Consider the following 72,089-nt stretch of genomic DNA (forward strand, 5'->3'; position numbering starts at 1 on the left):
ACTGAGCAACAAACACACGTGAGCACTCCCTGGATTTTCGGGAACACCCCCTAGATCCCAGGAAACCATCTAACACGACCCACGACCCAAGGACCACAAAACAGGTCGCGAACCACTAACGACCCGGAGGGCCCAAGCCCAAGGGGACATACAAAAGAAGAGAAAGAAAGAGAGAAAGGTATGTTATTCATTCTCGAAAGGACTCCCACTGAGAGAGATTACTGACTTGAGCGTCGGAGCGCAATCGCAGGTACCCCCGCCGGCCGACCGAGGCACGCAAGGAAGAAGGAAACTCGAAGGACAGGACAATTGAGAGTGGAGCAGACACCTTGTATCGACGTGGATAAACATTACTCAGTCCCCGATATCCATACAGGTACAATTGGCGCCCACCGTGGGGCCGAGTAATCATTATTCCCAGACCCAAAGATCCCAACGCTTGAAGATGGGCTCAACGGCAAACAACAACAATGATATCTCTGAAGAGCATAGGACCATACTACAAACACTCCAGATTCAGATGCAAGAGTTACTCCAAAAAGGGGTCATCGATCAACTTCGCCAGGATGAAGAAAGGAAAAGACGAGAAGAAGAGCGTCAGCAACACGCAGAAGAGATAGCCCAATTGAAAGAACAGAACAAGAGATTGTTGGACAGACTCGAACAACCTGAACGTGAAGGGCATTCGCGTGTGCCTTCTCCATCACCGTTCCAATCAGGAACAAAAACAATAGCCCAGACTATACCTCACATGTCACTCATTCAACACACCCATCAAAGTGTAAAGCCAGTAACTCCAAACAAGGTAACAAACCCGAAAGGCCATCCGTTTACTGACGACATCATAGCCACTCCTCTCCCTGACAAGTGGAGGGGCTTAACGATAAATCTTTATGACGGATCTACAGATCCAGACGAACATCTGAATATATTTAGAACTCAAATGACCCTTTACACAACCGACCGAACGGTATGGTGTAAAGTCTTCCCCACCTCTCTCAGGGAAGGCCCCCTTGGATGGTTTTCTGACCTTCCACCCAATTCCATTACAAGCTTCGACGCCTTGGAATTGAAGTTCACAACGCAATATGCCACAAGTAGACCTCATCGGACATCCTCCATGTCCCTTATAAATGTCAAACAAGAAAGGGGAGAATCATTGAGAACATTCATGAACAGATTTAGTAAAGTGTGTATGAGCATTCGTAATCTTAATCCAGAAATAGCCATGCATCATTTGGTCTCGGCCATACTGCCGGGGAGGTTCACGAAAAGCCTTATCAAATGGCCTCCGTGCGATATGGACGAATTAAGAACAAGAGCAACAAAGTTCATGCAGATAGAAGAACATATCGACTATCATCGAAAAACTTATGCTGAGAACACAGACAAAAGCAAAGGGATTCGTCCCCCCACAGTACCGACCGATTGAGAACGGCATCGCCCCAATAGGGGTCCCCGTTTCCACAGCTACACCCCCTTGATTGTACCAAGGGGCAAGGTTCTCGACGAAGCACTACAAATTGAATTGATTCCGGCATTGAAGCAGTCACAAACCCCTCCCAATGCCGACACCAGTAAACGTTGCCAATACCATCGTAACTATGGCCACACGACCGAAGGATGCCAAGCGCTGAAAGACAAAATTGAAGAACTCGTCCAGGTCGGTCATCTCCGCAAGTTCGTGAAAACCACCATCACTGCACCCAGGTCACCCCAGCGCGACCATGACCCCCGAGAATGTTCGGGACGGAGAGACGACCGGACCCGTGACAACCACTATCGTTCAAACAGAAGGAAAAGAAGTGAAAGTCCGATCAGACGAACGAGGCCTAAGAGCGAAAGCCCTGAACGTAAAAGTCGAACTAAACAAAAAGTTCGCGAAGTCATCAATACAATCGCTGGACCAGTGTCGCTCGGTCAGCCCCCTCAAGAAATTAATTACATTGCAGGTGGTTTTGCGGGCGGAGGATGCTCTAATTCGGCAAGGAAAAAACATTTGAGAGCAGTTCAATCCGTTCATTCGACCTCAACACAACGCCGACCGCATATACCACCAATCACTTTCACTGACGCTGACTTCACAGCAATTGATCCATCTCAAGATGACCCCATGGTAATAACTGTGGAAATAGATAAGTTCGCAATCGCAAAAGTGTTGGTAGATCAGGGTAGCTCGGTCGACATCCTTTACTGGGAAACGTTTAAGAAGATGAAGATTTCAGAAGCAGAAATACAACCCTACAACGAGCAGATAGTTGGTTTCTCAGGGGAAAGGGTGGACACGAAAGGATTTATCGACCTATACACCACGTTCGGCGATGATTACCTCAGCAAGACCATCAACATACGATATCTACTCGTTAATGCCAATACATCGTACAATATTTTGCTCGGTCGACCATCTATCAATAGATTGAAAGCCATTGTCTCGACTCCTCATCTAGCTATGAAGTTCCCCTCGGTCAATGGAGATATAGCAACCGTGCATGTAGACCAGAAGATAGCACGAGAGTGTTATGTAGCTAGCCTGAAGATGGAGCCGACCCGAAGGCTCTATACCACGTCAGCCGAACGAACGACAGAGCGAAGAGGCCGATCGACAGAAAGACGCTCTAGAGGAAGAGAATCTAGACGACACTTGGTTGCCTTAGTCGATCTAGACCCTCGACTGGATGATCCCCGGATGGAAGCAGGGGAAGATCTTCAACCCATATTCCTCCGAGACAAAGATCGAAAAACGTACATGGGAACCTCTCTCAAACCAGACGACCGAGAGACGATCGGTAAAACATTAACAAAGAACGCTGACCTTTTCGCCTGGACGGCTGCAGACATGCCAGGGGTAAAATCAGATGTGATTACCCATCGATTGTCTGTTTATACAGAGGCCAGGCCGATCGCTCAAAAGAAAAGGAAACTAGGTGAAGAACGACGCAAAGCCGCACGAGAAGAAACAGACAAGCTAATTCAAGCTGGTTTTATTCAAAAGGCCCACTATACGACATGGCTAGCCAATGTAGTGATGGTAAAAAAGACGAATGGAAAATGGAGAATGTGCGTAGACTACACAGACCTTAACAAGGCGTGCCCAAAGGACTCGTATCCCCTACCTACTATCGACCGACTGGTCGACGGTGCAGCCGGTCATCAAATCCTAAGTTTCCTTGATGCTTATTCAGGTTACAATCAAATACAAATGTACCACCGTGATCGAGAAAAAACCGCGTTTAGAACGGATTCTGATAATTTCTTCTATGAAGTCATGCCGTTCGGCCTCAAGAATGCAGGAGCCACATACCAGCGACTCATGGATCACGTATTCCACGACATGATCGGTCGGAATGTGGAAGTATACGTTGACGACATCGTCGTCAAATCAGACTCTTGCAAACAACATGTTTCTCACTTAAAAGAGGTTTTTCAAGCCTTGCGTCAATACCGCATGCGTTTAAACCCGGAGAAGTGCGCGTTCGGCGTAGAAGGGGGGAAGTTCTTAGGCTTCATGCTCACACATCGGGGTATAAAGGCTAATCCAGAAAAATGCAAGGCAATCACCGAAATGCGAAGTCCCAACGGACTCAAAGAGATCCAGAGACTAGTCGGCCATCTCACGTCGTTGTCTCGATTCGTACCTAAGTTTGCCGAACGAACGAGACCCATCATAAAACTTCTGAAGAAAACAACTAAATTTGAATGGACAGATGAATGTGAACAAAATTTCCAACAGTTAAAAGCATTTCTGGCGTCTCCACCGGTCATCCAGAAACCAAACCCACGGGAACCCATTGTGGTCTACCTCGCTGTCTCCAATGCAGCAGTAAGTTCCGTTCTAGTACAAGAAATTGAAGCAGAAGAACGTCCGGTATATTTTGTAAGTCGAGTCTTACACGACGCGGAAACCCGATATCAAATGGTCGAAAAAGTTGCCTTAGCTTTGATCATTACCGCACGACGGATGCGGATGTATTTCCAGAATCACAAGGTTATTGTTAAGACTAACTATCCCATTATGAAGATTCTCACTAAACCTGACCTCGCCGGACGAATGATAGGTTGGGCAGTCGAACTGTCAGAATTCCAAATTGAATACCAACCCAGGGGGGCTATCAAGTCCCAAGCCCTCGCCGACTTCACAGCAGAACTCACTCCCTATCCGACCGAACGAACTTCCCAATGGATACTATACGTAGATGGGTCATCAAACAGTCGTTCGTCCGGTGCGGGAGTTGTACTTGAAGGACCAGGGGAGATTGTTATCGAACAAGCCATGAAGTTTGAATTTAAAACTTCCAATAATCAAGCCGAATATGAAGCTATAATCGCAGGTTTGCATCTGGCGATTGAATTAGAGATAACAAATATAATTTGTAAGAGCGACTCCCGTCTAGTCGTCGGACAGCTTACAGGGGAATATGAGGTAAGAGAAACATTACTCCAACAGTATTTTCATTTCGTGAAAAATCTTCTAAACAGGTTCAAGGAAATCTCATTCCAACACGTACGGAGGGAAAATAACACTAGGGCGGACGCTCTATCGAGATTGGCTACCCTAAAAAAGAAAGGCGTCCACCGGTCGGCCATACATGTGACCCTTGCTAAACCGAGTGTTGGTACCGAAGAATGCATGGCGACCGACACACAACCTAACTGGATGACCCCCATAATACAATATCTGACCGATGGTGTATGCGATCCACATTTGGAGAAAACGATGAAACTACAAGCCGCCCGATACGTACTCATTGACCAAGATCTTTACAGGAGAGGGTACTCCCGTCCCCTCCTAAAATGCCTTGGTCCAGAACAAGTCACTTATATAATGACCGAGTTACACGAAGGGATATGCGGAACCCATTCAGGAGCGCGGACTATGTCCGCCAAAATTCTAAGAGCTGGATACTACTGGCCGACCTTACAGGGAGACTGCACTGAATACGTTCAAAAGTGCGTGAAATGTCAAGAGTTTGGCACCTTATTACACCAAAAACCAGAACACTTGCACTACATCCTATCCCCTTGGCCGTTCGTGAAATGGGGAATGGATATTATCGGACCTTTCACACCCGGAAAAGGGCAATGCAAGTTCCTACTGGTGGGTATAGATTACTTTACCAAATGGATTGAGGCTGAACCACTAACAACCATCACCGCCCGGAACGTACAAAGCTTTGTGTGGAAAAACATTGTCTGCAGGTTCGGCCTACCTCAGATCATTATCACAGACAATGGTCGACAATTCACCGACCGTGGGCTAGCTGAATTCTATGAGAAACTTCACATCAAACATATAACGAGTTCGGTCGAACACCCTCAAACCAACGGTCAGGCGGAAGCCGCCAACAAAGTTATTCTCAATGAGTTAAAGAAGAGACTTGGCCCCTCCAAGGGAAACTGGACGGAAGAATTGTTGGAGGTTCTGTGGGCTTATCGTCGTACTCCCCAGTCAACGACTCAGGAAACACCTTACAGCCTGACGTACGGCACAGAGGCCATGATTCCGGTCGAGATCGGCGAGCCTTCACTACGCCGACAGACATTAGACCTAGACTTAAACAAGGAAAGTCTACTAGTCGGCCTCGACCTCATCAATGAATTAAGGGACAAATGCAAGATAAGGGAAGAAGCATGCAAGATACGAGCAGCACGAAGGTACAACTCGAAAGTGAAGCCACGAAACTATCAGAAAGGAGATCTAGTTTGGCGCATGCGCAACAACGCTCGGAAGGACGGAGGAAAGTTTTCAAGCAACTGGGAAGGACCGTTCCGCATCTCCGACACAGCAACAGGAGGAGCTTATTACTTAGAATATTTGTCAGGAAAATTTGAAAAAATAATAAATATGAAAAAAATATTTAAAAAGTTATAAAAATTAAATATTTGTATTTACTTTTAATTAAACAATTTTAAAATTGTAAATAATTTTTTTAAAAAAATTATATAACTTTTTAATACTATTTTTTGATAAAACTAATTAAAGTAAAGAAAAGTAAGTTAATAAATAATAAAATAAACATATAAGAGTATTGATATATTAATTTCAAGTAAAATTCATATTTGTTAATAATATTAATTTATCTTCAAAGGAACTTATGTGATATTTCTTTCTTATAAAATTTAAGAAAAAAAAAGAAAATATCCAAAATGTGATATTGATCAATTTTAAATGCAAATGATAACATTATAGAATACTTTTTTTAATTGATCTCATATGACTGTTTTTGTCTTTAAAAACTCACATATTATAACACAATAAAAATTGAAAATTTTTAACTATTATTAAAACATGAAAAACATACTATCAATTTATTCATAATCTTTATTCCTCTCTTCAATTTTCTCTTTTTTTCTTATTATTTTTTATAATATATTAGTTTTTTCACAAAATGTGGAAAGTATGGTAAAAAAAGAATGTGGAAAGTAGGTATGTACCGGTCGGCACCGGACGACCGCGTGGTTCGAAGTAAATTATCTAATTAAGCAAAGAACGTGGTTACACGTGGGACAAACGGTTACAATTCCCACTGAGCAACAAACACACGTGAGCACTCCCTGGATTTTCGGGAACACCCCCTAGATCCCAGGAAACCATCTAACACGACCCACGACCCAAGGACCACAAAACAGGTCGCAAACCACTAACGACCCGGAGGGCCCAAGCCCAAGGGGACATACAAAAGAAGAGAAAGAAAGAGAGAAAGGTATGTTATTCATTCTCGAAAGGACTCCCACTGAGAGAGATTACTGACTTGAGCGTCGGAGCGCAATCGCAGGTACCCCCGCCGGCCGACCGAGGCACGCAAGGAAGAAGGAAACTCGAAGGACAGGACAATTGAGAGTGGAGCAGACACCTTGTATCGACGTGGATAAACATTACTCAGTCCCCGATATCCATACAGGTACAATTGGCGCCCACCGTGGGGCCGAGTAATCATTATTCCCAGACCCAAAGATCCCAACGCTTGAAGATGGGCTCAACGGCAAACAACAACAATGATATCTCTGAAGAGCATAGGACCATACTACAAACCCTCCAGATTCAGATGCAGGAGTTACTCCAAAAAGGGGTCATCGATCAACTTCGCCAGGATGAAGAAAGGAAAAGACGAGAAGAAGAGCGTCAGCAACACGCAGAAGAGATAGCCCAATTGAAAGAACAGAACAAGAGATTGTTGGACAGACTCGAACAACCTGAACGTGAAGGGCATTCGCGTGTGCCTTCTCCATCACCGTTCCAATCAGGAACAAAAATAATTACAATAAATTTGAGTTTTTAAAAAATTAATGTATTTTTTATTTTTAAAATTGTGTTAGACCCATGTTAGAATTGTCAGAAATCCAACACATATTTATTGAATTGGACACTTCACTAATATGTGTCCTATGAGTGTCAGTATTTGATACGTTTGTTCGGCGGACATACCATTTAAGAGGAGTGTCCGAGCTTTATACTAACTAATTGGAACTAATTACTTAATGGAAGTTATGATAGCTAATTAAATATTAATTTAAAAATTAATTATTATTTTTTATTAAAAATAAAAATTACGTTAGATATTTAGTCTATAAAATAATATATATTTTAGTCAAATAATAATTAATTATTTTTTATTTTTAAAATTAATTTGTATTTAATGAATTTTTTATAGTATATAAAATATAATTGTATTGATATGTTTAATTAATTAAAGGTTTTCATACTTTTCTCTTCAACATAGAGTACAATAGTTTTTGAAGTATAAAATCTTATTTATTACTCCAAGAAAGAGAGAGGAAAAATTTCTCAACAGTATATTTTCATTACATCATGTCACTTGTTGTTACGGTTTTCATTCTATTTCTTGTCAAAAAAAATTTATTTCATTAACATAAAAACCTAAAAGATGTATTTCAGAATGAAGAGAGGCGGTTATGTAATTTTCAATAATAAAGATTTAAATTTTTAATATAATACAATAAATAGTTTAGCAATTTTGATTTAAATTATTTAACTCCTTCTCTAGTCACCACGCATTTTCAAAAATCACTTCAAAAATGACCTCAAAAAAAAAAAACTTGTAAGATTTAAATACTCGCGCTAAGTTAACCGCCTAATCTCATCAATTGGAAACTCGTGTGGAAAGAGATGAAGAAAACGGGAAAGAAAACCAAACCAATGGTGGCCGATTTCCTGAAAACACCGTCGCCGGTGGATTCACCGGAGGCGGATTCTCCGGTGATTTTCACGAGATCGACTTCCACCTCCAAGCGCGCGAAGAGAGTTACTCTCCCCACCAGCTCTTCTCCACCTCGCAGTCACAGAGCTCCGAGCAACATTTCCGACCTCAGAAACTTCACCTCTTCCGGCGTCGACGATCTCAAGCGTCGCATCGAATACTCTCACTCCGAGTTCCTCAAGGATCTCGAGGCCTCTAACTCGCGTCTCCACAAACGCTTCAAGGTTTCTTCTCTAGAGTTTTCCTTCAGTTTCTCACAAACAGCATAACATCGCATTTCGCATTTCTGAGATCGCTTTATAGAATGCGCTAAGAATTTCTTAAGATTGTCAATTAATGAATTCTCACCTGACTGATCGGGAAACAAATGAAACAGAAAATGTATTAAGCAACTGAAAATATTCAAGGACTAGAACATGTTAAATCGTGAATTTGAATTCTGTGATTTAATTCAAACAGATTGTTATAGAATATTTGCGTAATTACCTCTGTTCTGGTTTTGCTTGATATCAATTGCTAGCACATTCTGTCTAGTTTAGGAGAAAATTGAAAACAGAATAAGGGGAAAAGGAAATCTGAAGATTAATTCCTTTGATCAACATTAGGAAACCTGAGAGTCACTATTTTGTTTTAATCGAAATAAACCTCTGGATTAATCATTAATAATCACTTAGTTGTTTCTAATTTGAAATTTAGATGCAGACTCAAGCATACCAGCAAGTAATGGATGAAGCAGAGAAGGAATACAAAAAGGTTTCTGAACGGATAACGGAAAGCCGAGATGCAATGAAGGTGTTGTTTCCTTCACTGTCACTTTTAAACTATCGTTTGGAAACACTTTTAGAGTCTAATGGTTTTTTTTTTTTTTTCAGGCTTCTTATGAAGAATTCATGGTAGAAGCACAGGCTAGCGCATCTCGGGGTATGCATAGTACAATCAATTCCAAAAATGCTTTTATTCTCATTCATCACAAAATTTGAGATGCTGTTATGTTCAACATTCTTGTATTTAAATGTCCTTTTTACGGAATTTCATTAGTCAGATAGTTATTTGATTTCAAAATTTCAGCATGCAAAACTTCTATCGTTGAGCTTTCGCAGTCGTTTGAGAAGACGATTGACTCTCTTCGAAAACGCTATGGAACTTCATCAAATTAGCCATGTAACTTTGTAGATGCTCAGTTGCTCACTGATTGATTTAAGGTAAACTTCAACTCTTTGACGTCTTTCATGATCTATGGGATTACGAACGGTTTGCTCCGTATTCGTTCTTCTAGCGTTTTAGTTAAGCCACGAATGACAATTTCCTTGAATGATTTTATATATGTTCTGTTGAAATTTGAAATATTGACGAGAGTTAGCATTTATCACAAATTGTTTTAAGAATGGAAGGGGAGCAGAAATCAATCATCCTCAAATATGGATGATAAGTAGGAGAAGAGGGTGAGAGTTTCACAACCTTTATCTTCATTTTTTTAAAATAAAGATTTATCTTCTTCTCTATTTTAAAATAAAGATTTATCTTCATCTCTATCTTTACATGTAACGGATATAAACTTTTTTTTATCTAACGAATAAGTACGAGGACATGAACGAGTATGGAGTATGGAGACGGATATGATATGAATATATACTTATTTTTGTTCCCATATTTAACTTAAAAAGTTAACCATTATATATACTCATATTTGCAGGCACTCAATACGCAAATTCTCTGTACAAATTTTCTGTCAATGAGGACAATAGACCCTATATGGGTTCATTTGACATCCTATCCCCAACTAAAATTAAAAAAATGATAAAAAATTTCAATAAACTACTAATAAAATGTGAGAGAGAATGACTTTTTTGTTGTCTTCTAGAACTTTTTCTTCGTTTTGTTGCTCTCCCTCACAGTGGTCTATTTTATTACACATTTTTTTTCATTAATCTTATTACTTTTTCTCTTAAATCGTAAAAAAGTTGGTTGAGGAGAAGCACTTTTCTTATTGTAATGTTAAAAGTGAGACACAGAACATGCCAAATTAAATAGATAAAGTCCATCCAAATAAAACGAATAATAGCTAACAGTTGAGATTAAATGATAAATCATCATTATTTTTTTATTTCTGGTTTCATCTATTGTATTTGTTTCATTCCAATTGTGAAACTCTCCGAAAACAACCACCTAGAAGGGTAACCATCCTGAAATAGTGAAACTTACTAGTGGAAGTTAGTGAAAAGTGCAGCTACGCAAAAACAAAAAAGAGTAGCATTCTCATTGAAATCAGATTTTAGTATTTGTTTTGAGGTTAAGTGCCGTCCAATTATTTATAGTCTATTAAATTTTGGGGTTACTCGGCGTCTCCCCTTTCTTACCAAAAACCGATACAATACTTGACCAATTATTAAAGCTTGGTACAAAATTGTAGATAATTCCACTGGTCACAGTGGCAAGAATTGGACAACAAACTTAGACCTGTACAACTTTTCGGCATGTTAGTATATTATAAGGAGTTGACATAGAGCAATATGATACATAAACAAATAAATAAAAAGACCAGATGATTGTAAATTGCTAAATATAAGAGTAATATTATTCTATATGATATATCATAAATATCTAAATTATAATTTCTATCACAATGATCTACATTCTAAAGTTAGAAATCAATCCAATTATGGTAAGGAAAAGGACAAGTTTTTTTGCGTTTTGGATTCTGGAGGAATAATCAACCTGGGATAGGTTGGAGGATATTCTTCCGCGGCCTACACATTTCATTGTTTCATATGTGTTTAGAAATCAGTTTACATTTTTATAAAGAAAGTTCACTTCAATGACAAATGCTGACAAAAAACTTGAAACATTAACATAAACTTGAGTTTGCGACCCTATCAAACGGTTCTTAAATTTGCAATTAATACCGTTTTGTAAAGTTTTACGAGTCATGGTCCTGTATATGTCCAACAAAATTTCCAGTTCATTGTTGATCTTTGAATTTGGCTGTAGACAATTGTTGCTTTGATTGGTAGTAAATTTGACAGAGCAGATTAGTTGTGTTTATAGATTCCCTACTCAAAACTTTGGATAACTCATTAGTAATGGCGGCCATCTTAAGGAGCCGCACAACCTAAGCCTCTACTCCCACTTTCATAATATCTATATTATTATTTTTTATGTTTTTTTTAATTGAATCATTTTATCTTTCATTAAATCTAAATAAATTATTTATTTATTAAATAAAATAAATAAATAATTTTTTTTATTTCAAAATAATTAAATAACTTAAAAAATACGGTTATATAAATACCATTATGTAAAGAGATACATCATGTGATAATTTTTATGTCATTTTTAATTAAATAACTTTATACTTTAATAGATAAATAAAAAAATATTTATTTATTTAATAAAAGAAATAATAATAATTTTTTATTTCAAAATAGTTTAATCATGTTTTAAAATATTTTTTATATAAGCTTTTTAATACCATTTTTAAAAAATTATATATATTAAGTTGTATTATTTTTTACTTTTAATTAATTATTTATAAAAAAATTATATAATTCTGAATGAAATAAAAAGTACCAATATAAGCACGTGCATTTTTTTGGAAGTCATTATAATACTACATTAAATGTTTAAAATATGGATGTGGTATTAAATTGATATTTCAATATAAGATAGGAGTGTTTTTTTTTTCATCTCTCACATGGATTAGATATTAAAGCATTCCATAATATATTGAGTGCAAATCTTTATCATATAAGTCGATTTTATAACGTTAAATTACATTTAAAATTCAATTCTTAATATGATATCAGAGTCATTTTGTAGTTTATCATAAATGAAAGTCTTGACGAGAGAGAAGTGTTGAGATCTCACATTAACTAGATATTAAAACATTTTATAGTATATAACTGAATTCAAACCTTCGATTTTATAAGATTGATTTAGATTTAAAGTATATCTCTTACAAATTTTACTAATTTTGGTTATAATATAAACGTGTTTGTATTTTTTATTGAGAAAATGTTTTTCTTTTTCACAGAAAAAATTCCAAAAACTTTAAAAACTACTTCTAATTATATATCCCAAAAGTATTAGAGAATTGATATGATTAAATATAACTTATTTTCTCATTATATTATATGTTGTTGAGTATTTTATTGGACAGTGGTCCCTAGAGTGTGATTTTTATTTAATTTTGTTGCGTATGTAATTAAATCTGTTAACTTTTTGTCATAAATTTTCTTTAATAAATATGCTGAATCATGCACGGAATAGAAGTGTTTTTATTTTTTCGAAAATATATAAATTTTCTTAGTAGTAAAATTTCTAAAAACTTTAAAAAGCACTTATACTTTATATCTAAAAGTATATACATAAATAATATAGTGATTCAATAACTCCTTTTCCTTACTATTAAGAGCGTTTTTTTGTTACTATTTCATTATAATAACATATAATTTATTTCTGCTTACTCAGGCACGGATGGAACCTAAGCAATACTTGCACGCTACTATCCAGTGCATTTTCTTACTTGAATACAAATTCGAACTGACACAGGTTTTATTTCTAATTATTATTGAATTCATTGACACACACATTATTTATTAAAATTGAAAAAATAAAGAGAAAAATGCTACAAAAAAGCACTGTTGCAATTATTTTAAGTAAAAATAATAGTTCAAAATATATGTCTGAGTAAACAAATTCTTCTACATCATAATTAATATAATGACTGTCACCAAAGCAATTGCACAGTGCAATAAACTAAATGGCAAAGCAAAACTACACACGGATTATCACCACTCAACCATTCCACTTCACTAAAGATCAAAAACAAAAACAAAAACAAAATAAAATGTATCAGAAAAGAAAGAATGGCCACCCTATCACGGAAAACAAAAAAAAGGAAAAAAAAAAGAGGGAGAAAAACAATCACAAACGGTGGTGGTGATGAGTTGGTCCGTTCTTGCGAAACGCAACCTCGGTGTCCAATCCAAAGCCATCGACGGTGCGAACGTGAACCAAAGCGGAGTGGTTGAAGAGTTCGACGAGGGGCTGGACGCTGTAGAGGTCGTTGGCGGAGTACTTATCGGCGCGCCGGGACAACGCCACGTGGAGAACACACACCCCCTCCGGCTTCAGCGTGCGTTCGATCTCCGCCACGAACCGCTGCGGGTACAGCGCGTGGTCGAAGACGTTGGAGAATTCGAAATCAAACGTGTCGTTGCGGAACGGTTGGTTGTGAAAGTCACCCTCGACAACGAGAGGTGGATAAGGAACCAAATCCATTCCGACGGAGTCAGCCACTCCGATTCGCCGCAGCGCCTCCACCTCCTGGCCCACCCGCGCACCGATGCAGAGCGCCTTGGAGGTGTTCCGGAGAAGGTTTTTGTCCCTAAGGTCGTTGAAGAAGCGCGCAAAGACGGGAATCTTGCGGTCCCAGTCTCGGGTTGTCCATATTTTGCGGAGCCTGGGATTGAGGGTCTTGTTAAGCTGGCGCTGTATGTAGGATTGGTAGGAGGAGTAGCCGGGTCGGATTGTGAGGTCTTTGGTTGTTACAGAATGATGGAAGGGTTGTTGTTGTTGTGGGAATAACAGGTAGAAGAAGAGGAATGGGAGGGAGAGGAAGAGGCAGACGAGGAAACACCTTAGGATGAATGGTTTCGTGAGCGTGATTTTCATGACCGCATACATATCATATCTCTCATCTCATGTTTTCGTCGAAAGAGAAACCCAACAGTTTTTCTATGTTTGGAATTTCCGAACGTAGGTTCTGCATTGTTTTGTCGTTTGTGGATTTTGGCATGGGAGTGAGATGGAGGAGGGAGATTAAAGACGTTGGGACAACTGGCTGGGGGCCCATCAAATTTTCTGGAAACTTAAGAAAATTGTAAAAGATAAAACATTTATATTATTTTAAAATAAATAAATAAAAGTATCTGAATATAAATTGGATTATTTAAAATTAGTATGAATGAGAAACAGTTCTGCAGTTGCAGAAGCGGAAAAGGATGATAGAGGGAGGTACGCGTGGTGCGTAGAGCGCATGCAAAAGGTAAGGTGGCACCGTTTCTTGGGCTGCTTTTTGTATGTTTTGTTAGCTTTAAGTGTGCCTCCAATTTTGTGTTTTTTCAAGTGTGAGTAGAGAAGATAACGGGTAGATGAAAAAAAATAAAAATGAATGAATAGAATAATGAAAGTAGTGATGGAGAAAGCCATGATTGTAGGGAAGAAGTGAAAGTGAAATGAATTGATAGAGATTATCGTTCACGCAAGGCTAATGAAGGAATGATAAATAGATTAATTGATTGTATTATTCAAGTTAAAGGTATCATAATGAGGTCGCTCTCATCAGAAACCTCTGCAAATAAAACCCTTCCACCCATCATGCCACATTTAAGCAGACCTCTATCAACCACTTTGCTTGCTTCCACAATCCACCTCATTACATTACATTACACTTACATTTCATTTTATTAAGGTTTCTATTAAGAATTTCACTTTAAATTTAACTCAAGTAAAAAAAATATATTTTATAGCTATTAAAAGAATACATTTTAACTTATCAATCTTATTATTAAATCGATTTAAGATAAAAAAAAATTCATTCACATATATTATAAAATGTATCCACAAATATTATTATTTTTAGTATAACACTATTATCAGTGACACAATATATCTAACATATTCTCATTCGAATAAGTTGACGTGATATTATATTAAAAAATAAATTTTAAATTTAATTTAACTTTATAAATAATTTTTTCATTTATATTATATATATATATTAGAAAATATCTTTTATGTTTAATCAATATGAAATCAATGGAATGATATGTCAACAGGGGAATATTGTCACATCAACTATATGCCAAGTGAAAGTCAAGTGACAAACTCGTTTAAGTTTTTGTTTATCTTTGTGAGATAAATCTTGACTGCCCATTTTGAAATCACAAAACATCCGTAAAATATAATCTTCTTATGATACTTTTTATAATGCATGTTTTTTTTTTATATTAACAAATTCCACTTCTACAATTTATAGAGTTATATACCAATGACAGTTTTAAAAAATATATAATAAAAGATGTATACCCAAATGACCAAAGCTATGAATTAATAATATAACATAATAAATACGTGGTAAAAAAACGGTTATAATTAGCGTTGAATAAGTCAAAGATACACTTTGAGTACACTTCTACGATTTCAGGAAGCCACTACATGAACTGAGAACCACTACACACGTCTTAGTGAACTAATTATCTGACCCACACAAAGGAAAGTCCAGGTCAACCTATAAATAAGACTTCCGAAGGGGGGAAAAGTACGTTTTTTATATCCTAAGAGAACAGACTAATCACTAGCATTGACTTGAGTGTTGAAATGCAATTGCAGGTACTCCTCCGACCGACGGAGCACACGCGTAGGAGAGGAAGAACTTTGAAGAAATAAGGAACTACCAGCACGACAACAAATTATGTACCAAGTGGATCAACATTACTCAGGCCTCATCATCCCCGCAGGTACAATTGGCGCCCATCGTGGGGCCTGAGTAATTTCCAACCTTTCAATCACAAGGACTTCGATAAGCAACAATCACTACAAGAAAAACGCGAATTACATACAAATTATTACATACGGATCAAAATCCGTATGTAAAATCAACATTACATACGGATTTTTACATACCGATTAAATTCCGTATGTAAACAGGTATTACATACAGATTTTTCCGTATGTAATTTTTGGCACCATGGAGCGCGGGAATTAAAATCCGTATGTAAACAAGTTTACATACAGATTTTTTTCCGTATGTAAACAAGTTTACATACGGATATAATCCGTATGTAAATATTGACACCATAAAATAAAATTAGCAGTGAATGGGATTCGAAGCCAGGTTCCTTCAGCAATCAAAGAAAATTTAACCACTGGTCACTAGAAAGACTTGGGTTCAAATCCTGGCTGTTGCAATTTGCTTGCAATATTATTTGGGGTTTGGTTTCGAGTCCTATGGCTTGGGTTCGAGTCCTAGCCAGTGCAGAATGCCTTTAGGATTAATAAAAAATATAGATAGAGATAAATAATAATAAAAAAATTAAAAAATAAATTTTTTACATTACATACGGATATTACATACAGATTTATCCGTATGTAATTTACATACGGATTCAGAATCTGTATGTAATGCTTACCTACGACAATTTTACATATGGATTTTTGTCCGTATGTAATCCGTATGTAAACCTGTTTTATATATGGATTTTGGGTCTTACATACGGATTTTGACTGTATGTAATTCCAATTTTTCTTGTAGTGAATGGTATCCACAGTGAATAACGCAAATAATGACAACACGGTAGAGGATCAAATGGCGATGTTGCAGGCCCTTCAAGCCCAGATGCAAGAGCTATTGCAGAAAGGAATTGCAGATCAGTTGCATCATGAGGAGGATTAGCGTAAGCAAGAAGAAGAACGACGTCGGCAAGTAGAGGAAATGGCTCAACTAAAGGAGCATAACAAAAGACTACTTCAGTGACTTGAAGAATCCGAACGGAAGGACACTCCCGTGCACCGACACCACCAACACATCAATCCGGGACAAAATACCAACTCCCCAAACTCAGGTGGTGCACCACGCGTCATTTACGCATCATACACATCAAAGCGCATTAAGTATGCTGCTCAAAGCAGAGTAGCCAACCCGAGGGTCACTTAACTATTTCATTAATTAAACTTTAATTTAATATAAATTGAATTACATTATAACATAACGATATAACGTAAGGTGCAGGAATTAATGACGATATAACGTAAGGTGCAGGGAATTCACACATGCGGTTCATAAATTGAATTTAACATTATATTATAATAACTTGCATCTTAAGGTGCAGTAAATAATTCAAAACACTATGTTACTTTTTCCCTTTTGCTAAAACCCTAAAACATAATCACAACCACCGCTGCCGCCAGTCATGAACCAGCGCGTGTCGCACGAACAAAAGGTGTTGGATCCCGTTCAGGGAGACGACCACCAGGCCACCAAACGATCACCGCGCGACGCTGTTGCTCTCCCTCTCCAACCCCAACGCCACCACGCCGCCAAAGGGCGCAGGAACCACCGCGTCAACCAACGAACTGCCACGCTTGGGTTCGATCTTGATCCTAGACGCTGAACCAGGTCGCGGCCAACCGCGTCGTCGCTGCAAGCATTACCAGCAACAGAGATGGACGAATGACGAAGGAGAATATGCGAGCGACGGTAGCTTGCGATTCCGCACCGACAACGACTCCAATAATGAGTTTGTGTACAGGGTGTTAACGGCGTTAATGGTGTTGGGTGCAGGAAGGTTAGGGATCTGTTATTGAGGAATGGATATTGTGATTGATACCCTAATTTAAAATTAGGGTTCACAAAATGGGAATATTTTGAAATTAGGGTTCTTAAGATTTTTTAAAACATTGGAGAATCATAAAATGAGCAAAGAGACTCTGATACCACATGTAAATTAAAACATGAATGAACGCAACATACAATAATGTTCACATACAAATCTTATTCGTCTTTGATTCTCACATGCTTTACATACAATTAGGAAAGAGATAAACACTTACCTTGATCCATGAGAGATCTTACGTGAGCTTTTTCTATACCTCATTTATTTTTAATCTATCTCTTTGATAATTCTGTTATTGTCACACACCTTCTTGATGGTTAACAATGAGACAACTTTTATTTGTAAAAATAAAACCCTATTACTCTTAATTTCCAATATCCATCAAATGTAGGTTTTCATTACGTATCATCAGATATATATTTTTCACGTTAACCAATAAATCATTTATTCTATTATTATTATTAAATCATATTCGGACACAAAGTCCAAACTCTATATCATGTGAATCACTTTATAAAAATTAATTTACATAATTTCTCACAGTTCACTCATTAATCTAAACAAAAGAGATAATTTATCATTTGTCACCTTATTAAACTTAAATCATATACCAATTTTTTTTAACTTTTTACATAAACTTTCCAATGTATTTCATGCCCTCAGTATCCATAATAGGTAATTGTGGATCATATTCACCACTTAATAACACGATTTTCTTAAAGTTTGTTATACATATCTAAGTTGGTTTTATTTTCATTAACATGTACTTTTTCTTTATTATATTTAGTGATGACAAACAACATATTTGTATCTTAGGAATGTAAATCCCTCTTGATTTTCTTTTTTCTCGGATCTCATAGTATACATCTTTACATGAATTTTAAAGGAAGTTACAAATTTTGAGAATGACTCTTTCTTTTTAGACAATTTGTTTGTAGAGTTGGACAAACTTTTGAATGACGATATTTAATTTATTATTATAAAAAATTATTAAATATAAACTAATTTAAAATAAAAAATAATTACTTGGTTAAGTAGGTATTATTTTATAAATTAAAAAAAATATTAATATGTAAAGTAATTTATATTATTAATAAAAATTATTAAATAGTTTATAAATTACTATCTAACATTATTATCACTAAGATATTGATTACTTACTACTTAATTTTAAATTATATAATCTTTAATTAATCTAATTTTTTCATAATCTAATTAAATTAATAATTAATTTTATTATTTTATATAGACTAATAAATTAGTTTATAAAACTATTTTTTTCTTGTAGCATATGCCATTAAAATTTTGTTGGGTTTTTATTTTATTTTTTAAAATAATCACAATACTAGTAGTATTTATAGTAATCCTGACCCTTTCCATCTACTTTCATAGTTACATCATTCGAAATATTAAGTCATAGTTTATAAGAAAACTTTATCAAACTTTATCCTTCTTTAGTAACGAATATTAATCTAAATTTTGTTTTATTATATGATTTTATTTTCATGTTTCAAATATTTGATTTACCTTAGAAAATTATGAAACTTAAATAACTGTGTTTTATTCATAAATAACCATTTTATTGTTATAATATGTTTCCATCTTATTTGTTCTTATAATTATTTATAAAAATTATGTATCGTTTTTGTTAACATTTAAGTTTTGGTTTAATATTTCATATTTTATAATTTTTTTAATAATATTAATGATAAATGATTGTTGTTGATTGAGGTGTTGTGAAGTTGCATAATAATATTTAACTAAAAGCTTTTATATATATATAAAACAAACTAATGTTTTATTAGTAAAGAGAGGAGTTATTATATAAGAAAAAGAATGTTTAGAACATATATTCACAAAGTCATGTGAATTTTTAAAATATTATTATAAAATAATTGTTAATTCTCACCACTCTTGTTTATATGGTCCAAGTAAAATCATGTTTCTTTGTGACAAGATGTAAAAGAATTAGGTTTTCTAACAAGCTCTCAACATTTGGAAATTCCCCCTTTTTCACTCCTACTTTCAAATTTCACCCTATTATATGTAATTTTTATACAGTTAAAATATTAACGTTCAAATGCTTCAACGGTTAATGTTACCAATTAGTACCTAGAGAACAAGGTTGCTTAAGATAAAATGAATTAAGCAATGTTCTAATTAATATTAAAGAAAGGAGAAAAAAGAAAAGAGAAAAGGGTTGAGGAAGTAGTGTTATAGATTCAGAATTGAGAAGGGTTTGTGGTGGCGAAGAAGAAGGAGCAGATGGGTAATCCACGGAGATCGAAGGCCGCCGACGACCTTCATACGGCGGCAAGGTCCGGGGATCTCACCGCCGTTCAGTCAATTTTGGCTTCAAATCCTTTGGCCGTTAATTCCAGAGATAAGCATTCCAGAACACCGTATCCTCTTCATTCTCTTTTTATGTTGTTCAATTCGTTAATTAATTCGATTGAGCACAGCGCGGTAGAAACCCTAATAACTATATTTCTTCAATGTATTGTTGTTCTAGATAACAATACTCTCTTTTTGATGCTGAATACTTTTCGTTCCTTCTAGTTTTCACTATACAACACAGTAGCTGACATTGACAATTTCTTTTAGTTGGTTATTTCAATGATATGATTCGTTGCTGCATTTGTTTCATTCATTCCTATTCTATGCATTGCATATTTTGCTCTCTTGTTTGAACCATCCATTTTATACATCATTATCACCCCTATTATTGAACAAAACTATGTCCAGTTTTTATGGGATTTTGGTAGTCTGATCAGAAATTCACTTCAGTAGTCTATGCTAATTTTCGTGCAAACCTTTAGTATGTAAATTACTGTGGAAAATTTCAATTGTGACTGGAGAACGATACCACCGAATTTTGTCTGTCATAGGTAACATGATGGTGAACATGTTATGACACGGTAACATGATGGTAACATCGTGTAACATCATATCTATCCATATCCGTATGGGCAGTTAATGTTTCTTCAGATTGCATTGTAGGCAGAATTGGAGCAAAAAAATTTGTGGGTGAAGTACTAACTAGTGGTCTGTTCGATTTACTTCCCACTTTTTGGTTTTGAAAATTATTTTCTAAAATAATGTTTTCAACTAATTATTTTTCATCGGGTTAAGTTTTGAAAATTGTTTTCAGCACATGTATTTTAGAAACCAAAAACCAAAAAATTAGGAGATGTCTTTTCATCCACTTCTTCAGTTTCATGGTCAACTCAAAGGAGTGGGTCATTTGGAGTGGTATTGTTTGTGGTTACATGAGCTTGGTGTGAGTTTTTTTTTTTTAAATAGAAATGAAGTATAAAACCTAGGTTTTTCTTTGGAATTCTTTTTTGCATTGCCCTGCCACTTTGTTTTCTTTGACTATCAACTTTGGCCAATAGTCTACATTTAGCGGCATTTTCTGGGCAAACAGAGGTAGTCACTTATCTCTGCAACCACAAGGCTGATGCTGGTGCTTCTGCTATGGATGACATGGCCGCAATGCACTTTGCTTCACAGAAGGGACATTTAGAAGTTGTTCGAGCTCTACTTTCAGCTGGAGCCTCTCTCAAAGCATTTACCCGCAAAGGCATGACTTCATTACACTATGCTGTTCAAGGTTCCCATCTGGAACTCGTCAAGTATTTGGCCAAGAAAGGTGCAAACCTTGGTGCCCAGACAAAGGCAGGAAAGACCCCTTTGGATCTTGCTAGCAATGAAGAAATCCGATCCTTTCTGGAGGAATTTGAGAAGTCGGCAAAGAATGGAGAATTGGGAAAGAAAGATAACGATAAAGATAAAGATAAAGCTGAAGAATTTGATCCCAAGACATCTGAATTGGGATCGGAAGGTGATTTGAATGCTGAACCTCCTGCAGCTGCTCTTGATGAAGAAAACAATGCAAGAGAAAAGAGAAAGGTTAATGAAGATGGCGCAAGAGTAGAGTCGTCACAACCAAAAAAAGCGAGAGTTAAGTTAAGCCATCTCCAAAGTTCAGATGATACCCTAGAAGAAGAGAACATGTAGGTTGGTATAGGCACAGTAGAGCTTACATTTTGTTATTGTAATGTAGTTAATAGTATCTGCTTTGGAATCCCTTTGTTGGGTTACTGGACTAGCTATCTGTAGACTGTTAATAACAACTTATTCTGGATTAATACTATTTTATCTTGATAGATTAGATTATCCTATTCAGTTTCCACGTGCGACTTCGCATTTTAGCTGATAATTTGCTTGTCATATATGCGACTGTAGAAGTTAGCCTCTTTTCTATTAAACCAGTTCAACATGTGTTTTTGTATAATAAATAAGTATATGAAACATAATAGAAAATGAGTGGAGGTTATGATAAATTCATTGGGCTTGAGGTTGGAATAGATTCTTACATTTGAATTGAAATTGAAACAAAATAGAATAGGGGTGTGAGTTTATATAGCAAATGTATGCTACTAGAAATATAAAAACTTCATTTTCTTCATTTACAAATATAGAAGCTTGCTTCTTCGAACTATCTTCTTCTACATTTCTTTAACACCTTTCAAAAGCAAAACTTAAACTCTTTCATTTTCCTTAGTCATTTTCAAGGATACAATCTAGCTATGAAATAGAGTATAACAATGGTAAGTTATCTTCTATCTTTTTACTTCAAATCTTCATCTTTCTCATCAAAGGGGTATCACAGAGGTAGGGATGCACGAGAGATTCTATTTTGGAACAAGGAAATTTTGGGATGAAGATTTCCATTTTTAAGGTGATTTAGGAGTTTCTTTTTATGTTCTGGAGACATCCTCCCTTTCACAATTTAATGCCCTAGAATACAAGATTAGGATAAGAAAAACTAACTCTATTTTGAATTTAATCTAAAATACAAGTAAAAACTTGTATTGGTTTTAGTTTTGGGTTTTGAGACTTGTATGTGAAATGGAAAATCAAAAGTTAATTATTTTTGTTATTTGATGTAAACTAGGGTGTTTTGTTTGTTACTTTGATAAAATAGAACTTGATTGTGAAATGGAATGAACGATGACTCTTTTAAATTGATATTGAACTATGTAAATGATTTTATGTTAAGAGTTTTATGGTGTTGATACAATGATTTTTAGTTTAATGTTGAACTCTGAGTTGATATTAGTATTCAGAGATCTCTTCCTAAAGGCGTGATTAAGTTTATAGAAACGTGAGAGACATGCTGAATGTAAAAAATTGTATCATATATTCATCTACAGAAGTGTGGTTTCAGAAACAGGAGTGTTGGAGACCCAATGCAATGTGCATTTCACTTTTAAAGATCACAGTCCCATTTAAGTATGATTTTTTTATCCAATTATGAAAAGTGGTGGACATAAATTTATAAATAATTATATTAGTTTTCAAACAAGATAAGAATCAACTTAAACAGTGTTAGGATTTAGGAACCAAGAAACCAAAACCTATCACAGAAAATTTATTTCACTACAAAACAAAATAACAGTAAGAGTTTGTATTCCTTCACAACATTTACAACAACATAGACCTTGTCATGTGTGACTTCCAATTGGGAATAAAATTGTTAGACAAATTAATGGCCAATTATGAAAATATTATTACGGGTTCAAAATAACCTCTTGGATAGCCTTTTTTTTAATCAAAGTCTGACAAATGTTATATTTCAATCAGAAATCCTATTTTCTCAAAAAACCATTCTGCCTATAAAAGAAATTAAAATTTCATTCTTAATTTCCTTAAACACAATATTTAAAACAACTAAACATATTTAAGTCATTCAAACATGAGATATAACCAAGCTAAACATAATTATCTAACATAATAATCATTTTGGACTCTTCCCCAGTAAACGAGTATTCTAACTATTCATTTGCAAATATTTATAATGTCTCAATACACTTTATATATTCATAACTATTGCACACGGAAGTAGGCACCACTCTAACGTATCACACATATAGCATATAGTTTTTTTAATAAAAGAAGAAAATAAAGTCGTGAGTTAAAAGCATTTAGCAAAAGTGAGCTGTTGAAAAACCTCTTTAATTTCTAATTATCAATCACAGCATTAAGTTCATCGAAAACAAAACCAAAGCTTATCGCTGTGTATTGCAAGGAGGATAATAAACAAAGGCATCCATCATAAAAATGGGTATACATGCCCATGTAACATGTTGTGAGAAAATATTCAGGGCTTAATACATATAAAATGAAACATCCTCAAAGATCAAAAAAATTATAGAAATGTACATAACAGAACAGTTTCTGTGTTTTGTAGATCTAGCCAACAAACTAAAACACAAAGAAGAAAGCTGAATCTCTACTATCCTTACAATGATACTGCTCAACAGATATTTACAAGGCTGAGCAGCAGTTCAACATTAATATCTCTCTGCTAGTCCAAGAAGTTCTTTACAATTCATCCATCCCACAACCAGTTTAACATCAATCCCTTTCTTATCTTATTTACTATATTTTTTAATTCCTTTTCGTTGATCCTAGTTTGTGAAGACAAGAATTTAAAATGAAAAAAAAAAAGGAATAAAGTTCCAAAACTCTTGGATGTGTTCCACTGAACTCGGATGACATATCAACCCAAAAACATTATGACATAAATCTCAGTGCTGGCTGCAGAGTTAACTGATCAGGAATTGAATCCTGTCAAAGTATAGAGCTGAAACTTTCGATGGGATCAGATTCTTCAAGCATTGAAGCTGCTTGGAAGCAGTCAGCGGCATCACTTATTCGGCCATCTTTCTTGTTAAGCAATCCCAAGTAATGCCAAGCCATGCGGTTAGTGGGTTCTATTCGGATTGCATCAGACATTGAGCTTCTTGCAGCAGCCAAATACTTTGGGCCTATTTTTTGAATCATAGAACCCATCAAGATCTTGCATGGAACATGGTTTGGTTCAATTAGTACACCATTAATAGTAGCAAGAAGAGCATCTTCATATTGCCCACGCCCTTCAAACAAAACCCCTGCCAAAGCACACAGGAAAATATAAAGTTCTATGAAGATCCCCTCAAATATTCATAAAATAAAATCTTAAAATTTTAAGGATGGCATGTGGATCCAGCCTTAGGCCTATGACCAGGCATAAGCTGATAGTATTATGGATTCCATATGGTACCCAGTAAAAGCTTTTGCCTATCTAACAAATGCTCTCCTAAACTTCCCTCAATGAAAGCAGCAACTGATTCGATTCAACTCCTATCTAACAGAAAGCGAGATTGTATTATACAAAAAACAGAGAAGTAATAATAAAGGATAAGTAAGACTAGATGCTCCCCAGATACATTAGTGTCTTTTTGGATCCAATTGGGTCCTTACTTCTATCATAAGCACTAGAACAGTAGGGTAGGAGTAATTCAGGTAAGGAACTCAATACACGGTCCTGCCTTGGTTCTATTAGATCAAAAGGGGTGGGATGAGGGTTAAGTTTAACATGCTTAAATAGGAAACTTTAAACAACACAAAGGCTTTGGTCTTGCCTTGAGTGTGCATTAATGCTGCAGAGTATTTCTTCAACTCCCTCCCCTTCTGCAGACAGATTTCAGCATCCTTCCAATGAGAAAGACTACCATATAAATTTGCCAGACCATGCCAAATATCAAATTCATTTATTTTATCATCCAAAACCTGGAAAAAGTTGACAAAATTGAAGTCATTGATTTAGAAATCAACAATTTATAACTGAAGTCCAATGAAGCAATTAATATCTCAGTTGGGGGGAGGAGGGACATTTCTTTCCTTTGTCCCCATCAACCAAAAATTTCTAAGTAAAACCCGAATGAAAGAGGAAGGAATCACTTAAAACTCAGTGTACATTGTACAAAATGACAATCAAAAGGAAATATCCGAACATAAGAACAGCATAAAAGAAATGTATAAAAAACAAATGTCTTTCATATGTATTTTTTTCTTGACACATCTTTGACACTCATTTTTACAGACAACAGCCATCTTCACAAAACCAACTTAACTTTTTTACTCAGGTTACCCCTTTGTAACACTAAGAATGCTTGCTACTGTGAATTTTGTTTGGTAATTAACATCTACAAGTTTTTTCCAAGTCAAATCTAAAATGGTACAGAACTGTATTTTGGAGTATCATTTTGCACAATAGGAATCTCCTCTTCAAGTGTCTTCAACTGACAGAGAATTTAGAGGAAACTGTTAGAATCCAATTACAAGGTGTTGAACTTTTTGAGTTCCATATTAGAAGCATGAGATTTCTATTTGAGGTTTATAAGGCCTTGGACTATCTAACTACAAAGCCTAAACATTGTGGTGTGGTTCTCTAACTGTTCTTACTAATTGATATTGGAGTTTTTCATCATGTTTCTTAGCAATTGTGATCCTTCTTTAATTATTGATCCATGATTTTGGTCTCCCTATTTCTTTCCCGAGATTCTAGTCTCGGCATTTAAGAAAATTCACAATTTTGGTTTCATCTGTAATTTTACATACTTCTCTTTCTTTTATTTTGGTACCATGCAGGCATAATTTAATTAATTAAAATGTAAAAGTATGCAAAATTAAAGATTGGAAAAAAATTGCAGATTTTCTAAATTGTAGAGACTATAAATCATGGAAAAAAAAAACTAAAATCACAGATCATGATTAAATGGGGACCAAAGTTGCACTTTAACAAAAAAAACAGTCCTACTTGGCCTGCAGTTTTCCTAGTGCAATGCAAATTAAAAAATCAGACCTACAATCTACTCGATACCAAATGACCAATCCTGGTTAGATAGAGGTGTGTTGTGATCCCAGATCAACTATAGACTCCCATGAGTCAGCTTTTGGGGCTGAATTTGTTATAAGAAAAATGCAATAGTTTTTATCCGAAAAACTAAGTGTGGCAGAGCAATCTATTCATCTATCATCCATCCAATCCACCCATTACAAAAATATAAAACAAATAGATCCGATGAAATCCAGTCATTTAATTATCTGGAAAGTTAATGATCCAACTACTATTTTTAAAAATCCAATGAATCCTTCCATAAATACTTAATGGATCAAAATCACTCTAATTATTTATTTTCATAATTAATCTTTCTTAAATTTACTTCAAAAAATATATTTTAAAATTTTTTCTAACAAAATCTATTTTTGAAATTTGATTTAAAAATATAATTTTAAAAACTTATGTTTTATTTTTAAAATATATTAATTTTATGGTAGATTGGTTTGGATTTAATTTCTATCAAATGAATCAAGATGGATCATATTTTTTTAATGGATCAAAATTGGTTAATGACTTTTTTCATCTAATCCATTACAATCCAAAATAAAATTTGTCAAATCTGTCCAGTGTGTCTCCTCTATCCAAAGGACCTAAAGGAATATTACCTTTGAACTAATTTGGAATGACCCAAAGGATTTCTTCTGGGCTTGAACCAATGCAAGAAGGTATCTATAGGTTTCAATAGCATCCATGGGTCGTGATTGGGAGATCTTCAGCTTTGCTTTCAGCCTAAGCAGTGGCCCCTGCTCCCATCTTGCAGTCTGATCTAAAGCAGCATCTATCACAACTTCAGCTTCTGAAAATCTTTGCTGTGCTGACAAAATTAGAGCAAGCAATCTCCAAGCTTTCAACACAGAACCACCTGTTTGATTAAAGAAATGCCTCGCAGAGCGCAAAGCAGCAGACAAATTTCGGTGTTGTGCATAATGAACAGCCAATTCAAAAATCAGATCACAATTGTTTGGCTCCAATTTGATTGCCGCCACCAATGACTCCAAAGCTTTGGACTGAAGGTGAGATCTCTCAGAGTCAGAGGAAGAAACCTTAGCTTGCTTTCCCAGACAAAGTCCCAACATCCGAAGAGCAACACCTTTCAAATGCTCTTTTTGATCATGAGCATTATTGACTGCCCTCAGTGCATAGTTCACTCCCTCAGCAGCAAAATGGGAATCCTCACTGCAGATGCGAGCTGCTAACAATAATGATGTAAGGTCATTTGGTCGTTCATGTTTGTGCAAAGATTTCCTTAGCAGGCTCAAAGCACATTCATTTTGTCCAGCTCCACTATAACATAAAGCTAAAGAGTTCCAACAATCAATTCGATGGTATACTCCAGGCATCAATTCTTCAAGTTGCTTTGCTAAAATAGAGGTTTGGGTACATATAGAAAGTGCAAAAGTAAGGTGTTCCATGACTGAAGGATCCCATTTCATCTTACCAAGGCTAAACTTTCTCAAAAGAATCATCAATAACAGAATAGCCTCTTCAAGATTATTTTTAGGCACATATGATCCCTCAACCTGAACTGCTAAACTAGGTGGACTTGCCTCCACCCCACTGTATAGCAAAATAATAACAAATGACTTCTGAATTCTTGCACAGTAATCATTATCAAGGTTCCATTTACTAAGAAGGGCTCGCCTATAAGCAGAGATTGCCTCATCATAGCAACCAGCTTGTTTCCAAAGCTCCGGAAGGAGCTCTACTGCATGACTGACTATCTCTTGCAATTTATTATCCACTTGAATATCAGTAATACCCAGATAAAATATCTTCTCAACGGCATCAAGAATATGTTTACAATTATTAGCAGCCTCTGCATAAATCCATTAAACAAGCATTTCAAATTTCAATGTATCCATTCTGATTAAGAAATCATTCCCTTCTAGAAGAAAAAGCAGTAAATAAGAAAATGAAGGTAAGGTGGAGAACAACTTTCAACAGTCAAGGTTATATATGATACCAGTAAATTTCCCCAGTTTTTGCAGAGACTTGGCTTTTAAGTAGATGGCTTCAAGCACCAAACTAGCAGCATGCTGAGAGACTGAGACTGATTCAGTGGGAGCACGACCTTTCTTGACTGGTGTTTTTTCAGAAAAGGAAGATTGCAACCGTTGTATGGCAGCTTGGAGATCAATCCCATCAAACACACGAAGAGCACCTTCTACATTACCTCTCTGATACTCCAACTTACCAAGAAGAGCTCTTGCTTCCTGCAAGGTTTTAAAAGTAACATCAGGGAACAACTCAATGATCTAACTAATTTCTCCCAAAAAACAGCTGCTCGAATCCAGTGCCAAGAATCAATGCATGCAATATCTTCATATACAAACATTCAAGATATCATTTGTATCAAATTTACATATAGTACAAATTATGAGGTCTATTTCTTGTATTGACATTTTTCTAGCTTCAAAATATTCAATTATATTATGTTCATATGTACAAATTTCCATCCATAATATGTTTGATGCTCAGATAAGAATAATATGAGTACTACGGCACACCAAAACTGCATGCTCTCATATTCAAAGATTTGTTCTTTTGGATGGAGGGATCCTAAGGTTTGGCACATAGAAGAAATTTTTCGCCTTGCTATTGAAGGTGTTGACAACAAAATAGTTACTACTGTTACCTAGATAAGGCAGACGTTATTCCTGTAAATCTAAGTCTTGGTCCAAACCAGAAAAATAAATCAAGACAACATAATGAAGTCTAAATAATTAGCAAACATGATGAATGAGTATTAAGTACATGCTGACTTCCAACAACCAAAGACTTCAGAGACAATTATTGCATCCATTTGACATCAAGATCAGCTCCCTGCAACAGAAATAAGTGACAATTTGGCCCTTGGTTTTTGCTTCTTACTATTTGAAAATATGAAATGCACAATCCAGAAACAGCTGCCACCAAATGTCATAAAAGAGAAACAAAGGGGGAAATAGGGAATATTTTGCAACACAAATAAGTGGCCGACACAAACTAGTAAAATGTGGGAGTATTACTATTAACAAACAAACCTCAAAATTGAGTGACAATCCTTCTTTTAACGAATCTTCTGCTTCTTGAATATTTCCTTGATCAAGCTTGGCCTCAACTTCTGATGCAACCATGCGGCTTCCATTCGCATGGAACTCTCTAACTGACACGCTCCCATGCTCAGTGGACTCCATCAATCATTTCCCTCCAACCTGCACACACTCCATAACCAACCTTTCCACATAAGTTCCATTTTTTTGGTCTCTTAGAAGCTTCAGTGCCATTGCACAGTGGTCATTCACATTTCACAAAATCTCAACAAAAACTCAAACACAAGAAAAACAGAGTTCCCCGTTTCACACGGCATTGCTCAAAACTGATCCTACCATTGTCACACACGATACAACTCCCTAAAAATGCATGCTTTTCACTTCAAAACTCGTTTTCAATGTAATGGGGTTCCGTGACAACACAAAAATCATCAAACTTTGGAAGAAAAATTGAAAATTGCAATAAGAAATTAAATGGGAGAGGGAAGAAATTGCAGATCCAGGGAAGAAGCTGAAAAATGGAAGAATGAATAAGAAAAGGTTGAGACTGACCAAAGCAACGTGGCGTTGGAGAAAAGGAAAGAGATGCAACAGTGACCTAAAGGAAGATCTATGAGAGGGGACCCTTGAATCTGATCATCATTTGATCAAAGTTGATTGCATTGTCCTGTTTGAAGGAAAAAAACAACAAATAGAAAGAAACAGAAGAAGAGTGGTGGGTGGTGTGAGGTCAACCGCTGTTACAGCTGGTGAGAGAAGAGAATGACCAAAATTGAATGCCCAAGAAAAGTAACAACTAAATACTCTGACTTTTTTTTTTTAAATCAAATACAAAACTTTATTTTTTGCAAATTTTAATTTTACCACTATGGATAATGTAGATATTCTTACAGTCTTAATTAATCCAGACTTAGTTTATTTATAGCTTCTAATAATTATTAAAATAATTAATCATGTTGAGCATAGCAATTTAATATTTTTTTTATACATCTTTTAAAAATAAACTTATATATATGCACCACCGTTAAAATACATAATGTAATTTTTTTTCTATCTTACTGAAATGTTTACACGATTTCCTATTTTATCTTTTCTTTTAATATCACTTATGTAAGAGTGTTGACTTGTAAGATACCTACCTGAAGTACATTTCTAATTATGATATAATTAAATATATATTCAATTCAAAATTAATATTAATCTTGTCATTAGTATTTACATTGTAACTTTATATTTTTTAATTGAGTCTTTCTTATATTTATATCCTACTTACTTTTATGCATAAATTTTAAAATTAATATAAAATAATATTACGATTAGTCTAAAAATTATTTTAATTAAAAGTGTTTTGAATAACAAAGAATTGTTATTATTACTTATATTAAGTAGTGGTGACGTACAATTGGTCGATTGGTCGAGTGATGAGATGTTGTAATAATTTTTTTTATTTTAATATACTTATATTTAAAAGTAAAATAGTAAAAAAGGAAAGAAAAATAAATAAAGGGAAGAGAAATAAATAAATAAAATATTGTTTGTATTAAGAAAAAAAAGTGAAAACAAAAAAAAAGTGATTTTTTTATCATCAATAATTTTATTTTTGTTTATCTATCGATAGGAGTCGAGTAGACCAAATCACTATGTATCAAAAGTTGACCAACCGCATAAACTCAATACATTAACCGAATAGATTCAATACATTTAGATAAAATAAAGAGACACGAGATCAATAAAATAACTTGGTAACACGATACATCAATTAATGTTGCTTTAACAAAAATATACATTAAGTACAACCTATAAATGAAATTGTCCATTATAAACACTTTAAGTAAATATTTTTACACAAGAATAAATAGTTTCTTATAAATATATTATTCATTATAATACATAACAGATAATATATAGGTTTTATACAAATACAATTTATAATTTAAATACATTTATTGATATTATTAAAATGTAAATATTAATACAATACCTGTAAAATAATATATTTAAAATACAACTAACTATACAGTTATATAATTGATTAAATATAAGTATTATTAAAATAATTACAGTATAATTTATTATATTCTTAATATAATGGTACATATTTTAATAATATCACTATGTCTAAAAATATATATGACTTTTAATATGTTTTTTTTCAAATATGTGTAGTTGACATTTTTGTTTTTATGTGTTTCACACATATTTCAATGTTTTTCTTTATTTTTTATTTTCAAGTGCAAACATTCTAACACTATTTTGGAGTTATGGAGGGAAAATTGGGAAAGTAAAAAATGAAGAAAAGAAAGAAAAATATGATAATTTTTTTATTTGAACTAAAGAAAAGATAATGAAAAAAGAGAAATGAGAAAAACAGTTATAAATATATCTAATTGATTCGATAAAAACAAAAAGAGACATTGATTAATTGTTTTTTTTATGTAATTTCCCAATTTCAATTAATTGTTTTTTTTTTATGTAATTTCCAATTATCTTTAGTATCATACTGTGTGATTTTAAACATACAAATTTGATACCAATATATAAGAATATTTATGAGAAACTTGTACGTCACTCTAACTTCATGAAAATTGATTTTTTGGTGAACGTCACCGTTTAATATTCTTTTTTACTCATTAAATTTTGTGGATACAGAATCACCTCAAATCTATTCTATTTATTGGCGATATGTTATAAATAATGCAACAAAGTAATGTCAGATTTTTTTATATAAAATAATAATAATTTTACTATATACTATCAATTAAAGAATTTTATTTGAAAATACTTATAGTATTACTAAATTATAAATGATTATATATAGTAAACTTATTGATTTTTATAATGATTTTTTGAAAATTATAAATCAAACAGAGAGACACTTATACTTCTCTTAAAATCGAGATTAAAAAAAATCAGTTAATGTAATAATTATTGTAGTAAAACAATAGTTAAATTATATATAAAAATAATTTTGTTTTTAAATATTTTTTTAGCATAAAATTAAAAAAAAAACATCAAGAGACTAGACCAAACTAATAGAAAAATAAAATATAAAAAACTTTCAAAGTATAAAACAATTACATTGATAGTTTAAAAAAAATGAAAACATAAAGATAAGAGGTAAAAAAAAAATTCCTTATCCATTTATTCACTTCATAATTTAGAGAATAAATTATATCTAATGCTAACATGGTAAGATATGACTATTGAGACGGTTGAACGTTGATTAGTCTCGTTAATCCTGCTTATGCATAACAGTTTTGGTTGTATTAGTCGGTCTTGAACCAGAGGCCAAGTCAGGGTATCGGTCATGCGAATCATATCGGTACAATTGTTCTCCAGACTCGATGATGGTTAATCAAAAGAGTCTTTATCCAAGGTTGGACGTGACATTGGCGGTGTCGAACGCGTGATGTGACGCGTATTAATGACGAAGTTTTTTGCATCATTCGTTGTGAACCATTGGATCGAGGGAGATCTAACGGTTGAGATAGAAATGACGTTGTCTTCCGGCCACTCCAAAGGCTATAAATAGTGGTCCCCTCACTGTTTCGAGTCACCGCTTTCTTGCTCCAACACACAAAACATACTCATCCTGGTGCACTGTCCTCCTTTCCTGAGAGGTTAGTCATGTCTTCCTTGTCCTCTTCTTCGTCTCCTTCTTCATCTTCGTCTTCTTCTTCTTTTTCATCAAAATAATTTTACAAGATTACATTTTGAGAAATAAGTTAGGACATCCTCATATTAGCAAAAATATCTCATTGTGAACTATTTTCAACAAATTTCTTAAACTTTTGACCAAACAAAGATTCACTTTCCACTTGACCAAGAACAACTTCAACAAGGTATCAACTCCTTCAACTTCCACCACCCTTGTAGTACGAACATGTACTACCTCATATATATGTACCAAAATTTTGTTTTTGTGACACCGACCACTTATGAGGGACATCATTAGTTTCTTTGGTCTAAACACTCACATGTTTATATCAATCAACAACAAGTTAACAAGTTTGGAGAAAGGTTTGGTCATGCTAGCGAGGTTATCAAGACGTGGTTTGCATATAAAAATATCACGCCCTATCATTTTGCATGAAAAGCAAGATGAAGACAACTTCTCAAATTCAACATCGGAATAAAAACAAAATTGGATATTTCTACCAAATTTTGATTAGGCAAAGTAGATAACATTTCAATATCAACCAACACTTAGCCAAAAATCGGTGTAGTCATTAAGAGAAAGATGAGTATCAATCCCCCTCACTATAAAGAAAATTGTTTTTGGTTGTTAATATTTCATGGGAAGACCGTGAATCCTTATCCAACATTGAGCTTTGGTGAATTTTATGGAAGATGACACAAAGTCTTTAGGCTAAGTAAAAATACTCGAATTGAGATTCCAAGACTCCACTATTAAGACTTTTCTCATGTCTTCAAGGGAAGAAAAAACAAATTCATAAAATCATTTTCTCAGAAGAATAACTTCCAGGATTCTAGAGATTTGCAAGTAAGATCCAACTTTTTACATATGTCCATGTCAGTATAAGGTTGGTCACATTTGGATAATATTATTATTCCATGAAGGTGATTTTCACAATCTTCAAGACTTGCGAGATACACATCTTCATCGATCTAAATATATATCAAATCTCCCTTGATGCAAGGAGAAGGCAATAGAGAGACAAACATTATTCAAGACTTGTGCTGAAGTTTTCTTTTGTGCTTGACACACATAAGATGACTTGACCTGGAAAGAGCAACCATTGTCCTTGAGATACCCCCAAAAAATTTGAAAACCAAAAGAATTCATCTTCATCCCACAAAAGAGAACTAACTAGGACAAATCAAGCCACCAAGGACAAAACACTTACCACCGAACACAAAAATAATGACAAACGAGTCACTCCACTTCGAAAGATAACCACCAAAGATACAACAAACCCTAATCGCAATATCTTATCTCAAAAGTCCTAAAAACACTTTATTCTCAATGTTTAGTTGTTATAGTATCACAACTAAAAAGTAGTTCCAAAACATAAAGAAAAATCTTAAAAGAAAATGTAAAAATATTTTTAAAAACTCTTTATTAAGTGTTACATATACACACTTTATTTAATTTTTAATTCGTCATAAAAAAATCTAATAAAAATCGTTTGCTTAAAAGTTATTTTCAAAATCTTACATTTTTTTCCTAAATGCATTAAAAATAATGTCACAAACATTCCTCCACAATCCAAATAATGATATTCAAAATGATTTCAACTTATATGAATTGATTGTTGACATTTTGTTACATAAAAGCATCAAATAATAAATCAAGCAACTTATCCTATTTATAAAAAAAATAAACACCCTATGTATAAAAACAAATCAAACTTCCCAATAAATGCCATATACTCGGCTGAGAAGCGAGATTTGCTTAACTAAGTTTTCTTTATAAAAAGAAGTTATGTTTAATCTAGATTAAATACTAAATAAACATATTTTTTAACAAAAAATTGAATCTTAGTTTCTCCATTTACTGCTACTATTTTTTTTATATATAATTAACAATGCAAGAGAGAATTACTCGTTCCAGGACCTTTTAAATAATAAAAAAACCTAGCATATTTTTTAAAAATATATAACTTTTTTTTTTGTCAGTGTTCTCATCATAACTCGAAGTTTAGTGATCTTCAAGATATTTCATATAAGCAATTTTAAGTCACAGTTATCATCATCATATGATGTTTGAAAATGATAATAGAATGAAGAACTCCACAAGTTAACAATACTCCGAAAAATAGTAAAAACATAAAATATATTTTATGATAACTTAATAAAAACATAAAATATATTTTATTAAAATATAATATGTCTTATATAAAATAATAATTACCTTTAATTTTTGAAATTATTATTTAATTATAAATTTACTCATCAAAATAATATTCCAACCAATTATATAAAACAATAATACCTTTCATTTTTAAAAATAATATAACAACCCACTAAATAATAACAATAAAATATTTTATCCTCAAAATACAAGGAAATTTGAAAGTATTATCTAACGAAGAAGTAGCGACCAGTTTGTGAAACTTCCCTCTGCACTTCTCCAACACTCTTTGATTGTTCACACCATGGATTTGCTCTCAATTTCTCCCTCTCACCCTTTGCCTTCCCTTCGCACCCTTTCCCCAAACCCTAAGCCCCCCATTTTCTCTTTCTCCCCCAAACCCTCTCTCTCGCTTTCGCGCTTTTCCAAACCCATTAGAACCCCACCACGATGCCTCTTCACCGCATCGCCAATTCCCTCCAAAACCCCAATCTTTGGCTCCGAATATCAAAGCCCAAGTCTCAGTTTCGAGCTCTCCTCGCCGCAGACGCCGGCGACGGCTTCGAGAGGGGCGGAGGGCGACGTCATGGGGCTGTTGCTCAGGGAGAGAATCGTATTCCTTGGGAGCAGCATCGATGATTTTGTGGCTGATGCTGTTATGAGTCAATTGCTGCTGTTGGACGCCAAAGACCCCACTAAGGATATAAGGCTCTTTATTAATTCCACTGGTGGCTCTCTCAGGTTAGATGAGGTTTTGGTTGTGGGGTTTCTCTTATTTTTGTGAATGTTAATGCAAATGTGTATGATAAAGTGTCTGTATTAGGAATGGAAGTTCAAAGGGTAGGAACAAAGATACTTCTTTTTTTACTCTTTTTTCTGATAAAAAAGGTAGATATGGAGAATTAGGGTAAATGACAACTCTTAAGAACCAAACTTAGGTCTAAGGGAAGAGGAAGGGCTTCACGACTTGACAAATTAAGGTTTGGAAATTCTAGCCTGGGGTGAGTTTTTACATTTACTGTTTGATAGTATCTCGAACATTATAAGGATACCTTTGAGGAACCAAAAAATATTGTCTTTCATTACTGTTTGTAGTGGTGGTTGCTGGTAACGGAATGTTTAATTGATGATACTGCTGCTAGTTGAAGTTTGCATTGAATGAAGTTAACTTAAGACATGAACAGGCTCCTTTGATTGAACAAGGGAGTTCATGTTTAATTTGGAATGGGCTTTGTGTCTTTTTCTTATTGGTTTTCTGATAGATTATTTTGGGCTGTTGACAGTGAAATGCCTTTTATTTTCCTGCCTGCAGTTTATATTTTTCAATGTTAAAACTATTGAATGGTCTCCAGATGTTGATGATATTATTCTTCTAGTTTAGTTGTGGCATTGCCAATTTTGTTCTAATTTCTGTTGAAGAGTTTTGCTTAGTTGTTACTTTCGCCTTCTGAGTTTGCTGTACTTGAGAAGGACATATTGTTCCCGACTAGAAAATTTTAGGTTCCTTTGCCTTATGTTTTAGTTTTCAATTGATATGTTCATCAGTATTTGCAAAATCTTCACCTTGTTTTAAGCGAGACTAAAAATGGTTTAAGGTGTACCAGGTTTATTTAAGTTATACTTTTGTACACTCAGATATAAGGAATTGGTTCTAATCATGGCTTACAACCATTTTATAACGTTTCATGACATGGTATTTTGGTCTCGTTTGTTATGATAATCTAATAATCCAGTTTCTTTTCATTTCTCCCATAAGGTTGCCCTTAGCACACTTGCGTGTTTCTGTTTGCCTATGAAATATCTTGTTCTTGATTTGTAATTAGCATATTTTAGATTCTGCCATGCTACTGTGTAGTTTAACTTAAATTAAACCAGTGAAGTAAAACTAGTAAAAAGAGTAAAACTGCTTGGAATTTATAGAGATTCGACTTTGTCTGTGGTATACGGCAAATAATTATATTTCATATGGTGAACAAGACAAAGATTGGGGTGTGTAGACAATTGATCAGGTTTCAACCATGAGTTTGCTCTTAATGTTTTTCCTACTCTTTAGGGCTGGCTAAGTCCATGTTTGTTTTTCAGTCTGCAGATTAAAGCCAATCCATGTGGTTGGTGTGATTGACTTCAACAGATGCCTGGGGTCTAGAAACTAAAACAAACACAATAAGTAATGCTGATCAAACTATAAGGTTCCCTTTCATATATGGTTGACAAATTGGTCCCTTCTGATGTTAGGAAACTACGAGAATTAATTGGCAGTCTGTACAGAATATAGATTTGCTTGGAGTTATGTAGCATCTGTTGGATTTCTTTTGTTAAATTATTGAATAATCAATCTTCTCTTCAAGGTGGCTTTTCCATTGCAAATTCGTGTTCTGTTTGATGGCTTAATCCTTTTTCTCTGCTTATTTACTTTGCTTGTTTTTATTTTAGTGCTACAATGGCTATCTATGACGCCGTACAGCTTGTGAGGGCCGATGTTTCAACAGTTGCTCTTGGAATTGCAGCATCAACAGCTTCTATTATCCTGGGTGGTGGCACCAAAGGCAAGCGCTTTGCTATGCCAAATACACGAATTATGATTCATCAACCTCTTGGAGGTGCTAGTGGACAAGCTATAGATGTAGAAATTCAGGCTAAAGAAGTCATGCACAACAAGAATAATATCACAAGAATTATATCAAGTTTCAGTGGACGCTCATTTGAGCAAGTACAGAAAGATATTGATAGGGATAAATATATGTCTCCAATTGAAGCAGTCGAATATGGAATTATTGATGGTGTAATCGACAGAGATAGAATCATTCCTCTCATGCCAGTGCCAGACAGGGTGAAATCAACACTAAACTACGAAGAGATAAGTAAAGACCCCAGGAAATTCCTAAACCCAGAAATTCCTGATGATGAGATATACTAGCTAGTGATTCATAGTAGTGATTCCTAGTGGTATATCCTTGAACTCAATGTTAGGGTGATACCAGGGTTATCTTATTTATGTTCGTATTTATGTTCTGTCTTTTATTTGTGTAGGTGACTCAAAAATCATGGTTCTTTTATGGAGAATTTTGTTGGCTATAATTAGCTCGATTGTTTCTTGGTAAAATCACTTACTTACTAGCTTTTTTTTCTCATTTATAAAAATGAAGTTGTGGCAGATTTTATGGTCAAAATCTTCTTGTTCGGTTCAAAATCTTCTCTTTATTTTTCTCATGGAATATCTTAATTTAGGAGAGTTAAACTTCTAACTTTTGTAATTAATATAAATACGCATAATATTCTCTATCACTGATTTTTTCATCAAAACTTCAAAGTTGCATTGCATTGGCTTCATTAGGCCTTTTGCGTGGTATAGAAATACTCCATTTTAGCTGGGTTTTGTAAGTAAATACGTCATATAATCTAAACATAAAATTATGAGGCAATTTGGGTATAAATTTGTTGTAAAGTACTCTCCCATTGTCAATAAAAAAATTAGAAATACTCTAAACTAGTACGTTTGAACGCTTCCCACAATTTTCATCCCAGAATACAACTCTGTTTTATCATAATTAGATAGATGCTTATAATTTCTATTTGAATAATCGATAATAAATTTGATAATTATAGAAGCATTATACATAAAACGTAAATGATCACATTGTGTATAGTTTGTAAAGGTTTGTTCAAACTTAACAAGCAAATAAAAACCAATTTGAAAAGATTAGATCGGTTACTAAATTTTGTTCCAACAGACCAAAACAACATAAACGTCCCAAAAACTACATTGTAGTGTTCTGTTGTCACACATTCAAGCTTCAAATAAGGATGTCATCATCTTTATTTTAAAACTCTATACATTAGCTCCTATCTAATACCTTCATTAACCACCTAACAAAACTTGTCATTCAATAGCAGAAGGCCACATTTTGTTGTAAATATTTTTATATTCATCATTTAAAAATTAAAGTTTAATTATATTCTCATTGAATCCGTTATATTTTGTTCCTTATTTTTTGGAAATTCAACTTCACTCTATCGAATCTTTTTCTAATCGTTATAGTATCTTATATAGGTTTGGAGATTTAGATTTTTTCTGTTCACAATATATTTAGGGAACAATTACATTTGTTGAGAAACAATAGTTTGTCTTTCTTATATGTGAAAGTAATTGTAGGATAAGGATTAAACGAAATATTTGTTCCTAAAAAATATAGTTAAAAAAGGCGTGCAAAAGTTTATTGAAAAATACAGTTGTACAAGTGTTGTTGTGAATAGAAAAAAAATGGTTAAAAAAATGTAATAAAGTAATCATATAAAATTTTCACCAACCATGAATTATGAACAGTAATATTTTAGTCTTGTATTATATAATATAAAGAAAACCACAAAAAAAAAGTGTGAATAGTGATAGATACTGGTGTGTAGGTCAACCTGGTGCCGACTGATGAAGAGTGGAACCAGTAGTTAGTACGAATTGGTGATTAGTGAAATAATTGGTGATTAGTGTGAAATAATAATTAATGAGGAGCAATTACTATCAGTGTCTGTCACAGTTTGAAGGCCAAAAAGAGCAGCCTTGTCTTGTTTTGGTCGAAAATTAGGTAACTTCTGCCGGATGAACCAAATGTTCCCTCTCTCCTTATGATGCCGTTCCATACTTTGACTCTCATATATTCAAACTTCACAACAATATATTATTATTCACAATCAAAGTCTCTCCATTTATGCCTGCACGACAGAAAATATATTCCATTTTTTATCTTCAATTCTCTTCTCTCCCTGTCTCAGCATGCAGCAGTTAAAACATGCAAAAAACTACCATAACTGCTGTCTCATGCAAAGAGGTCCATGTTCTGTGAGTTATTTTCTATAGTTTAGTATTGAAAATGTGTTAAAAGAGCTCTGTTACGGTTTTATGCTAAAAGCATTTTCATAGATTAGGAAAGAAATGTTTATACATTATATTTAGTATGAACTTTTAAACAAAGTAAAATTTTTTGATATATTGAACCAAAACTGAATTTATCGATCAGAAAAATGTGATCATCAACTAAAAGCACATTTTTGTTTTAAGGGAATATTTATTTGAAGAATTGTTGTGATTAGCTATGGAGGATGCAAGTAGCATATTGATTAATTTGCCTGCAAGAGTTGCATGATTAAGAGAGGTGCTTAACCATGTTCTCTTGTTTTTGTTCTTCAATTACGTAACCAAAATTGATGTTGCAAGCAGCCAGGCTGCTGCTGCTGATATAATTGCTTGGTAATGATAATATATATATATATATATATATATATATATATATATATATATATATATATACTTCCAGAATTGATGCCTCACTGTTAGTATAATATTATTTGATCTGTATTTAGGTATATGTATGTTTGTAAACACGTCAGTGTGCAGCATATATATTTTATTCTATCGAAAGTTGGGTAAAAGTTTTTACGAACTACTAGCCACAATTTTTTTGTGATTTGATTATCCTAAAAATCACCAGATGAAGATGAAGGGTGTTGAGTGTTAATTGTTTATTACATGTGTGTTAGTAATATCAGGAGAGAAGCACCAGTGATGGAAATAATTAATTCCAAGTACTATTGTGTATTTCGATGTTTTTTTAATTAAGGTAGTGAATTTAAGTTTAAGTGAATCAATTGGTTTAGTAAGGTAAAATTTCTCCCACGTATAAACTTTAAAATGGTGTTAATTTTTGTTAATATAAGATTTTTAATATATTTTAATGACAATTTTTTAATAATTATTTCAAAAAAAGGTGTGGTGACAATTTTAAAATTTTGAAGTCACCATTAATAATAATTTTTTGTCAATTATTCTTAAAAATAATAATAACAACGACTGTTGAAAGTGAAGATGACAATTTTATAATTAATTTAATTTTGGAATCCAACTTTAAACTTTTGATGATAAGACAACTTTTCTTTTTTTAATTGTCATTGAAAAGACAACAATCACAATTTTATTGAAATCTTTCAACGATGATTACAAGTTAAATATTGTCGTTTGGCACTTTAAATGTCAAAAGTCACGTTAAATCCTTTTTCTTTCATTTCTTCTACTTATTATTCTTCTTACACAATTTTGAAGATATTTATGATTTGTTTTTTTACAGCACTTCTAACTAGCTAACTATTAAGTAAACTTTATAGGATCTAGAATTATTTGGTATTCAAACAAAATTCACCTAACAAACTTATAAAACAAAATGCATTGTTAGTATTTAGATATTACTAGCAATAGCAATGTTCCTTTACATACACAAAAATATTAAACGCAAATTTGTTCTCTATCACCCTATCTACCTTCTAGCTCTTTCAAATTTTATTGCAAAGATATTATAGAATTTGGTTCATTTTGCCTCTCACTGTGTTTGTTTCGTTCTGAACTACTGGACTCAGCTAGAGAATATTTGATGGTAATTACATGTTTTGATTATGAAGAATTTTGCAGTGACAAACACATTGGATAAGTTTTTATTGTATATCCATAAGAAGAAGAAAGATTGTGTCGTTAATATTGTGTGATATATCGTCATTATTGTACTATATTGTTGTGTTGTCACATTGTCGTTATTATGCGCCTCTTCATGAAGAAGAGAAGAATAAGGATACCTTTACAAAAATAAAAATAATGATTATGTCTTCCCAAGAATAAAAAATAATTATATTCTTATTATCACACCTCTCTTTAAAAAGAATAAGGGTACCTTTAGAAAAATAAAAATAATGATTATGTCTTCTCAAAAATAAGAAATAATTATATTCTTATTATCACATCTCTCTTTAAAAAAACACAAATTATGTTATCAATTTGTCATTATGAATTTTTTTTATTACATCAGCAAAACAATAATGATTTCATCTAATAATTATAACCATCATCATAATATATATGATTTTTAACCATGATTGTAACGAAAATAATTCTAAAACTGTTATATATATATATATATATATATATATATATTCTTATTGTTAAGTTTTAAGAGTTATTATACTACTCATACATAAAATACATAAAATGTTTTCATACATGAATGTTGCAAGAATGTTAATTGTGAAGAGATTTGTATTTGAGAAATGGTTAAAACTTAAGTTTGTTAAAACTGAAGTTTGAAGATGAAGTTATATGCTAGGTAAAAAGTAGATAGCATATAATTAATTATGTAAAAACAAACTAGTTAATGTTATACCAAATTCAAATGTTCTACGATGTTACTCGAGATGTTTCTATTGCAAAAGTTGTGTTCAAAGTTTAAATAGGATGTACATATATACCAAATAATTTAAGGGAGAAATGAGTGATGCAAAAGATTGATATATAGAAAAAATCAATTAGAAAATTTATTATAAACAAAGCATTATTAATTTAAAAAAGGAATCAAAGTCAGAGCAATTTAGTAAGAACACAAAATAATGAAGCCAAAAGATATTAATAAAAAAGAAGCACTAAATGACATTATTTTATTGACTTATTTTGTCATCCATATTAGAGACAAACTGTGTCAGCGATCTCAATAATGGAACTTGATGGAGACTCACGAATACACAAATACACTGCATGATAATAATTTCTGTATTAGAAAAATTATATTGCAATAAATTGGAATTATAATTATAATTTCAAAAGAAATGTAATGCAATTAAATTATAAACATCTAAATAAATTATAATTTAAAAAATAATGTTAAAAGTAATTAATTGAATGAAAAAGTTAAGAACAATATTGAGAATAAGCAAATTATATGTAATCACTTTATTTGTATAAAATAATAAATACATTACCTAATTAAATTACACATTTAAAATATTTTATATTACGTTAACTATTTTAATTAACATTTTTTTAGTATTAAAATAATTATAATTTAAGATAGAGACTGAAAGAGAACACCAACAGATAAAACTAACCCAAAAAAAATGGAGGAGTAAAAAAAAATCCAAATAGATTATATTTGGATTATTTTTTACTAAAGCCTTAAATTTAATTAAATTCGATTATATTTTTATTTCTCAGCTTTAAAATATTTAAAAAAATGTCATTCGCTAGGGTTGAATTAATAAAAAATTATAATATGGATTAATGTTCAATTCGTAATACGTTATATAGCAAAACAGAATGGTCTGATATATATTATTATAATAATAAAAGATATAAAAACTTAAAATCATATATTGGATAGAAGTTGGTGTAACATCAAAAGTGAAGATTTTGTTTCGTGTTTTTTTAACAGTAATAAATAAATTAAATAAATAAAAACTTATAAAAATATGAATTAAATTGAAAGAAAAAACATACGAGAGCATGTTATTGTCAAAATTATAGACCAACAAAATTATAGAGGTTAGGTTTTTACCATTCAGTCAACCATAAATATCTATTATTATGGAACTTAATTCAGTTTTAATTCAGTTTTAGAATTTAATTAGTTATGTGCAGTTTTGTTACTGTACTAGTGGATAGTTATAAAATTATTTAGGTTATTCTAGCTATATAATAGTAAACTATTATTCAATAAAAGTGAGTACTTTCTCTCATATTATCCACTCTTAAAAAAGGACGTCTTTGTTTTATAACATTTGGTATCAGATCTCCATCATGGGGCCTGATTAAACCTAGAAGCAGCAATCTTCTACGAGAGAAAATATGTCAGAAAGTTCATTTGTGCAACCAACAGTTCCAAAATTTGATGGGCACTATGATCATTGGGCAATGCACATGAAAACTTTTATGCGCTCTAAAGAGTACTGGGGCGTGGTTGAAAATGAGGTTCCTGCAACAGCAAAAGGTGTTGGCCTCACATATGCCCAGAGAAAACACATTGACAATCAGAAGTTGAAAGATTCGAAAGCAAAGAACTATCTATTTCAAGCATTAGATCGTTTTATCTTGGAGACGATCATTCATAAGGATACATCAAAGAACATATGGGATTCTTTGAAGCAAAAATATCAAGGTTCGTCTTGCGTTAAGCTTACAAGCTCTTCGAAAGAAGTTTGAAATCCTTCACATGAAGGAAGGCAAATCTGTGAATGCGTATTTTGCTCGGACCCTTACCATTGCCAACAAGATGAAAGTAAATGGTGAGAACAAGGGAGACGTGGCTATAGTTGAAAAGATTTTAAGATCCTTGACTCCCATATTTGATTATGTTGTGTGTTCCATTGAGGAGTCTAAGGATACTGACACCTTGACCATTGACGAGTTGCAAAGCAGCCTGCTCGTGCATGAACAACGCATGAGTTATCATATAGAAGAAGAACACACTTTGAAGATTACTTACGTAACACAATCTGGAGGAAGGGTTCGAGGTCGTGGCAGAGGAAGAGGACAGGGATGAGGTAGACAAAGCTTCAAGAGGCCACAGTAGAGTGTTATCATTGTCACAAGCTAGGCCATTTTCAATGGGAATGTCCAAGCAAGGAGGAGGCCAACTATGCAGAAACTGAAGAAGCAAATGTGTGGTTTCTTGACTTAGGGTGCAACAATCATATGTGTGGGAAGAAGGAATATTTCTCAAAATTTGATGAAAGTTTTAGAGAATTAGTGAAGTTGGGTAACAACACAAGCAACAAGCATGGTCGTATCAGGTAAGAGTAATATACGGCTGCAAGTAAATGGAATAGCACAGATAATTACAGGGGTATTCTATGTTCCATAACTGAAGAACAATTTGTTGAGTATTGGGCAATTACAAGAAAAAGGGCTTACGATTCTGTTTCAAATGATTCTGGCTTAATCATGGAGACCAAGATGACTTCAAATCGAATGCTGGCATTTGTGGACCGATCACACCCATTTCTAACAACAAGAAACGGTATTTGATTACTTTCACTGATGATTTTAGTATAAAAACATTGGTCTATTTTGTTGTTTTTAAAAAATTTAAGACTCATGTTGAGAAAGAAAGAAACTCATTTATTAGAGCCTTACGTACTGATTGAGGAGGAGAGTTTACATCACAAGAATTCAATATTATATAGCCTTTACAGAATAACCCAAACAATATTAACTACCCATTAGTAACAGTATGACTAATCAAATCCTAAAACTGAATTAAATCTCATAATAATAGGTATTTATTGTTGACTGAATGGTAAAAACCTAACATCTATAATCTTAACAATTCCTCCCTTAAAATGAATGTTAGTATTCAGTTCATCTCTTTCTCATAACAAACTCCTGATAGTCATCTTAGCTTCAAGAAAACATCCAACTTCAACGGTTTAGTCATCACATCAGTACAGTGTTCCTTTGTGCCACAATGTACCAATTCCACAGAATTTGTGAGCTCTCGAAGGAAATGAAACCGCACATCTATGTGCTTACTGCGACCATGCATAATTGGGTTCTTTGAGAGTTTGATTGCATAACTGCTATCATAGTGGAAGATAAACTTACTATTGGTCGTTTTTTTATGACCATGAAACTACTCCCGAACTCAATAAGAACACATAACTTGAAGTACTTTTCCTTTCATCCAAATCTTCAGCATAATCATTGTCCGTGTAAGCAAAAAAATTATCATCTCCTCCCTTTCTATAAAATATACCCAACCCAATTGTTCCCTTCAAATATCTCATGACCCTTTTTGTTGCTTGTAAATGAAGTTCAGTAGGATTCTCCATATACCTACTAATAAGACTTACCACAAACATCATGTCTGGTCGAGTTGCTGTGAGGTACATGATACTACCCACAACTTGTTTATAGTAAGTCTTGTCCACCTTTACTTCATCTTCATCTTTCATGAGTTTATAGCTAGGAATAATAGGATTATGTAGAGTTACTGTTGTTCATTCCAAACCGTTTTAACACCTCCAATGCATACTTCTTCTGACTGATAAAAACACCATCAGATCTTTGCAGGACTTCAAGACCAAGGAAATACCTCACCTTACCAAGATCTGCCATATCAAACTCATGTTTCATGGAAGCTTTAAACTCTGTAAACATCAACTCATCATCAAGACAAGAAAAGAAGGCAAATTGTTAACCGTAAGTCTTTATGTTGATGATCTTATTTTTACTAGAAATAATGAGTTGATGTTTACAGAGTTCAAAGCTTCCATGAAGCATGAGTTTGATTCAGTATATCTTGGTAAGATGAGGTATTTCCTTGGTCTTGAAGTCCTGCAAAGATCTGATGGTGTTTTTATCAGTCAAAAGAAATATGCATTGGAGGTGCTAAAACGGTTTGGAATGGACAACAGTAACTCAGTTCATAATCTTATTGTTCCTAGCTATAAACTCATGAAAAATGAAGATGGAGTAAAGGTGGACAAGACTTACTATAAACAGTTGTGGGTAGTCTCATGTACCTCACAACAACTCGACATGACATGATGTTTGTGGTAAGTCTTATTAGTAGGTATATGGAGAATCCTACTGACTTCATTTACAAGCAGCAAAAAAGGGTCCTGAGATGTTTGAAGGGAACAACTGGGTTGGGTATTTTTTATAGGAAGGGAGGAGATGATAAATTTGTTGCTTACACTGACAGTGATTATGCTAGAGATTTGGATGAGAAGAAAAGTACTTCAGGTTATGTGTTCTTATTGAGTTCAGGAGCAATTTCATGGTCATAAAAAAAAACAACCAATAGTAAGTTTATCTTCCACTGAGGCATAATTTATTGTTACAACTTCATGTGCATGTCAAGCATTATGGTTAAAAGGAGTGTTAGAAAAGTTGGTTCAGAATCAAGCCAATCCAACTATTATTTATTGTGATAGCAGTTCTGCAATCAAACTCTCAAAGAACCCAATTATGCATGGTCGCAGTAAGCACATAGATGTGCGGTGTCATTTCCTTTTAGAGCTCACAAAGGCTGTGGAATTGGTACATTGTGGCACAAAGGAACAATTTACATATGTGATGACTAAACCGTTGAAGTTGGATGTTTTCTTGAAGCTAAGAGGACTATTAGGAGTTTTTTATGGGAAAAAGATAAATTGAATACTAGCATTCAGTTTAAGGGAGGAATTGTTAAGATTATAGATTTTACCATTCAATCAATAATAAATACATATTATTATGGAATTTAATTCAGTTTTAGGATTTGATTAGTCATGGACAGTTTTGTTATTGTTACTAGTGGGTAATTATAATATTGTTTAGGTTATTCTGTAAATGCTATATAATAGTCATCTATATTCAATAAAAGTGAGCACTTTTTCTCATTATATTTACTCTTAAAAAACGGTTTCTCTATTTTTTAACACATGGGTAAAATTTGTCTAAACTAAATTTCTAGTAACTTCTAAAATTAGAGATGGAAATATTACTGCAACTTAAACCCTAAACCATATTTGCATCAATTTTGTTCGTGACTGACTAACATTTGTTATGTATACTAGTAGAATTGAATTTTCAAATGTTTATATGTTTGCATTTCAAATTATAACAAAATTGAGATTAATATTTATATTAACACTACAAGAAAAATCCATTTTAGTTGCTAATAAAAAATGAGAACTATAAAAAAGAAGTCATTAGTATAGGTGAAGTCTACTCAAGTTGGAAACAAAAATAAATGTCAAATATTATGTTCACAATAGAGACTTTTAACTCACACTAAAAATTATTAAAATAATAATAAGAAGTTAAAATCATTTTGAGTTTATTCTAGCAATTGTTTGATTGGTCTTATCAGGCCACTCGCTATCAGGTCGGATCACCCATAATATATAATCACACTAAAGATTAGGATATTTCATAGTATATAGGTGCAAACCCTCATTGATTTTATGAGATTAAAGTTAGACTTAAAATTCACTTCTTAATAATTATTTAATTTTATATCCATTTTAGTCTCTCCCAAATCTACGTTATAGTTAACTAATATTTTTTCTTTATGTAGGTTTAATCAACACTTTCTATTGAGATGTTAAGCCCACACTAATCTCATGTAATGTCTTTCTTTTGTTTTTTATGTCGTTTTTTTGAGATTATACCATCATTACTTTTTGTAGTGTAAATTTTGGTAAACAAGAATTAAATATAATAAATACGGTGTACAGTTAAATGATAGAAATAGTTTATGGTTACCATAAAGAATACTATATATAATATTAATATTTATTAAAGAATTCACTAAATAAAGTTATATTCTTTTTTATATAATGGTATAAATAATTGTATTTTTTATGAGTAATTAACTAAAAAATAAAAAACAATAGAATATATATATATATATATATATATATGCGTGTGTGTAATTTTATAAAAGTAATACTAAAAAAATTATTTAACCATTATTTTAAAATATTTTTTTAGTTATTTTGAAATAAAAAGCTATTTACTTATTTAAACACGTATTAGAATGAATTGAATTATATATATATATATATATATATAACATTTTTATTACATTAAAATATAATAGTGTATCCTTTTTATATAATGGTATAAATAATTTTATTATTTTTATGAGTAATTAATTAAAAAAAGAAATAACACAATTTAAAAAATATATAATTTTATAAAAGTAGTATTAAAAAATTACGTTACTTTTGAAAAGAGAAACTATTTTGAAATAAATTTTTTAATTCAATTATTTATTTTTTTAACTAAAAAATATATTATATTTATTTGTTAAAGGATAAAATTATCTAATTAAAAGATGATATCAATGAAAAATACTAAACTATATATCATCTTTATATAATAGTATAGATGTTTTAAATGCAATATTATTATTTTTATAGTACAAGAAATACAACCACATAAAATAAAAGAAAAACTAAATTGAACCTGAATACATTAATCATTAAAGAAAATAGTTTTACACTTTTTAACTTAAGAGAAAGTGAAATATTATAAGCCTTTAAACTCCTAATTTAATTATATAATGATTCTCATAATTTATCTAACCTATTGAAACACAACTTAAGAAAAAAACAAATGAACTAGTTTCAAAAGTAAGAAAATAAGATAAAAGGGTATTTGAATAAACATTTTTAGGGCATGAAAATTAGAAAAACGTGAAATGTTTTTTATACTGTATATTTTGAAAAAAAAGCTAATATAAAAGAGTCTTTATAAGTCATTTTTATGTATAAATTATTTTTAACTTTTTTTTTTTTATGTTTTTCAATAATGATTTCTTATTAGTTTTAACTTCATCCTTCTGCTCTCACAAAAATGGTGATAATATAAAGCTTGAAATGTAAATCTTTTTCTGCAACTATTCATAAGACATGAAGGAATTTACCATGTAAGCAGCACTGAGCAATGATTTTCATATCCTGTGAAGAAATTACTGTGTGGAAGAGAGTTGAAAGAACGTTGCTGCGGTGCTTGGCCAACAATGAAAGCACCATCTCAACAGCTTCCAATTTTAAAATCAGAAAATCCAATGAATATTCCTCAACGTCCATTTCACACTAACTTCTTCCAATTGCACCACCTGCGGCATTTGTTTAGTGCTTAAGATCACCAAATCCTCATTATTTTAATGTAATGATTCTCTTTGCTTCCTTCAAAAGCTATAAACTTTTCTTACTTTTAAACCTGCCCATTAAAATTCCACGCGGTTTCTAACCATTCAAGACTTCATTTACCGCCGCAACATTTTCACTTTGGTAGCACACAAGAGACAAATGAATGGTGCAAAGAATCTTTAGAGAATTTATTTTTCACTATTGGGCCACTGTTCTGATATTTGTTTAATTTAGTGAGGAAAAGAATTTACTATTAAGCTTGACATGGAACAAAGTAAATACTGAGTCCTAACACAGTTCGTTTTTCTGTAGAACTGTTTTTGTGATGTTTCACGTGTTGATTTTTGCAGGGACATGTTCCTGTGTTGCATGTTAGTTTTATTCTTTTTGGATAAAACCGTTTCTGTACTGTTACTCATCAACTCTTTGTTTTTTTTCTTCCTTTTATAACTATTTTGACAGAGTTTAGAGGCTTGGATTGTGGGGTTGAATTTTCAGAGAGTGATATATACGTTTTAAAAATGAAGTAGGCTATTTATTCCTCTGGTTTTGGATGATGGTATTATCATATACGACACAGAATTCAGCTGAAAGCTTTGTTGTGAAACCTGAAAGGCTCAACCAAACTTGAGTTGAAAACAGTATCAAGCAGTTCAATTAGTGTTGATCTGAGGCTCAAGGAAATGGAAGGGAGGGGTTTTTCTGGCTTATACAAGAATTCAAGTGAGGAGTTGTTCCTGAAGACAGTGATGGAGAGTCCTATTGGTATGCCAGTGCCTACAATGGATATGTTAGGTTTCAAGGCCGTTTCACAAAGCTTTCGCACCGACAGTGAGGAGCTCTTTAAACGTTGGTTAACAAATGGAGAGGCAAGCCACTATATATGATATATGATCATGTTACTTTGATGTTTGTTGTTTATGTTCTTGTTTGTGTTGAATATAAGATCAAAGCAGGAAATTTCCTTGATGCCATTTTGCTGGACATACATATTATCCTTTCAAGATTCTAAAGAATTTCTGAACTTCACATCTCTTTCTACTGTATATTTGAGCACATATACTGGTTGACTATGATTAAGAGAGGAGCATAGGAAGTAAAAAATTCAGTAACTACCAGTCTTCTGGGTCTCATTCATGATCACTTTCCCTACCAAGAGAATATGTGAAACCCCACATCCTCTATAACTTAAGAACACGACTTAGATTCCTCATGTGCTTTTGGTGTCTTTCAGTCAGAATTAGATTTCTACGTTAAAAAGCATACTACCTTTCATGAATCTTCTTCTATTGATACTCTATTATATTTCACCCTGATAAGATTTTTGAAGTGAAATGAAGGCTGTTCAATTAGTTGGTATTGTCTTCTTAAATTATAATATACAAGGATACATACAATATCACACGACAATTGGTCGTGAAGAAGGTAAAGAGTAAAGATTAATGAGGATTTATTTGTGGATCTTAATTGAAGCATCAAGGTTCACTGGTTTTTCTCCTTAGGTTTAAAGAAACACTGGTTGAACAAAACAGCAGAGCAAACAAAAAGAATGATGAACAAATATTGTCATTTTAACATGTGAAGCTCTTACCCCAACAAAAGAGAGGCAATTTGGATTTTATCTAAAGAATGTTATGTCATGTAGGGTTGGATTACCAGGCCACAACAAATACGAAAATTTTCTTCTTCTAGAGTGGAATTATTTTCCTCTATTTTTATGATCTTTAGTTGACCAGAGTTTATACTTTTAAGTACTGTTGTGATTTCTGCAAATACACAATAATATGACACCTCTTTAGTTTTCTTGATGATGAATTAATGCTGTGTAGAGATTTTTCATGCTTCATTTCTGCTTACACTTTTTTCAATTGATGATATCTGTTTTCTAAATCAGGGATACAATTCATCAAGCATGGGACTAAACAGTCGATTATCAAAGAGGTGAGTATGTTAGAGAAAGAAACATGTTTTATAGTATTAGTTGGGTGAATTTCAAAATTAAAAAAGGTATGTCTATCATGATAGTGTTAATCAAGATATTCAGTTGAAATTAACTGTGGTTTTCCGATTCATCCTTCATTGAATCATGGTTTCAATAATTTTAAGTTTTAGTTATATATTTTCTGGGGCAACACACGAATTTCCTGAAGCATAAGTCCTTATCCGTGTTTTGTTTTGAAATTTTGCTGCAGGATCTCCACCGAACTAGCAAATAATGTGTCTAATCACCAACATGTTAATATAGCTTCAGAGGGAAGAAACAATGACAAATTATACACGCAAAATAACCTTTTGGTCAATGGTGTTTCAGGTGACATCAATTTTCAAATCGGGTAATTGTTGTAGTCTTCCTCAAACTACTATACTTAAGAAATCTTTTCAAACATAATTTGATTTCATTGGACTTTATTATTTCTTCCTTATTATCTTTATTGTGATTTTCTTTGTCAGCAATTCAATAAATGTTATGATTTAGAAAGTTGTTCAATATTATTGCTTTGCTGACTGCCAATTTTTTTCAGAGATCCTGTTAACAGAGAACTACAATCCAGCAGTGACCTGTTTCTGGCCAAGGTTTGTATATGCCAAACTCATTGCTTAAGCTTTAGTTTCACAAAGCTTCATGGTCATTCAATGTCTAATTATTAATGCAGGCATGGTTTCTTAGTGATCAAAGAGTAACAAGAAGCCGGTCCTCTGAATTGAGGTACCATTGCATCTGTTGTTTTTTCTATGGTTACATCTATGCAAAGTCATACGTTAGATCCTGAAGTTTTACATGTTTACTTCATTGTTGTTGTGAGTTAATGAACTATTTGTCTGAGAAATTTAAAACCACTTATTCTCAGGCGGAGGTATACTGAAATGCAAAATGCTCAAACAAAACAAGGAATGGAATCAATGAGCATGGCCCCTCAACATGTTGTGGACACTACAAAGCAAGAAATTGCAAATTTTAATGGTTTTGATTACATTACTGTGCGTGAGCTTCCAAGCCAAAAGGGAACATTCATGTCTCCATCAAACTCATCTTCATCTACCTTCCACGGTCATCAATTGGCTAATGCTGATAAAGTATCATCTTGTGTAAGTATGCTAAAGGGTACATTACAACGCAAGAGACTATGGAACCAAGTTGAGAAAGAAGCTGCAGGAGATAGCTTAAATGGACTTTTTTGTCATCAAGAACCACTTTTCCAAATTGGTTTCAGTGAAGAACAGGAAAATTGGAATCATCAAAAGGTAATAAATGTGCAAGGAGCCTCTACTGGTCAAATTAAGGATCCTGGAGTTTACTTTGGCTCAGATGGTTTTGCAAATCAGACAAATCTAACATATGTGGGAAATGCTTCCCGAGAACCTTCTCAAAGCGAATCTTCTGCTGCTGCACCAGTAATCTCTTCTGGTTTAGATGCATGTGAAGGTCCCAGCAATTCAAATCAAAATCTTTGTGAAAGCTCGTGGAAACAAGTGGGAGTGAGCAGAAGTTCAGAAAATACTCAAAACAGGGTCAAAGGTATAAAAATTACATGATGATGGAGTTGCATTAGTTGGCCTAAATCAGTGTTCATTTCACTTCTTGCATCATATTCATTTGCTTAGGTATTTCTATCTGTTTTTTCTCCATTTTCCTATTTATTAAGTTTTGGAAAAAGCAATATGGATGGAACATTATGCTCAGGAATTGAAATCAGTTGAATTTGGTAGCATTTTATGTGAAAATCAATGCACCAAAGCTGTGACTACTAACTTGAAGCCCCCACAGTAATTACTTCACTTTTCTTATATAATCATACTTAGTAGCACACAAGTATCACTTAAATCAAAATCCTTTACACAAAACATATTAGGTAAAAAATGATTTTTTTCTTGATTATTTAAATTTGTGTCCATTTATTTTTATTACAGTGTGTTTTCTGTGGAAATGCAGGTGTCAGAGAACAGATAATGGACAATATAAAAGATGACCGGAAGGTATAACCTATTTTATTTTCAATTGTGACTTTACCAAAATATTTTAACTTTTTTTTTAAATATGAATTAATCTGGCTAAATTATGCAGAGAAAAAGTCTAGAAAGATACGGATCTATAACATCAGCTGTTTCAGGTAGCCATTTATTATTTTATGTTAAATGGATCTATTTTGCTCTAAAGAATACTTTATAACTTTGATTCTCTCTATTGCTTGACCTGTTGTGAAGCTTTTTTTGACCTTAATATTAGAAAACTCAGGTCAAGATTATTATGAAGCAATGTAATGGTTTTGTTGCTAATAGCTCTTTCTTTCAATGAACACTTATGCAAATAGCATTACCTGGTCAAATCTTGCAGGGTAGACATTTTTCTTAGTGTTTCAAAGATTTACTTTTACAGCAAATTTCACCTTCTGGTCAATTTTCAAACAGCATTTCATGTTATTTGGCCATGTGACAAATATGTAGAGAAAGTGCTGAATTTTAAGGTGTTCTTTTCATAATTTGACTATGACCCTCTTACCAAATGATTGTGCAGAGGAGAAAGGTGACACCACAAAAAAGCGTAGAGTGGAGCGTTCAAGGAAGTATGTGAAAATAAACAGACAGTCTCATTCTATGTAATATTGTATTTGTTATAGCTTTAACCTTTTTAAGGCTTATTCTAATGATAACATTGTGAATCAGAATGGCTGAGGCAAAGGAAAGAAATTTGACACCATCAGTTCCTTCTGACATGCAAGCTGTCTTGAAGAGGTGTGAAACCCTTGAGAAGGAAGTTCGATCACTCAAACTTAACTTGTCCTTCATGAATAGGTAATCAAAATCAATTCACTGTTAGTCTATAATGTCTTTTGGTTGCCTTAATCCACCAATTATAAACAATATACAAGAACCAAAATCATTGTTTTAAAAATATAGACTAGAACTAGTTTGAACTTGAAAGACTTAAAACATATGTAGTACTAACACACGGGGACACTGTTATGACATGAACACGGATGCTTCATATAATTTCCAAAATGTAAGACATAGGAAAATGAATTGAATTAGCAGTTAGACTTTGTCTGCACTATACAAAAGGACTGAATAAATTTGATATACTGAACTCAAACACTGTAAATTTTCAGGAAGGATTCTGAACAGACAAAGCAGATAGAGGACCTTCAGAAGCAGAATGAAGAGTTGGCAGATGAAAAGGAGCGTCTGCTTGAAGAGATTGAAAGAATTCTTTCTGAAACTGGAAAGATCTAATGTTTTGTTTCCTTACCACATTCTGCTGAGAAATCTTACTACAGTTAACTTAAGGGGGACACAGTTTTAGAGCATTTGATGGTAAATAGTGAACCTCTGGAATCTCTTGGTAAATTTAATTGCTTGGATCTCTAAATTATTAGTGTGATAATGTATTTGGTAAAATCTAACTCTTATTCAAGATTTTAGAGACAAGAACAGTGGACGTGGATATGGTAAATTAAACCATTCTCATTATCTGTATGCTTCTAAGGGATTTTGAGTCTTAGATGAGTGCATCAACCTACACATTATTATGATTGAAAGTTATGCCTTCAATTTCTCCTCAAAGAACATTATTAGAAGAATCATTTGACAATTACAAAATGGAAGACATCCGTTTACAAATTTTAGTGGTAAAATACAATTTTAAACTTGTTCAATTTTAATAAAAAAACAAATTTTCTCTATAGTTCTAATCTAGTGCAAGATTGTCAACCTATTATCACTTTATATATACATAAATATAGATATAAATTTCACTTTATTAAATCGGTTGATTTTATAAAATTGAATTAGGTTTAAAATTCACTTTCATATTATCCGAGTTTATTAATAATTCATCTTAATTAAAATATTTATGTACACCTTAAATAGATCCACAAGGATTTTCCCCTTCTTATCTTAATATTTAAAATTCAATCTATATGATTTTTATTAGGTTGAAATATACAACAAGTATTTGCAAATTCTTTTTGAGCAAAATGAGAAAAAATTGCCCGTTATCTGTACCATAATTATAATTTCACTTGTGTTTTACTCACATAAATTAACTAATGAGTGAAAGGTTTAGCTGAACATTGAATTGCGGAGAAGATAAGTTATCTATATAATTAACTATAGGTTGAATTATTTTTAACTAAAATAATTCCTTTAAATATAAAAAAAAAATGTTATTACATTTAATTAAATTTTAAAGAAAAATTATTAATGACCATAGAAGGCTTTTTAAAACAATTGAATATAATAATATTTTGTATTTAAAAAATATTTTAATTAAAAATAATAAATAACTTACCTGAATAATAGAAACTAATTGTCACTAATTTTTTTCATGGTGTAATATCTAGGTAATCAATTAGTTGATTAGTTAACAGATGTGAGTAAAACTCAGACTAAACTTCATTTGATGTATTAAGAGCAATTAAACTTTTTCAATTTAACTAAAAAGTAAAAATCGAAAGTATCTATTATATGAAAAATATATAATGAATTAGTAAGTCATTACAATTTTTTTGTGTGATAATGTTTATGCAAGCGTATAATAATAAAATTAGTTAAATCCAAATGAAATTATAGTTATATGAAGACAATTGAAAATAAAAAAATTCTTCTAGAACCAATGTCAAAATTTAAAAATTTGTTTATGTATGCAATAAATATCATATATTATAGTATTTATCTTCCTTACTAATCTGCAATTTCTTTTACTTGAAAAAAAATACAATTTTTTTTTTATTTTTTTTACATCATTAAAAAACTGCAAAATTATTTTAAAAGTCATTACAATCATAAAAAATTTAAGTGATTGTATTTTCAATATTAAAAAGATTGAATTAAATGAAACATAAACAGCATCAGTTTCTAAGTAAATAAAATTATATGTTCAAAAACAACTTTAAATAAAAGAAAGTCGTATGTCTGGACTTTCAATATATTAAAAAAAAATATGAAAGTCATGTTATGTGACGACTTTGATATTCAAAAACTTCATATAAGATCATATGACTTTAAGAGTATGAGAAAATAGAAAAAAAAAAGTAGCGTGATTACATATAATTTCTTCTAAAAAATAATTTCAGTTGAAATTTTTGTTTTGAAACTTCGTTATAAATATTAAAAAAGGAATTATTACCTATAAAAGTAATGAATTGAAATACGATTTTTTTTCCATTATGGACTAATGCATTTAAATACTACTTATCTATTTATATATATTTTTTAAATTTAAACATTATGTTAAATTTTTTAAAAAAATCACATGAGTTTGTTAAATTAACCTGACACTCGCATTGGTACATATCTTCACTTTTGTAACATTTCTCTCAAATTCAAAATTAGAGTCAAACCAATTTGTTAAAAAACTTGCACTTTATTCAAACAGAAACTAATATTTAGCAACTTGAGAACTTGTGCTGAGTATAATTAAAAAATTATTTCATACAACTAACCTATGAACAGGACTTAATTATGCTTGTAGTCTCTAAAACTTAATATTATTATAATTTTGGTTCTTCAAATTTTAAATTCTTTATTTTAATTCTTTAAAAATAAGAAGATATTATTTTAACGCCTAAACACTAAATTAGAGAACTAAAACAATTTTTATTCTTAAGAACTAAATCCATATTTTACTAGTAACCGAACGAAATAAGGTCTTAATCATACAAATCAAGGTCTTAATCTATTCAGATAAATAAGATTTTAACTCATACACGTCATTCAACTACCTTGCTTGACTTGTCAAAATCCAGAAAAAGGTTTTTGATTCAAAGTTTTCAATATGATCTCAGAATCAAATCATAAAATTATGTCATTACTAGAGTCAAATTGCTAGCTATAAACAATAATTCTCGAAACAAATTTGACTGCAACATTTTCAAAGAGCACCTGTGTACTAAAAAAACTTAACAATTGATTGAAATGATACGTCAATTGTTATCTCTAATTATACTGAATCTAATAAGGCCCAATAATATTATTGAAGATAGAAAATGGTGTTCGAAATATAAAAAACATCAAAAGTTGTCCATGCAATGAACCACTTTATATACGTTCTCAATCTTCAGGATCATTTTAGATAGCCTGATATAAGCAAACTCTGAAATAACACAGATACTATTTGCACCATGCATTTGAAGAATGAAGAGATGACTGCAATTTCTATAATCGATATATTGAGTAAACAAAGGTGTTTTTATCAAGGTGTATTACTGTTATGTAGTATAAGATTTATTTTAGAACATTTATTAACATTGACAAATAATTTGCATATATTTAGAATTTGGGATTGATTTGCAAATGATTCGCATGTTCAAGGTTAGGTTACATTTTTCCTTTCATGACCATGACATCAAACATGAAAAATAAATGGTAATTTCATTTCATTCTCATGTCCACAAAAATCATTCCAACAAACCAAATGCTACCGTAATGACTTTTACAACTTTTTTAAATAGTGCATAGGTGACTCACCAGCATTTCAAACAGATCCGACATGTAAGATACAATTACTGTTTTAACTAAGCTTAACATTCTTTCTTTTAATAGTAAATGAATCCGTTTACTGTAAACTAATGCAGTTTTCATTCCTCCCCTCCTCGAACTGTACATGACTTCGTTACACGGAGCAACACTCATTTATCATGGAACAAGAATATCACCTGCTGCAGCTATAATATTACATTGGGATTCTGTGAAAAGGACACTGCTCTTCTTAAAAAACCAGTGCTATAATTTAGGGAAACTAAATATGTCCATGAGACCAAGTCTCTTCCCATATTCTATAGCTAACCAAGCCACAAAAGATAAGTATGCCAAAAGAAAACAAGAGCGCCTGATGAAAACAGCATTGACACGCCATGGAAATATCCATGTTGTGAAAGATTGATATATAGACGATAGCAGTATATGTGCGAACCTAATGAAGGTTATGGAAATCAATGAAGTTAAGAATCCACTTACAACTCCAGCTAAAGTTTCCCACCTCCAATGCTTGGTCCTTCCTCTTCCGGATAACCAGGATATTGCCATCTCCATAGCCCTAATAGGATATCTATACTTATAAGCTAATTGTTTGATAAAAAATACTGTTTTTGTAATTAAACTACATATATTTATATGAAATGCTACTCAAACAAAATAATTATCTTGATACAAAAAAAAATCACAATGTACAATTTATAAGTTTAGGTTGTCAATACTGCACTGTCATGGAAGCACCAGCTCTTATAGGATGACAGATTGGGGGCTATGACCACCCTCACCTATAACTCTCAAATCAAATTCAATACTCATTCCAGTCTTGTTCTAATATGGTTTGCTTAATCAATAGGACATAATCAAAGTTCATTGACTTTATACATAATTAACGACTCAGAGAAGATATAACAGACCGCTCAATTTTCTGTAATAAACAACGTTACCAGAAATAAAAGGTAGTAATACAATTCAACCCCATCCAAGTAGCCTAGCTTTCACTGTGTTCACAATCGACATCACTAACTTGTTATGATCAGCGGGGATTTTCATATTTTTCTTCATAAGATATCTTTACCATGAGAAACGACTATATCTCAACACTTCCTGTCTAGAAACAATAATAATTATGCGTTCACAGAACCTTTGGTACAAAGAATATTAACTAGAGATTTTATACATGGACTAAAGATTGATTGAAAAAAAAAAGATTCTCCACTATTTGTTTTCTTAGGTATATCAAGGAGTTATCATGAATTAATCAGTTAAATTTATATTAAATAATAATGATAGGACCCCAAGAGTAACCAGGGTGTGTGGACAAAAGGGTAAAAGCTGGGTGCCAAGGAAATCATAGCTAACAGAGAGAGGAAACAATATTAATTCCTATGTAACTGACTGCTGAGCTGGCAAGGAGAAAGGGGAGCATGAGAATTCTGTTGTGGAGGCTCTACAACACAGCAATGGGATGGTGAGAGGGAGGCAGAAATTAGTCGGGAGTTGGGACTTTCAGAAAAGAGTGAGCACTCTCAAATTGCCTAGGCCTCTTTGTTCATTCATTTCTTTAGCATTCAGAACCCTTATCACCTTGATACAGAGGCCTCGGATTTGGATTAAAGTATACAAAATTCTATTATTTCCTTGACATAAAACAAAAATGCAACTAATAGTTGAACAGAGAATAATAACTCCTGTAAATGTGAAGCTTACAATTATTAGTTTCAGAATTCTCATTCTGCAGTCCCATTTTAATTTAGTAATATAACCTATACTTTCATAGAAAACGCACAATCGAATATATGAAAATAGTATAGAGTACTCACATGGTAGAATATTGTCTACTCTTTTCAAGAGTAGACTGCTGGTGGGCATGACAGCCAAAAAGATTATCTTGACGTAAACGAACTTTGGAAATGCCAGATGTGTACCAGCAATTATAAGTCTCATTGACCTAATAAAGGAAAGAGAAAATTAAAAATGGCATAATATTTAGAACTCTGTTGAACTGGTAAATATTGCAAATTTTATTATATAAGACGTCATTATGAAATATACATCCAATCAAAGAGGTTCAGCTAGACAACATAATACAAAAGGCCCACAAGTTGAGACCCCTACCTTAAATTTATATTGTGTCAGCCATGCAGCACCAAAATTAGGCCTGCAATAAAGAGGAAGGGCCTCATTTGGAGCCTCAGCAAATGCAACTTGTGTCTGACCAGAAAAGTGATCTTTATATTCTACCTGAAACAATGCTTATATATATTATTTATAGCCACCCAAAAAAATTGCCTAACTCTCTAGTCATCGTAACCATTAAAAAATAAACCATAGATGAGTTGTGTGCATACTGATGCACAATGTATTGGTTGTCAGATATGCTAGCATGCTCTATATTTAGATACATGTCACTTGGATAAGAAGAGAAAACTGTGTAAGTTTCTCAATCAAAAGAGATAAGCATATAAGGAAGATAGATGAGAAAGGATATATTCAGCACTAACATCTAAGCTCTTGAAAGGACTATTACTAACAGTTAGCCACAGGTTCACAGACCATAGAAAACTTTTACCACTGATTACTACTAAAGTTTTGTGAGGTTCTATCTCAGAAATACAGTCCAATACACTGTTCTAAATAATTGATGAATGTTGGATTTATCCTTAGACTTTGGAGCAGTTCTATTAACAAATTTTTGAGAGGGCGAGAGGAGCAAATGGGGGGAAAGCTTAAGACAGTGAGTAATTTCTATAGCTCTTTAGTATAAGATTGAAATTTCCAGGGTATTTCTCGCTGTCCTTGCCAAGTGATCTGACTATTGGAGAGCTTTACTGCCCAATGAACTTGGATAAGAAGAGAAAACTGTGTAAGTTTCTCAATCAAAAGAGATAAGCATATAAGGAAGATAGATCAGAAAGGATATATTCAGCACTAACACCTAAGCTCTTGAAAGGACTATTACTAACAGTTAGCCACAGGTTCACAGACCACAGAAAACTTTTACCACTGATTACTACTAAAGTTTTGTGAGGTTCTATCTCAGAGATACAGTCCAATACACTTCAGCAATACACTTTTAACTTGTTTATTAACACTAGTTTCCATTTCATAGTCATTGTTAGGGATAAAATTTTATCTTCATTCTCAATCTTATAGCAAAAAAAATCTGTTTTTACTAAAATAATAAAAACGTTAATTAGTTATAATAACCTTGAATACTGAAGCCCAATAGTAATCATAACGACAACGAAATTTGCTTCTTTCAAAATGCTGAAACACATCCTTTGCTTTATAATTTAACAATCCAAGCTCGCAAATCTTAGATGACCTGATATCAACACCTGTAAAATAATTATGACATACAGTGTAGTGTGAAGTAAAACAAGCAATAACGCATTCAATTATCTTTGAAGCAAGCGACTATTACTAATCATACAAAGATCAGTATGGGAAACATAATCAAATCAATCAGAAGGAAGTGTAAGTAATTTGAAGGCAGCATATAGAATTAGCTTGCCTTTTCAAAAATCAATTAATGGAAATATATGCATATACATTTTTGCTATCAAGATAAAAGAAACAATCAGGACTGTTTTTTTCAGGACAAACTTAACAAGGGCTGTCATGCATCTACCCCAGAATACAGAGTTTTTAAAGCTTTCAAAATTTCAAATTCTTGCAGGTTGAAGGCCTCCAAAGTATACTCAGATTCATCAGAACGGAAAATTTGGTAAAAGCATTGTCTAAGGCTTACACATGTATTACAAATAAAAATTGTAGAACTACATGCTTACACAAAGCAGGTCAGTATTTCCCAGTTCCCACATCATTTTGAAATTCAATATAACCATTTTGATTTTGAACTGAAAATTAAGTAATCAAGCAGTATGAGCAGCCAAAATAACTAAGTTAAATCTGTCAATCCAAGCACTTAATCAACTTCCTCTGCTTTGATTTTCAGCTTTAACACCTTCCTACACTTTGCCCTGTGTCGAAAATACAAAACAAAAGGAAAAAAAAAAAGTTCCCAAACTAAGCATCGAAGATTAACTAACTAACCGGTGGAGACGATTTTGCACTGTGAGGGGAGAGAAATGGGGTTGGGGATAGAGAAATCGGCGAACATGAGAATCAGCAAACCAACCAGAAAGGGAATCAAGAGAAAAAGGAGGAAGGGGAAGACAATCGAAAGAACCCATCGCAGTATGACAAATACGACGCCGTTCTTCTTGGGCGCGTCCTGTTCCTGGGAGTGGGAGTGAGAATCAGAAGGATCCATGAATCTGGAAAGGGTTAGGCCTGGCCGGAATGGTGGTGGTGTCGATGCCGGTCACCGGTGGCCGGAACCATTTAACCGGTGATCGGAGGAAAGGGGTTTCTGTTGGACAACCCAACGGAACGAGATATTTGTGGGGTAACGGAAAACGGGGTTTGTTTCGTCACGTGGTCATGGTCAAACAAATACCACAAAAGAGTGTAGACTTTGATCACTCAACTCCTTATGCCTTGCCTCCTTTAAATTTTTGGATATATGTCAATTTTCGTCTCCAATAGTTAAAACGGTGCTACTTTATAACATTGAACAAAATAAAATTGACTTGGATAATTCAGTATGTAAAATGTATATACTAATTTATCAATTACTTGTATACTGTGTTCCTGCAAAATTTAGCTTTTCATTGAATTTAGGGATCTTCTGTCTTTTAGGTATTTTCGGATTTTCTATATTTTACCTAGTTACATGTAGTACTATTTTAACATTTGAGTCTAAATAATGATATTATTAACTTAGTGTCAGCACTTCATTATTTTTTTTTCTTAGTTTGTATTTGGATTGACAAAATTATTTGAAAAAGTGAATTTGTAAAATAAAAATAATAAAAAAGTGAGTGGCTGGATTAAGTTAATTTGTGAATAAAAATTATTGCAATTTGTGAATAATAAGATTATTATACAGGAATTTTTTAAAAAAATATATAAAATATAACTTTACAAATTTATATTTATTCTTAAAAATATTTAAATAATAAAATATGAGATATTTTTGTGTAAATTTAAGTTAATTAAAATTTTATAAATTTTGTTTAAGATATTATTAAATAATTATTTTTGAGAAAATTATATATTATTTAACATTGCCGGAATGAAAATTTATCATAAAAATAAAACTTTCATTTATAAAATTAGGAATGTAATGAATTTTAAAAACTTTTATTTCAACTTCAACTAAATTTTGATGTAAAAAAAGTAATTTATTTTTATTTAATACTTTTATTTTTATTATAAATACATACAAAAATATTTTTACAAAATCAAATAAAAATAAAAATTAATTCCTTTATTATTGTTAATATTATTTAGTAAATTTATTTTAATTATTATTAAATATGTAATATATATTTATATTTTTTTATTGTTTATAATTTATTATTATTATTATTTTAAAAATATATTTTAATTACTATTATTTATAATTTTATTACTTTTTTATATATTATTGCAATTTTCAATTTTTAATATATTATTATTATTATTTCATAGTTTTTACATTTATATTACTAATTTATTTTCTTTTACTATTATTATATAAATACATTTATATTATTATTATATAAATATGTTTATTTTTTATTATTATTATATTATATTATTATAATAATTAATTATATATATTATAAAAGTTATAACATAATCGATTAAGTTTAATATATAATCAATTATGTTATAAATTTATAATTAATTTTTTTATTTTTATTTTTATTATAAATATATATAATATTTTCTTTTTGTAATATATATAAAATTTTATTTTATATTTGTATAAAAAAAATAGTTAAATATATTTTTAAATTTTTAATAATATTATGTATTTTTTTAGCTTTCTTCTTTATTCATTTGTTGTAAATTATGCTTTTCAATTCTTGTAATGAAGTAAACAAAATTTGTTATGGTTTTTTTCTATTTACCAATTTTGAACTTTTGACTTTAGGTATGATTAAGCTTTCCTCAATCAATTTCGACTGTCTTTAATAATGATTTATATGATGTTTGTTACGTTATTTTTAATGAATGACATTATTAAATCTCACAAAAAGGTAGAATCACAACATACCGAAATAAGTATATTCACTTTTTTTTCTTTTTCTTTCATATTTTTAAAAAGAATTTAAGTTTTCATTTTTTAAGTGTCTTGTACCACTAATTGTTTAAGCCAGTGAGAGCATAAAGTCTTTTTTTTTTCAAAGTAAGTTTCTTCCTTTTTCTTTTCATTTTATTGTAATTTTGCTTTGAGGTTTTTCATGTAATTGATTTAGTTTTTTTATTGGGATTGAGAGAAATTGGTTTTGATTCTTAATTCTTTTGAGGTTTTGATGACTTGAATTTTTAGTTAAGGGTGGGAAAAAAATACAAATTGATAAATTCAATTTATAATTATCTAAATCCATATTATTTTTAATCCATTTAAATAGATTTATCTCAAATCTAAATCTATATTTTTGGATTTTAAATCCAATTCATTTTAACTAGATATCAATTAGATATAAATTGGATACATATTTTGATTATCCAAAATGGATTTTTGGTTGGATTTTGAGTTGGTCTACCTGAGCCCAAGTCAAACTGAGTCGGTTTGGGCTCAATTCGAGGAGAGTTGGCCTGAGTCCAAGTTGAGAAGAGTCGACCCAGACCCAAGTCGAGCATAGTTGACAACGGGCCAAGGTCTAGTTGGCATTGAGTCCATGTTGAGTCGAGTCATCACTGGCCCATGTCGAGCCGAGTCGATCCGGGCCCAAGTCGAGCTGAGTCAGTCATACAACCCAAATAGCCAAGCAAATGACCAAGGACACAAGAGACACTTCACACTTTGATTTGTTATCTCAATATCCAAGGCATGGTCCCACCAAATGTCAGAATGACCTCAATAGAAGAAGGATTGGGCATAGACTAGAGCATTAAATGTTCTTTCTTCTGGTCTTTTTACAAGACAAAAATGTTTATAAATAAATTGGGTTCACTTTGGGGGTCCAAAAAGAAAATAAGCCAGAGTATGTTTACATAGCACAAATATAAGTGTACTTAGATAATTGGGTTTGTGTCAAGCCCACTTTTCATGACACGTGCACCTAAGATTATGGTTTTTAACCTAGCTTCTATAAACTAAGCTTAAGGGGCGGTTTTGACCCTAGTAAAACCCCTAGGTAGCCCCTCTCCCCTTCTCTTTCTACCCTTCACTCATCTTGCCCTCCAAGTCACTCTTTCATATATAAAGGGTCTATTGCCTCGTGTATTGACACTTGAATTTGAATTAAGAAGAGAAACTTTGCTTAGGTGATTAGTGAGTTTTCTCTTCTAAATTGTTCTTGGGTCTTATCTTTAGAGTGTTGCACCTCAAGTGGCGGCTTCTCACCACTCATATTGGAATTCCTTCACCCTCCAAGTGGTGTGATTCCTTGCCCCATTTTCCATAAGTTTTCTTCATCTTTTTCCTTTCTTATTTGCGCCATTTCCATTTCTTTTTATGTTATTGTGTTCTTCCTTTCTTATTCGGTTTCCATCTTGTTTCTTTCCATCATATGTTCTTTAATTTTGCACCTCTTCATCATCAACACCATATAATTGTGTTTTCTCTTTGTCCTTTAGAAGTGAACCTTCACATTTATTTAATCACTTGGTTAAGTTCGTGTCCAATGGGAATCTTCTTTGGGTTTCTCACCATATTTGTTTAAAATCAAAAACTCAAACAAGTGAAACTCCTTAAAATGTGTAACCTTAAAATCAACTCACATCAGTTGACCTGGTCAAAGTCAAGTCGGCACGGAGCCAAGGTTGAGTCGGTACCAGACCCATGTCGAGCCGAGTTAGCCCATGCTCATGTCGATTTCGGTCGGCCTAGGCCCATGTCGATATGAGTCGACCTAAGCCCATGTCGATCTGAGTCAACTCGTGCCCATGTTAAGCCAAGTCGGTATGGGCTCATGTCGATCTAAGCAGCCTGGGCCCATGTCGATATGAGTCGGCCAGAGCCCATGTCGATCTAAGTGGACTCGTACCCATGTTGAGCCAAGTCAGCCTAAGGCCATGTCGAGCCAAGTCGGCCTATGCCTATGTCGAGTCAAGTTGGCACCAGGCCCATGTGGTGCCAAGTTGATCGAGCTAATGTCAAGTCGATTTGGTTCAAGCCCATGTCGATCTGAGTCGATCCGGGCTCATGTATAGCCGAGTTGACCCCCAAGCCTAGGTCGAGTCGGCATCAAACCGAGGTCAAATCGACATCAAGTTGAGTTGGTTCGGATTCAAGTCGAGTTGACCCGGGTCCATGTCTAGTTAAGTCAACCTAGGGCCATGTTGAGTCGAGTGGGTCCAAGTCTATGCTAAGTTGAAGCGGCCAGAACCCAGATCGAGATGGATTTAATCTAATTGACAGAGTTGGATTTAATATAATTTACAAAGTAGATTGAATTTAATTAACAAAGTATATTTAATCTAGTTTTAATCTATTTTAAATGGATTTGAAAAAATCCAAATAAATTTAATCTAGTGAAAATGAATATGCTATTTTATTAGATATGGATTAGATTTAGATTGAATTTTAAAAGAACAAATCCATAACCAGCCTATTATTTAGTATATTGAGATGGGAAGAAACTTAAAGCTTAGTGTTACATATACCATTCTATCTTAAAATTACAATATTTAAGCATAAAGTGTATATATTTTAATAACTACTTTAATACCAATTATAAAGTTTAAAAATAAAATTGTCACTAACTGCATTACCTAATTGTATAACACACCTTCAAAATGCACTTGTTTTTCTGCTTTCGAGTTTGAACTTTGCATGTGTCAACATCTTTTTGACACCGTTAAGGAAAACCCAAAACACATGTTTTTAAAAAAACACATAAGTTAATGATCTTGCAAGATTTCTCTCTTGTCCTCAATTGATAGTTACAACACATTGTCCACAATAAGCCCACAATAAGCCTGCTATATAGAAAAACAATTATATAGAAAAACAATTATGCACATACTTTTTACAGCATTGGGATGCCTCTTCGACTTTATACACTATTACAGAAAATATTAGAAAATATTAGAAAATGTGCATTGCTGTCATAAACTTCATTCAAAGACTGTTATAAAACAATAAAAAATAGGACAGTTTTTGTGTTATTTTCCAAATTCAACTTTCTATTTTGTCAGCCAACTTAAACAACGTTCGAGAAAGGAAACCACAAAACTTTTGCTCTACCACCAAAAGCTTAATGAATTGGCAGCTTGGGCAATTGCTTTCGCTTTCCATAAGTCAGAACAATGGAGCACCATTCCAGGAAAGTCAACACACATTTTTTTTATATACGAAATTGAATTTTTGATTGGAAATGTTGATTCTCTGTGAGCAAATCTTACCTACAACAGCTTCTGATCCACATTTTAGGCATGCAATTATGAACTTGAACAGCTGTACAAAACATTTTTAAAGCGTGCCATTGAATTACATTGACTCAGTAGTTTTAAAAAATTGTGTGACCAATTTGGAGCACCATTTGGAAAACATCAAAGCAGATTTTTTTACCTATGAAACTAATTTTCATACATTGGATACCTTGGTTGACTGTTGTGATGAAGAAGCTTTTATTGTACTTTATATTTAGGATGAATGGCAAACATTGTTATATACATCCATTCAAAATTCAAGGAGGTGTTTATGTTATATACTTAGGATCGATATGCTCTTTATTCTTCAACACATGCATTACTACATTTAAATTATTTCAATAGAGTATAAATTTATAAAATTATTCAAAATTCTAAACAAATAAAAATCCTAAATTAGTTCATAAATAAAATAAATAAATTTAATTATCTGTATGAGATTTTTTTATTTAGATTTAAGTTAATTAAAGTTTATAAATTTTGTTTGAGATATTGTTAAATAATTATTTTCAGAAAAACTATAAATTATTTAACATTGTCGAAAATATAAAAAATTATCATAAAAATAAAATTTTCAATTATAAACTTAGGAATGTAATAAATTAAAAACTTTTATTTCAACTTCAAATAAATTTTTATGTAAAAAAATAATTCATTTTAATTATAAATACATATAAAAAATATTTTCATAAAATCAAATCAAAATTAAAATCAATTTTTTATTATTATTGTTAATATTATTATTTAATCCATTTATTTTAATTATTATTAATTATGTAATTTATATTTATATTTTTTATTGTTTAAATTTATTATTATTATTTTAAAAAATTATTTTAATTACTATTATTATTTATAATTTTATTAATTTTTTTTATATATTATTACAATTTTAAATATATTATTATTTTTATTTCATATTTTTTACATTTATTTTACTAAATCATTTTCTTTTACAATTATTATATAAAGACATTTATATTATTATTATATAAATATGTTTATTTTATTACTATTATATTATATTATTATAATAATTATATATATATATATATATATATATATTATACAAGTTATAACATAATAGATTAAGTTTAATATATAATCAATTATGTTATAAATTTTATAATTAATTCTTTTATTTTTATTTATATTATAAATATATATAATATTTTCTTTTTTAATATATATAAAGTGTTATTTTATATTTGTATAAAAAAATAGTTAACGGTAGTTAACTTTTTAATAATATTATGTAATTTTTTTAACTTTTTTTTTCGCATAATTCAGAGAATTATTTTTATTCATTTCTAATATATAACATTTGAGGGAATTGTTTTTATTCATTTCTCGTAAATCATCTCTTTCCAATTCTTGTAACTGAATCGAAACAAACAAAATTTGTTTTCATTTTTCTATTTAAGGGAATAATAATCACTTGGATATAAACATAACATTAATATTTTCTTATTTATAATATTTTTTTTATTAATAGTAGTAATTTGAGATTTTTGACTGTATGATGATTAAACTTTGCTCAATATTGTTTTTAATTATAATTTATATGATGTTTATTACGTAATTTTTAATGAATAACACTGTTAAATTTCACAAGAAGTAGAATAACACTGTTAAAATTTTGTTATTTTTTTTTATTTAAGAATGACATTAAATATTTTGGATTTATATTAATTTATGATTTTGAAAAAAATATTAATTTTATTTATTTTCAATTTTTATTTAAGTAGGACATAAAATAATTTATGATATTGGAAAATCTAGAAATTTTATTAATTTTAGATTTTTATCTAAAAATGACATTAAATAATGTAGGATGTGGATTTATTTAGAATTTTGATTAATTTTCTATTTTTATTTAAGAATAAGATTACAATTTTTTTGGATTTTTATTTATTTAGGATTTTGAAAAACTTAGAAATGTTATTTATTTTATATCTTTATTTAAATAGAAAATAAAATAATTTCTGATTTTGTATTTATTTAGGATTCTTAAAAACTTTTGAAATTTCATTTATGTATCACATAAAATAACTTAGAGTTTATGTTTATTTAGGATTTTGAATATTTTAGAAAAAAAATTATTTATTTCAAATATTTATTTAAGTGGGACATTAAATAATTTTGATTTATTAAGAATTTTTTTTTATTTCATATATTTTATTTAAGTAGGACATTAAATAATTTATAATTTTGTTTAAAATTTTGAATAATTTAGGAATTTTATTTATTCTATTATTTTTAAGTGTGACATTCAATAATTTATGATTTTTATTTATTTTTACTTTAAAATAATTTAAGAATTTTATTTATTGTAACTTTTTATTTAAATATGACATTCAATAATTTAGGATTTGTATCTATTTATAATTTTAAATAATTTAGGTATTTTATTTATTGAATTTTTTTTATTTAAGTACTATATTTAATAATTTAGGATGTGTATTTATTTAGAATTTTAAATAATTTAGAAAAGAATGAGAGAATATTCATTTTGAATGTCATAAATTGTTTGTTTTTTATTCCTCTATGTATATTACTTTGTGTTTACCACCTCCATCATTCACAGTGCAATATTCAATGCGGTAAAAATTAGTTTTCAAACAGAATAATCATTTTAAATGTCATAAATTGTTTATTTTTTATTCCTATATGTATATTACTTTGTGTTTGGCACCACCTCCATTTTCTCGCAGCAACAATAAATAACTGACGACTTTGGTTGATTTCAGGAACGTAAATGTATCATCAAGTTTTAAAAACAAAATCATAACAAATAAGTTGGATAAGTAACACATGTTGGAAAATCAATCCACTATGGATGATGATCAATCTAAAAAAAAAACTCATGAATATAACTTAAAAAAATGTTAATGCATGATATATAACTATAATAATAGGAGTTGATTGTTCATATGCAATTTGCATTATGTTCAACAAAAAAAAACATGGTTGGCTGCACCGTGATAAAACAGTGAACAAATGTTTTGGAGGAAGACGAGTGGAGCAAGAAACACATTTACATGCAAAAGTAAATTCTATATCAGTAAATTTTAAGGAGTTTTGCAAATTTGCAAATGTCAACGTGTTCTATTAACCGCATCAATATTTACTAAACCAATATATTTTCAAAAATTATGATAAAACTGAAAATTTGGCACTTAAAGATTTAAATTCAATGTTTGGAATTTTCCAAACCTAAAAAGGATAAAATAAAGTAAATTATAATAAAAAAATAGTTTGTACTGATATATCATTAACAAGACAAATTTATGAATTATTCAATAAAAAAAAGAGTGCATATGTGTTTCCTTGTGTGAGAAAATAACGAATAAAGGAGGAGTATTTGCTCACAAAGTATTAGTATCACATAACAAATGCTTCTCTTAAACCAATTTGTATTTTAAAATGGTGTTTGCACAAAAGAAATAGGTTTTTAGTTATTGTAGATGTGCATAAAAACAAAATGATTTCACCAAATGAAAAGCAATACCACGAGAAAAAACGCATGAAGAGCAATATACAAAAATGCAAAAGATTATTTTCCAGTCATGCTGTGAAAAAAAGCTTACCAAAAACTCTTGAAGGGGTTTTGGAGTTTTTGAAATGGGTAGGATTGAGAAGTGCAATGCATAATCCATGAAAAAAGCATAAATAATGAAAAAGAGGTTCCAAACTTCATCAGAAATAAAAAAATCAATTGAGATTTTAAATTTGAAATTAAAAAATGATTACCTTGTGTTGTGTAAGTTGCCTTACTTCGATAAAGTTTGCAAGCAGACCATCCCAATTTAGGATTGGGTAAGAGAGATAGCAACTTTAGGATACGTTTACACTGCAAATGAAAAACTTAATTCTCCACGTTTTGTTCTTGAAATGTATTAAGTATAAATATAAATATAGATAGATAAGTATATATATAAAGAGATAGATTTATGAATTACTTAAATTTTGTATAGTATGTTCCTGCAAGCTTTACACTCTGTTTGTATCTAACGACGGATTGTGAGAAGCGAAGAAAGATAAGTGAGCGAAGAAACCAATAAATAAAAAATTAATAAAACATAAAAATCGAGGCAAAAGCATTGCACCATTATTTCTTTGCAAATTTTCGAAGATTTGGGAAGATTTACTAAGAATATGATTAAAATAATGTAAATAATAATAATAATAATAATAATTAAAATATTAATAAATATATAAAATATATAAAATGACAATAAAAATAAAAATATTAATAATAAATTTATGAAATAATAACTATTATTAAAAATTATAAATAATAATTAATAATGATTATAAATAAATAAATAGTAGTAAAATTAAAATTAATTTATAATATATTTTATAATTATTAAAAATTTACATAATATTATTAAAATCTCAAAATTACTCTTAATTTATTTGTATTTAATAATATTATTAATAAAAATAAATAATAATAATAATAATAAAATATAATTATTTATATAATAATAATATTATTAATTATAAAATAACTATATAAATTAATTAATTATTTTTATT

At 31.8% G+C, this 72,089-nt stretch overlaps 7 protein-coding genes and 1 pseudogene across 13 annotated transcripts; 5 read left to right on the forward strand and 3 right to left on the reverse strand.

The window, feature by feature from the left end:
• Positions 1-8,120: 8,120 nt before the first annotated feature.
• On the forward strand, positions 8,121-9,430 carry LOC137809671 (uncharacterized). The gene is made up of 4 exons (XM_068610771.2): positions 8,121-8,440; positions 8,913-9,008; positions 9,089-9,137; positions 9,285-9,430. Exons 1-4 carry the CDS (start codon positions 8,126-8,128, stop codon positions 9,371-9,373), a joined length of 549 nt encoding a protein of 182 aa, XP_068466872.1. The 5' UTR covers positions 8,121-8,125; the 3' UTR covers positions 9,374-9,430.
• Positions 9,431-12,862: 3,432 nt separating this feature from the next.
• On the reverse strand, positions 12,863-14,036 carry LOC137811145 (uncharacterized). Its single transcript, XM_068612764.2, has one exon. It carries the CDS (start codon positions 13,899-13,901, stop codon positions 13,140-13,142), a length of 762 nt encoding a protein of 253 aa, XP_068468865.1. The 5' UTR covers positions 13,902-14,036; the 3' UTR covers positions 12,863-13,139.
• A 5,646-nt stretch (positions 14,037-19,682) lies between these two features.
• Positions 19,683-21,785, forward strand: LOC137811146 (Ankyrin repeat family protein). The gene is made up of 2 exons (XM_068612765.2): positions 19,683-20,013; positions 21,007-21,785. Exons 1-2 carry the CDS (start codon positions 19,877-19,879, stop codon positions 21,629-21,631), a joined length of 762 nt encoding a protein of 253 aa, XP_068468866.2. The 5' UTR covers positions 19,683-19,876; the 3' UTR covers positions 21,632-21,785.
• A 1,925-nt stretch (positions 21,786-23,710) lies between these two features.
• On the reverse strand, positions 23,711-30,171 carry LOC137811147 (protein NPG1). 2 transcript variants are annotated; one of them, XM_068612766.1, is made up of 6 exons: positions 29,930-30,171; positions 29,369-29,539; positions 28,309-28,558; positions 26,951-28,161; positions 25,084-25,231; positions 23,711-24,570 (listed from the first exon to the last, which is right to left on the reverse strand). In XM_068612766.1, the coding sequence occupies exons 2-6, from the start codon at positions 29,519-29,521 to the stop codon at positions 24,251-24,253; spliced, it is 2,082 nt and encodes a 693-aa protein (XP_068468867.1). In that variant the 5' UTR covers positions 29,522-29,539; positions 29,930-30,171; the 3' UTR covers positions 23,711-24,250. The 2 variants fall into 2 exon arrangements, with proteins under 2 accessions (XP_068468867.1, XP_090154584.1); XM_090298458.1 differs by lacking the exons at positions 29,369-29,539; positions 29,930-30,171 and adding an exon at positions 29,100-29,186.
• A 5,208-nt stretch (positions 30,172-35,379) lies between these two features.
• CLPP4 (CLP protease P4) lies at positions 35,380-38,270 on the forward strand. Its single transcript, XM_068612779.1, has 2 exons — positions 35,380-35,933; positions 37,626-38,270. The coding sequence occupies exons 1-2, from the start codon at positions 35,497-35,499 to the stop codon at positions 38,107-38,109; spliced, it is 921 nt and encodes a 306-aa protein (XP_068468880.1). The 5' UTR covers positions 35,380-35,496; the 3' UTR covers positions 38,110-38,270.
• A 5,572-nt stretch (positions 38,271-43,842) lies between these two features.
• On the forward strand, positions 43,843-46,784 carry LOC137809364 (uncharacterized; annotated as a pseudogene).
• A 2,928-nt stretch (positions 46,785-49,712) lies between these two features.
• On the forward strand, positions 49,713-55,106 carry LOC137811148 (protein CYCLOPS). Of its 3 annotated transcripts, none has more exons than XM_068612768.2 (12): positions 49,713-49,914; positions 50,103-50,509; positions 51,535-51,581; positions 51,833-51,973; positions 52,163-52,214; positions 52,295-52,347; positions 52,490-53,157; positions 53,572-53,615; positions 53,704-53,749; positions 54,154-54,202; positions 54,303-54,431; positions 54,746-55,106. In XM_068612768.2, exons 2-12 carry the CDS (start codon positions 50,324-50,326, stop codon positions 54,867-54,869), a joined length of 1,539 nt encoding a protein of 512 aa, XP_068468869.1. In that variant the 5' UTR covers positions 49,713-49,914; positions 50,103-50,323; the 3' UTR covers positions 54,870-55,106. The 3 variants fall into 3 exon arrangements, with proteins under 3 accessions (XP_068468869.1, XP_068468870.1, XP_090154583.1); XM_068612769.2 differs by having other exon boundaries at positions 49,730-49,806; XM_090298457.1 differs by lacking the exon at positions 49,713-49,914 and adding an exon at positions 49,924-50,011.
• Positions 55,107-57,988: 2,882 nt separating this feature from the next.
• LOC137811149 (exopolysaccharide production negative regulator) lies at positions 57,989-62,635 on the reverse strand. 4 transcript variants are annotated; one of them, XM_068612772.1, is made up of 6 exons: positions 62,166-62,635; positions 61,317-61,447; positions 60,225-60,350; positions 59,930-60,057; positions 58,593-58,671; positions 57,989-58,291 (listed from the first exon to the last, which is right to left on the reverse strand). In XM_068612772.1, the coding sequence occupies exons 1-6, from the start codon at positions 62,383-62,385 to the stop codon at positions 58,265-58,267; spliced, it is 711 nt and encodes a 236-aa protein (XP_068468873.1). In that variant the 5' UTR covers positions 62,386-62,635; the 3' UTR covers positions 57,989-58,264. The 4 variants fall into 4 exon arrangements, with proteins under 4 accessions (XP_068468873.1, XP_090154585.1, XP_068468871.1 ...); XM_090298459.1 differs by having other exon boundaries at positions 61,317-61,434; positions 62,166-62,595; XM_068612770.2 differs by having other exon boundaries at positions 58,191-58,671.
• Between the last annotated feature and the right edge of the window lie 9,454 nt (positions 62,636-72,089).

Source organism: Phaseolus vulgaris, chromosome 2 (genome assembly GCF_051622355.1).
Source record: "Phaseolus vulgaris cultivar YP4 chromosome 2, ASM5162235v1, whole genome shotgun sequence".
NCBI lineage: Eukaryota > Viridiplantae > Streptophyta > Magnoliopsida > Fabales > Fabaceae > Phaseolus > Phaseolus vulgaris.

Bases quoted from the DNA above. Each gene is read 5' to 3' on its own strand.
- LOC137811145 (XM_068612764.2), bottom strand. From the start codon at position 13,901: ATGTATGCGGTCATGAAAATCACGCTCACGAAACCATTCATCCTAAGG.
- LOC137811146 (XM_068612765.2), top strand. From the start codon at position 19,877: ATGGGTAATCCACGGAGATCGAAGGCCGCCGACGACCTTCATACGGCG. The intron at 20,014-21,006 runs GTATCCTCTTCA...TTTGGCCAATAG, and splicing joins GATAAGCATTCCAGAACACC to TCTACATTTAGCGGCATTTT.
- CLPP4 (XM_068612779.1), top strand. From the start codon at position 35,497: ATGGATTTGCTCTCAATTTCTCCCTCTCACCCTTTGCCTTCCCTTCGC. The intron at 35,934-37,625 runs GTTAGATGAGGT...TTTTTATTTTAG, and splicing joins TCCACTGGTGGCTCTCTCAG to TGCTACAATGGCTATCTATG.
- LOC137811147 (XM_068612766.1), bottom strand. From the start codon at position 29,521: ATGGAGTCCACTGAGCATGGGAGCGTGTCAGTTAGAGAGTTCCATGCG. The intron at 28,162-28,308 runs GTATCATATATA...GGATTTATGCAG, and splicing joins AAAACTGGGGAAATTTACTG to AGGCTGCTAATAATTGTAAA. The intron at 25,232-26,950 runs GTAATATTCCTT...AACTTTTTCCAG, and splicing joins CATTCCAAATTAGTTCAAAG to GTTTTGGATGATAAAATAAA.
- LOC137809671 (XM_068610771.2), top strand. From the start codon at position 8,126: ATGAAGAAAACGGGAAAGAAAACCAAACCAATGGTGGCCGATTTCCTG. The intron at 8,441-8,912 runs GTTTCTTCTCTA...TTTGAAATTTAG, and splicing joins GTCTCCACAAACGCTTCAAG to ATGCAGACTCAAGCATACCA. The intron at 9,138-9,284 runs GTATGCATAGTA...TCAAAATTTCAG, and splicing joins ACAGGCTAGCGCATCTCGGG to CATGCAAAACTTCTATCGTT.
- LOC137811148 (XM_068612768.2), top strand. From the start codon at position 50,324: ATGGAAGGGAGGGGTTTTTCTGGCTTATACAAGAATTCAAGTGAGGAG. The intron at 52,215-52,294 runs GTTTGTATATGC...TTATTAATGCAG, and splicing joins GTGACCTGTTTCTGGCCAAG to GCATGGTTTCTTAGTGATCA. The intron at 53,750-54,153 runs GTAGCCATTTAT...ATGATTGTGCAG, and splicing joins TATAACATCAGCTGTTTCAG to AGGAGAAAGGTGACACCACA.
- LOC137811149 (XM_068612770.2), bottom strand. From the start codon at position 62,385: ATGGATCCTTCTGATTCTCACTCCCACTCCCAGGAACAGGACGCGCCC. The intron at 60,058-60,224 runs GTAGGGGTCTCA...TTCCTTTATTAG, and splicing joins TGACACAATATAAATTTAAG to GTCAATGAGACTTATAATTG. The intron at 58,672-59,929 runs GTGAGTACTCTA...ATATCCTATTAG, and splicing joins AGTAGACAATATTCTACCAT to GGCTATGGAGATGGCAATAT.